The following is a 72,089-nucleotide window of genomic DNA, read 5'->3' as shown; positions in this document are numbered from 1 at the left end:
GACGAAGCTTAGTGTTCTTGCATTGCAATCTAACCAACTGACTGGAGCAATCCCAGCAAGTTTAGGAAATTTGGGAATGTTAGTGAGGCTTGATTTGAGTTTCAATCACCTCTTTGGTTCAGTTCCCACAAAATTAGCTGATGCCCCTTTGCTTGAAGTCATAGACATTCGAAATAATACTCTCTCTGGCAGTGTACCTCCTGGTAAAATAGCTAATCCATTTTTACTCTATTCTTTTTGATCAAGCATTTTCGTTTTGACTTGTTGATCAAGTAAACCCAATTTGATTTTGTTTTCTCTGTGGTTAATGAAGCTTTGAAGAGATTGAGAGAAGGATTTCTGTTTGAAAACAACCTTGGTTTATGTGGGGTTGGTTTTTCATCATTGAAAACTTGTAATGCTTCAGATCATGTCAATCCAAGTCAGCCTGAACCCTATGGACCAGGATCAACCAATCTGCCAACCAGAGATATCCCTGAAACAGCAAATGTCCGGTTGCCTTGCAACCAAACTCAGTGCTCAAATCATTCAAAAACCTCACGGTCTTTTGTTGCTGTTGGTGTAATTGTGGTAACAATTGCATTCTCAGCCATAGGAATTCTGGCCTTCATCCAGTATCGCCGGAGGAAACAGAAGCTTGGCACTACATTTGATATTTCTGATAACCGTCTAAGTACTGACCAGTCTAAAGGGGTTTACAGGAAGAATGGCTCTCCTCTCATCAACCTTGAGTATTCTAGTGGATGGGACCCTTTAGCTGATGGCCGAAATTTCACTGGGTTTGTGCAAGAAGTCTTCCAGAGCTTTAGGTTCAACTTGGAAGAGGTGGAGACAGCTACGCAGTATTTCTCAGAGATGAATTTGTTGGGTAAGAGTAACTTTTCTGCAACTTATAAAGGTATTTTAAGAGATGGGTCGGTTGTTGCTATCAAAAGCATCAGCAAGTCTAGTTGCAAGTCAGAGGAGTCTGAGTTCTTGAAGGGATTAAATATTTTGACCTCATTGAGGCATGAGAATTTGGTCAGGTTGAGAGGATTTTGTTGTTCGAGGGGCCGTGGTGAGTGCTTTCTTGTGTATGATTTTGTTCCTAATGGGAATCTGCTGCGCTATCTTGATGTAAAGGATGGTGATGGTAATGTTCTTGAATGGTCAACTAGAGTTTCCATCGTGAAGGGTATTGCCAAAGGTCAGTTTGTTGTTTCACTTTATCCTCTTCATTTAGAATATGAAGGTTAAGGTTTTGGTCATTTATATTGATGAAAGGTCGTATTTTGTTGTGTACATCATTTGGGGCTGAAAAATATCATATAGTTTATATTCACCATATAGTATTCCATATATGATTGTGAAATCAATTTGGGGCAGGCATTTTGTCACCAAAATCTTGCACATACTACAGGACGAATTTATTTCATATTCTTTACAGAACAAATTGGGATTAGAAAGTCTGGTTTCAAACATAGAATACCTCTCTATTGAAGAATGTTTGTCTCTTATCTTGGGAACCCACTCTAGGAATGACTTGAGTTTCATTATATTCTTTTCTTCATAGATTATGTTCTTTTTTCACATAAGCATGTATTCTGAAAGATTCAATTTCATCAGAATTTAGGTTCAGTTTGAATAAAGTGGGTGAATTCTCAAAGATCATGCTTTTTAATTGTTTGTATTGAGCTTTGTTCTTTTTCCTATGCAGGTATAGCATATTTACACAGTTCCAAAGTGAACAAGCCTGCTCTTGTTCACCAAAACATTTCAGCTGAGAAGGTGCTCATTGACCAGCGATTCAACCCTTTGCTCTCAGATTCTGGCCTACACAAGCTTCTAACCAATGATGTTGTCTTCTCAGCACTCAAGGGTAGTGCTGCAATGGGTTATCTAGCTCCTGAATACACAAATACTGGTAGATTCACGGAGAAAAGTGATGTATATGCATTTGGGGTGCTCGTTTTCCAAGTCCTCTCTGGAAAGCAGAAAGTCACTAACTCAATACGACTTGGTGCAGAGTCTTGCAGAGTTCAAGATTTTATCGACCCAAACCTTCATGACCGGTTCTTTGAATATGAAGCAACTAAGCTTGCAAAAATTGCTTTGCTTTGCACACACGAGTCCTCAATGGAGAGGCCATCCATGGAAGCTGTTGTTCAAGAATTGGGTAACTGTAGTAGCTGCCTTTGATTTTCCTGACTTAATTAATTAATTCGACCATTGCTAGCAGAATTTTGAATTTTCAAATGGTAGGCTTAGAGATAACTCACTAACTGCTCACTGGTGATGAAACTAGGTCCTTGTAATGCTGTCCTTTGGTAAGGACTAAGCTTTGTTGTGAATGAGACTGAAACTTGATCTCTTCTGGCCTGGAATGAGCTTTTTATGGGGCACTTTGTTTGTAGTCACATGTATTTATATGGAATGCATTTTCAGGGTGAAATTCCCTTCATTAACAAAGCATTTGGACATCAGATGTGTGATTATTTATTTATTTATTTTTCATGTAAATATATCAAAATTTAAAACCTAAGTCTCAGACTGACTATGACAGATTGAAATCAGCCATCTCCAATGGAGTATTGCTCCAAAGAATAATTTTACCAAGTTTGGAAGTTATTTTTTTGTTGATATAAAGTATATGATAGTATTAACGGGAAAGAACATTAATCAAGACTAAAGAATGTAGTAATAATATTTTGGGTAATTTATATATTTTTGTCCTTTGAAATTTGTTACATGTAGAACTGCTGAACCGTTTTGACTTGTACAATATTAAAATATATTTGAGAACATGTAGTTGTCTCGAATGCATGATATTTCAATACTTTTATTAACTATTCGATTCCTCCAAGGTTTTGGCTTTGTTGTCTTTGGCATCAAGAAACCTTCTCTGCATTGAAGATTGAAGCCATTCAAATTTTAAAATTGCTGAGTCCGAGGAAGAAACTTCCAATGATGATGCATGTGCATGAATCAACATTATCTTGTTATTTCAGTAAGTCTATGTTCAGGAAATAGGAACCATAACCTTGCCAAAAAAACCATACAATTATCACTGCCTATAAATTTGAAAATCTAGGAAGGGTACTTTTACCTATCCAAAAAAAGAAGTAAAATTTACTTCACGTAGTACATATCCCATCATGGGGTCTCATTTCTCCTTAGTCCTTACTGTTATAGAGAATAGAGTTTATTTATTTTTCTGTAAAAAAAGAAATTATACTGACCGATCATCCATCCTATGCATGCACAACCTGTCAATTTCAATTATCCTATGCTCAACCTTTTGGCACTGAAATTTTGCAAAGATGTCTACTATACAATTTCTTCAAATAAGAACAATTAAGTGGCAAATAAAATGATTGAAATCCCATATAGATTGTCATGGTTCACCAAAAAAAAAATGCAATAATCCGTTCATTCTATCACAACTAAATGAACAATTAGTTTCTGTTGGGAAAAAAAATTGAACAATTGATTCAACACAACAGCCATATATAAGATAATTGAAAATAGATTTTATTGAGAGAGAGAGAGAGAGAGAGAGAGATTTTATTGATATTACAGTGAAAATGAAATAATTCAAAATTCAAGCCTAAATGAAGATAATTATGGAGATGATATCTCACATTACCCTAACCTAATGAAACCCTATAATATCTATCACATCAACCAAATCTCTACTAATTTATATGTGATGTGTTAATTAGGATTTGGTGCATCTTATCATATTGTACATATTCGATCACCATCCAATTTTGGATTCTACAATAAATATTGTCTGAATTAAAAAAAAAAAGAAAAAAAAAAAGAAACCATTCTAGACATGATTCTATCTCATAATCATAGATAAAGAGAAATTTAATTGTAATAATTAATAACATGATAACTGTTTAATATTTTATGTCCTTCAAGAAATTAAAAAAATTAGCCCTTTGACAAAATTATCGAGTCGATTCCATTTGAAATATTCACATGTAAACAGAGAACACATTTGAGTTCATAGCTTATGAACATATCCTAACAGAGAGGCAATTATATCTTTTATTTGAATTTGTTTTCTTGGCTCACTATCATTAGGCTCTAGTGAGTGGTGGCTGGTTTTGAAGTTGTTGATGTTCACGGGGGTGCCTAGGATTCTAAGTTTCTAACTAATCTCTTGATTGTATTGGGACCCCTAGTCAAGCTATTCATAGCTTTCGGCTATATGCTGAGTTGTCTATGTCTAACTATTACATAATTAACCCGTGTGTGAAATTGAAATGAACATTGTGATTGTTTGATTCACTATAAAGAATTGAATACGAAATTGTTGGTTTTGAATCCCTTGAAGGCTCTGGTGGATGCAGTAGGTTGTAGCTTGTTGTATAGAAATATAATATGTTATATATGTTGATTGCCCATAATCTTATGCTTTTAATATATATATATATATATATATTTATTGTAAGTGCACAATTGTACCCGGATCCAAAAACGAATGTTGGGCTCAGGCCCAATGAGCCTTGTACAATAAAATTTGTAGAGTATGAGTTTGAAATCTAGGTTCGGGATGTTGGAAGTTCAACTAACAGGTTGGAATGTTACAATCCGTGCAAATGATGAATGAATATAACAAATAGATCTCCTCGGACGTAAGCCGAGGATGGTTTGTATAAATATTCTCTTTCCAGGTCAAAGTTTACAATCTTTAGTTTCTATTTTCTGTTTAGAAGAAAAGATCTGGCCCCCCCTCTCTTTCATACCTCCTTATATGCTTCTTCTATACTGGCTCCTTCACGTGTCATACAAATCTTCTCCCTAGATACTTGTCCCATCCGCCTAAAAGTGCAGCAGAAAATCAGGACAGTGCAGCAGAAAATCAGGAGGACAGTGCAGCAGAAAATCAAGACAGTGCAGCAGAAAATGCTGCTGAAAATCAGGACAGTGCAGCAGAAAATGCAGCTGAAAATCAGGAGGACAGTGCAGCTGAAAATCAGGAGGAAAATATACCAAGATGACCTAAATTGTAGAAGGTAGACAGCTAGCAAAATACCATAGCTGGCTGTCATTATTTCTTTCGGCTGTTACATGATTTGCTCCCTATTCTTTCTCCTCTGTACATATCCATCTAAATGGGCAATATACAAAATGTAATAGTTTCTATATAAATGAAATACCAGCTCTCTCTCTATCTCAAGGTGAGATAGAATTTCTCAAAAATTCTTTATGGTATCAGAGCCAACCGTGAGATAGAGAGAGAAACAATTTTTTTTTTTCAACCCACTATGTCAACCACATCAAGCTCTTCCCCTGCCCTCACTCAATCTGATGACTATCCATATCCTGTGACACAGAATATTGCAAATTTTGTGTCACTTCGTCTCTCCTCTACCAACTTCCTTCTCTGGAAAACACAAATGCTCAATATCCTTGAGAGCTATGACCTCCAAGGCTTTATCAATGGTGAAGTTCAACCACCACCCCAGTTCATCAATAATGCTGACACTGGCACACAAACTAATCCTGCATTTGTGAAGTGGCGCAAAACTAATCGTCTTGTCAAAGGTTGGTTGACAGCCACTCTTTCCGAGGAAGTTCTTGGCATTGTTGTAGGCCTCAATACTACCTTTGAGGTCTGGAATGCATTGGTTCATGCATTTGCTCGTGTCTCATCAGACCGAAGCCTTGCGCTTAAGTAGCGCCTTACCTTTATAACTTGAGGTACCGATACCTTAGCTGTTTATCTCCGTCGGTTCAAAGCTGTGTGCGATGATCTTGCAGCCATTGGAAAGCCAGTTCCGGATCACAAGAAATCATGGTGGTTACTCAATGGGCTTGGCAAAGAATATGAGGTGTTCACTACTACCATGTTGAGACCACCAGTCCTTCCATATTCTGAAATTGTCACTTCACTGGAGAGTTATGCTGAAAGGCATAAGCTTGATGCTCAACCCACTCCTCAAATGACTTTCTATGGCCAACACAACAATAAAAATAAAAGAAGCAATGGTGGTCAAGGGTCCTTTAATTCTAAGGGACGTGGGTTTGTTCAAGGTGCTCAATCTGCATTAAAGAATTCCAGCCATCCTACATGAAATCTGCCAGCAAATTCACCAATCATCGCAGCCAAAAACACAAAAGATGAAGCAATTATCTGTCAGATTTGCAACAAAAGGAACCATACTGCCCTCAAATGCTTTAATCAATTCAATCACTCATTCATAGTAGACAACATTCCATAAGCATTAGCAGCTATAACCATTGCTGACAGTCAAGATTCTGAGTGGTTCCCAGACACAGGAGCTAGTGACCATATTACTAGTAACCCAGGTAATCTTCATTCCTTAACTCCTTATTATGGATCCGATGGTGTTATGATTGGCAATGGTCATACTTTACCTATCACACACATTGGTGAAACTACTCTTGGTACTAGTTCTTATCCTATTCACTTAAAAGATGTGCTACTAGTTCCTGATATTAAGAAAGATCTGCTCTCTGTTAGTAAACTTACTACTGATTATCCACTCATCTTTAAGTTTGATGGACATGGTTTTGTGATAAAGGACAGGACAACCAATAAAACAGTAGTGAAAGGGAGTAAACGAGGTGGTCTTTATGCCTTTGATAAAGGTCCAACAGCCCTATTCTCCCATCGATTCAAGCGGGTTGCTAGAGATTGTTGGCACTATCGTCTCGGTCATGCACACCAAAGGATCATCAATCACTTGCACTCAAAAAATTTTATTTCTTTTGCTTCAGCATCTAAGTCTTCTTCAATTTGTACTAGTTGTCAAATGGGGAAATCGTGTAGGCTTCCATTCTTGCCTAGAGAAAGTGAAATAAAACTCCCATTTTATAAAATTCATTGTGATCTATGGGGGCCAGCCCCTGTGTCTTCTAGAGAAAAGTTTCGCTACTACACAATATTTGTTGATGAGTTTACCAATTTTACTTGGTTTTTTCCTATGAAAAAGAAGTCAGAATTTTTTAGTTGCTTTGATCTATTCTACAAATATGCGGAATGTCAGTTTAATGCAAAAATTTGTGTCTTTCAAAGTGATGAAGGTGGAGAATTTGCAGATCGTGAGTTCTTGCAGTTTCTAGCCACGAAAGGTATTCACCATCAATCTGCTTGTCCAAAAACACCTGAGCAAAATGGCAAGGCTGAGAGAAAACATCGAAATATCACTGAATTGGGACTCACCATGATGTTCCATGCACATCTACCACCAAGATTTTGGACAGATTGCTTTTCCACAGCAGTGTTCCTAATCAACCGTCTACCATCCCCACACCTTAACATGGAATCTCCTTTTTTCAGACTCTATGGAAGAAATCCGGACTATTCTTCATTACGAGTATTGGGCTCAAAGTGCTTTCCTTACCTTGGTGAGTATAGATCACATAAGCTTGATCCAAAGTCCCTTCCTTGTGTTTTTATTGGCTATAGCATGAAGCATAAGGGGTACAAATGTTTGTATCCACCGACTGGGCGAGTTTATATCTCACGCCATGTGGTCTTTGATGAATCCATCTTTCCTTATTCCACGCCTACAAGCTTGTACAAGAGTGATCCTCTTAAGGGGGAGCTTTGCATCTTCTCAGAATGGGAGATTGATCCACCAAATGATTCTCCTCCACCTTACTCTACACCTCTTTCAGCCTTTGCACCGCCTGAATCTCAAGACATCACTAGCCACCTGCACCATCAAATGCATCACAATTCCTCCTCAGTTGAGCCTCTTATAGTGACCATATCAGGCTCTTCTTTGCCTGAGCCATGTCAAGCATCTTCCTCAGATCCACCAGTAGAGACCACTCTTATTCCTCCTGAAACAAACCCAACTTAGCACCCCATACTCACTCGTTCCAAGGTTAGTGTACATAAGCCCAACCCCAAGTATGCTAATCTCCATGTAGCTCGCATAAAGCATGATATCCCAACTGAACCCCGATCCATTCAAAATGCTAAAAGTCACCCAAGTTGGGTAGCTACCATGGATGAGGAGATGGATGCCCTTGCTACAAACAAAACATGGATCCTTGTTCCGTCCAAACCTGAGATGAATGTGGTGGGATGTAAATGGGTTTATAAAGCTAAACTTAAACCCTACGGCTCCTTAGAGCGACTCAAAGCACGATTAGTTTCCAAAGGGTTTCATCAAGTTGATGGCATAGATTTCTCAGAAACCTTCTCTCCTGTTATCAAATCTGCTAGTATTCGACTGACCCTCACAATAGCAGTTGTCAAAGGATGGGAGATTCGCCAACTTGACGTCAAAAATGCGTTCCTTCATGGCTTTCTATCTACTCCTGTATACATGCATCAACCACCAGGCTATGTTGATCCAGTACACCCTACTCATGTTTGCCAACTAAGTCGTGCCCTATATGGCCTTAAACAAGCCCCTCGCGCTTGGTTTGATAGGCTTAGTGACTTTCTTCTTCAACTTGGCTTTTATTGCAGCATATCTAACCCAAGTTTGTTCATTTGTCAATCTTCTCATGGAGTTCTTATTTTACTACTCTACGTTGATGATATGATAGTCACTGGTGATGACCCAACTAGGATTCAATGGCTTATCTCTCAATTGGCTCGTGAATTCTCCATTAAAGATTTGGGTTTTCTCCATCATTTCCTTGGCATTGAAGTCCATCAAAGTACCCAAGGTCTTTTCCTTTCACAAACACGCTATGCTTTGGAACTTCTAGATCGTGCTGCTATGACATCATGCAAACCAATTTCGACACCCATGCCATCAAAAGGTCGGCAACTTCCCATCAATAATGCCCTTTATCCTGACCCCACACATTATCGTAGCCTAGTTGGAGGACTACAATATCTTACCTTCACTAGACCAGACCTTTCCTATAGTGTCAATTTTGTGTGTCAATTTATGCATGCTCCTACAATGGCTCATTACCAGCTTGTCAAACGCATTTTGCGCTATGTCCATGGGACTGCTTACTTTGGGTTACAAATTTTGGCCTCAAGTACTATTGATTTGTATGGGTTTTCTGATGCTGATTGGGCAGGTTGCTCTATTAGCCGACGGTCTACCACAGGGTTCTGCACTTTTTTAGGCAGTAATTGCATCTCTTGGAGTGCCAAAAAGCAATCAACTGTGTCTCGATCTAGTGCTGAGGCTGAGTATCGTTCCATGGCATCCACTGCAGCTGGACTCACATGGCTGTCCTTCTTACTTCGTGATCTTGGTATTGCCCTTCCTCGCCCTCCAATACTACATTGTGATAACTTGAGTGCTTTGTATATGACAGTGAATCCTGTCTTTCATGGGAGGACAAAACACATTGAACTAGATTATCACTATGTTCGTGAAAAGGTGGCTCTTGGTTCTCTTGAAACCCGCTTTGTTCCATCCAACTATCAACTAGCTGATATTCTCACCAAGCCCCTCTCCAAGGTTGCCTTTCGGGAATTATGAAACAAACTTGGCCTCTGTCCTGATCCACGGCCAAATTTGAGGGGGAGTAAAAGTGCAGCTGAAAATCAAGATAGTGCAGCAGAAAATGCAGCTGAAAATCAGGACAGTGCAGCAGAAAATTAGGAGGACAGTGCAGCAGAAAATCAAGACAGTGCAGCAGAAAATGCTGCTGAAAATCAGGACAGTGCAGCAGAAAATGCTGCTGAAAATCAGGACAATGCAACAGAAAATGCAGCTGAAAATCAGGAGGACAGTGCAGCTGAAAATCAGGAGGAAAATATACCAAGATGACCTAAATTGTAGAAGGTAGACAGCTAGCAAAATACCACAGCTGGCTGTCATTATTTCTTTCGGCTGTTACATGATTTGCTCCCTATTCTTTCTCCTTTGTACATATCCATCTAAATGGGCAATATACAAAATGTAATAGTTTCTATATAAATGAAATACCAGCTCTCTCTCTATCTCAAGGTGAGATAGAATTTCTCAAAAATTCTTTACCGCCACCTTCTTAAAGTCTTCGAACCATAGCCAGAAAGCTGAATTCTACTGTTTAGGGGTCATTTCCCCATTAATGCGGCCAGGAAGGTAGATGCAGGGTCTTTAATGTGGAGGTAGCAGTCTTTTCCTTAGATATTTATCTCATATCCTTGCATCTTAGAGGGTGCTTGGATCACCCTCTTACCTATCAGTTTTTCTAGGATTCTGCCCTTAATCTTCTTGGCAAATCCCAGGGTCTTCGGTGAATCTGTCCGAGGAGACATTCATCCTCGGACAACTCCTCGGACCTCTGCAGTATAGGCTGACTCGTGGGTTTAGGGGCCCAATAACGAAAAAAAACTGGTACCGATTGATCTAGCCCAAAGCCCATTTGTTTATTTAATAACTCTTACCCCACACACACACACACACACACACACATATATATATTTTATGGTTTTATATATGCAGTTTACTTAAAAAAAAAATATTATGCAATTCAAATAATTTCTTATTAATGTTTAGCACTACACTTATTCTTAGTTTTTGATTACTTCGGAAAAAGAAGGAAGACTTGAAGCAAGAGGCTACTAAAGACAAACTTGAGATTGCTTCCAATTGGATCTAACTCATCTAAGGCCTAATGGACCGAAATGGACCGAAATTGACTGAATGGACCAAACTGGATCAAATAGACGAAAGTGCACGTAAATGGACCGAACTGGATTGCAATTAACCAAAGTGGATTGAAATTGACCGAATGGACCAAAGTAGATGGAAGTAGGCTGAATGGACCAAAGCGGACTGAAATGGACTTAACAGGACCAAGATAGACCGAATGGTCGAAATGAACTAAAGTGGACCGATAATGATAGTCCTTGCGTACTTGCGGTGCTTTATTGATGCAATTCGGTCCAGGCTTGACAGTGCAGAAGTGTGGACTCCATTTTGTTTAATTACCTGCATGATGAGGTAGAGTTTGAGGAAACAATAAGGCACTAGAAGGACTCATTGTCTGATAAGCGAAACCATGATTATGAGAAAATACCTAGTAGACCTGGCGGCTAGGATGATGACATTGACCGTGAATGATTGAGAGACACATGCTTAAAGACAAGAGTAAAAGAAGTGCAGGATATCTTGTTGTCTTAATGATCTGAAGGAACAAAGATGTAAATAGTAGTGGATTTGCTTGGAAGGAGCATCATTGCATTGACAAGAGGTAAGATGGTATTTTCATAATTTTGAGCTTTTCTTGACGAGTATGCTTTATTAATTTTTAAATGGTCGATAATATAAGCTCTTATGTTTGAATTTTTGCTGTCAGCCATTATTGTGGAATCAAGAATAAATGCATGCTAATATATTATCACATGAATTGTTAATTCTACTCAGGGATGATATTAGTTTACATAAAATTTAGTACTTACTAGAAGCTTTGTAAAAGGCACAAAAACCTTATTAGCCTTCCAATCAAGTTTGAAGTAGTCTCCATAAGATTCTTATTCTTTCTCTAGCTGGAAATGCTTGTGGGGGCTTTCCATGGATATGGAAATGCTATTACAAGAACACCTCACAACAATCAAACATGTGACCCTGCTTCGTTGAATTTAAGAGAATGCAAAAAGTTGATCTTAAGTAAAATCTTAAATACATAGGATCTTGTACGATTCCAATCATTTTATGGTTTTATTGATCTATAAATTATGAGATTTTAACTGTTTTTCTTTTAAGGTCTATATGTATAGAGGATTTGAAGATGCAGAGACCACTCTATGCCATTTTCTATTAGAATTTGGAAGGAAATGAACTGAGAATCAAAGGAAATGATTTAGTTCTTATCATATTGAACTAGCCTCTAAATACGCGCGTGAGGCTCTTCTATTTTATATACATTATCATATAACTTAAACCGTAGAGAAAACTAACTATTACAGCATGCGACTAATAATTGGATGACAGATGGCTGTTAGATAAATAGTACAATATTAAATTTGACTTGTAGTTTAAGGACTGCTAGAACAGAGAACAGGTAGTATAACTACAGGGCAATATAGCTTCAGTCTCCCTCGCTTCCATGCTTTCAGCTTCATGAATCAAGGTTCCTTGTATGTATTACTTATCAACTGTCAATATCTCCAACGCTGAAAGAGTCTAATGGACTGGCTAAAAGGGACTTCGCAGAACTTCACCCATAATAATATCGAGCTAACATTATTTCTTTTCCACCAATACCACCAAAAAAAAAAAAAAAGAAAAAGAAAAAGGAGGAAGATGCAAAGACCAATCAAATGTTATATATTTATAGAGTCCGAACTTGGTAAGGATTATGTTTTACTTTTACACCATTTAATACAAAATTGTCGCATTAGCATTTTACTTAAAATTCAATACATCTTACCACACCTAATAGTATCTCAATAAACTTCCAATTTAGTTGGATTTATACATGGGTATTAGAGTTGATTGGGTGTGGTTATGCTTATTCTTAAATATGTGATACGATAATGTGACATGTTGAGATTGGAGAGTTAAAATATGAGTTTTACACCACATCCTTACAAAATTTAATTTTATTTATACAAGGACCATAATTTTTATTTGGGTAAGGATTGTTTATAACACTAATTCTAAATTAATTGATGTATTTTATTGATACTATTTTGGATGCATTTACATCGTACCCACATAAGATTTACGGTGACAATGAAATAATTCAAAATTCAATCCTAAATGAAGATAATTATGGAGATTATATCTCACATACCCTAATGAAACCCTATTTCTATCACGCTAACCAAATCTCTACTAATTGAGATTTGATGTGTTAATTAGGATCAGGTGCATCTCTTTTGATTCTACAGATAAATATTGTTTGAATTAAGAAGAAGAAGAAATCAGTCTAGAGACTCTAGACATGTTTCTATATCATAATCATAAAGAAAGAAATTTATTTGTAAAATTAATCGCATGATGTCTGTTTATAAATATTTATGTCCTTCAAAAAATTAATAAACTAGCTCTGTGACAAAATTATGGACCCGATCCCATTTGAAATTTGAACACAGTTGAGTTCATAGCTTATGAATATCCTAACAAAGAGAAAAAATTATATCTCTTATTTGAATTTGTATTCCTGGCTCAATATCATTAGGCTCTAGTGAGTAGTGGTTGGTTTTGACGTTGTTGATGATCAAGTGCCTGGGATTCTAAAAGTTTCTAACTAATTTCTTACCTGTTGATGCACCATTTTTCCGACTTTTGGGTCAACGAGTAAAGCCCAAGAGCCAATGAATTCAGGCTTTAAGAGTAAAGAATTTAAGCCCAAATACCATGAGAAAAGGAAAAAGCTCAAAACATGTCCGCTGCATAACAACCTAAACAAGCCAAAATAAATAGGGCTCAACAGGGGGCGGCTCCATGTGCAACTCAAAACTACCCACGTATGTATATATAAACTAACTTATTTTGATCACCCTAATAAAATATTAACTACCTTGACTTGAGAATTATAAGAATTTCGATCAATAAAAATAAGAGTAATACTACATTTGCAACATTTTTACAATAATTTCACAATAAATTTTATGTGATAAACGGTAAGTGGTGGGCCCAATATTGACATCACTTTCTAACCCACCAATAATAAATTGTTGCATAAGATTTGTTTTAAAAATGTTGTAGATGTAGCATTATTCCAAAAATAATTTTGACTCATCAAACATAATCTTTAACCCCTTAAACCAAAATACAATAAAATAATAACAACAAAAATAAACCAAACAAAAGTTTATCAAAAAATAACTCAAACAAAAATAAGACTAGACCAAGCAACAATGAGTGAAGAAATTATTCAACAAAAAACCTATTAAAAAAAAAGAAAAAGAAAAAGAAAAATTCAAATTCAAATTTGTAACTTTTTCAACCTATTATATAAAAATAATCACCAATTTCATTTTTCCTTGAAAAAGGAATTCAAGAAAAATATTGTAGTCATGAATTCTCCTTGGTAATATCGATAGTTATGATTTTTTTGGCTTTACAGTCTCAATAATTTTGCTTTCCTTAGCGATTCAGCACACAATTGTAGCAAATATCATCCGTTTTTCTTTCTCTTCTTTATTATCATTTCAATTCACTTACTTTATCATTATCATCTTAGCATTCTCAATTCCCACTTTATCTCTTATCACCATTTTTTCTTGAATCCGAATGTAGACTTGTGGTCCACAATAGATTTGAGAGTTGGTGAAAGAAGGGGTAAAATGGGGAAAACTCTCACCCAAATTTGGGTATAAAATTAGGCTTGTCCATGGGTCGGTTTGGGTCGGGTTTGTGCCCAACCTGGAACTGACCTGACCACGTTGGATCTCCAATATTTAGACCCGTTGCTGACTGTAAGATGAGTTTGTTCAGGCGACTCGGATATCGGGTACGGATCGATCGGTGGCGAAGAAGACAAAAAATGCCAAAATCAGGCCGGAATTGGCTGAAATCTGCTAGATCTGGTTGAAACATGGCTGGATCGAGTAAGATTTCAGCTTGTACTCACCAAATCTTGAAGAGATCTCACCGAATCTCAACGGATCTGTCGAGATCTCGCTAGATCTCAACGGATCTGTTCAGAAATGATCAACAATCCTCCTACCTGAGAAAATTGGTGAGTGTTCTGATATATAGGTGGTTAGATTGGTTAGAATAGGATTTTGAAGAGCAGACTTGTCAACCCACCCACTGGTCTCGGTTTCTGGAGGTTAAGACTCGCTGCTGATCGTCACTAGTGTCAGGTCGGCCGGTTTTGGGTACGGATCAGTCGGTTTGCCTCGGGTTGGTCGGGTCGGGTTTCAGTGGACAACCCTATATAAATGAAGAGACCTCTCCCATGAAAGGGATAACACAACAAGTTGAATTAGCCTAGTAGAGACCATACGCAACTTTTTGAGAAAAACACTTAGGAGGAAATGGAGATTGAGAAATGGAGTAAAGCAATCAGGGAGCATTCCTAAAGAAACTATATCACTGCAGAAAACATAATCTAGAGTATCCATGGTGGAGTAATGAGTTTGGCAGGCACCTATAGGGCATCTTTCTCTATCCTGCGAAACACATCTTTAGGCCTGATATATTCCGTAGAGTGCATTTTATATATTCATATGCAAATATGTATAAGTATATATACGAGTGTATATATGTATATATATGTGTGTGTGTGTGTGTGTGTGTGTGTGTGTATTTGAAAATATGTATGCCAACTCTTGTAAACTAACATTTGCTTGATGGGCACTTTCTTTGGGTTTTAGTATTGTGTAGAAAGTGGATAATAGTCATTCATGTTGCAGAAAAGTGCAAAAAACCTTATCGCACCGTAGAAATTTAAGAAAATTTTATTCCGCAGCAGAAGATGGAGAAATGTTCCTTTTACGGTAGAAGTGGAGAATAAGCCTAGTTTGCAGCATTGTCCCTTGGACTTTGGACTCAATGTTTGTGCATAGCTTGGCAGCGACAGAATGAGACCTTCGAGCCCATTCCGCGAAAGTGTTAGACTCGACTTCCTTCCTAGAAAGGTCTAGACTAAAAGTTGACTAATAGCATCAAGACACGTATCTAGGATACAAGAAGTGAAAAAACCACCCTCCATAATAGCTTTCGACTTTGTATTGCTTACGTAATTAATTCCTTGTGTTAAATTGAATGGAACATTGTGAATGTATGATTCACTTTAAGATTTGAATACAAAATTGTTGATTTTGAATCCCTTGAGGGTCTGGTGGATCATGGATGCTGTAGGTTGTAGCTTGTTAATGATATTCTTAAATGCATAGAAAAATAATATGCTATGTTGATTGTCCATAATCTTAGTCAATTTTATGGTACCAAAAAAAATTATGCAATTCAAATATTTTCTTGTTAATTTTTAGCACTGCACTTATTCTAAGTTTTTGGTTACTTAAAGTTAAAAGACATATTTCTTGACTCACCTCTAAAAAAAAAGAATAAAGAAAAAAAAGAAGGATGACTAGAATGCTAATGATGAGAAGAGTTTATCGATCTATCAATCTCGGGAAAATAAAAGATAAATTACTTATTTAGTTCATAATTTTATACTATATCTCGATTTAGTTTATAACTTTTTAAATATGTTAGTTTAGTTTTTAACCTTTGGTATTAGATAAAAATAGTCCATATTGTTAATTATTGAATAAAAAATACTGACGTAACTAATGAAAAAGGTAAAAATAAATATTATATATATATATATATATATTTATATAAAGTCTTCAGGGCACACCAAGCATTGCCTTGAAGGAATTTTTGATTCATAGAGAACGGTAGCCTATGAACTGTTTGATTCCGACACGCTGACATATTTGTACAGATGGTGCCGAGGTTCTTGATTTGGGGAAGGATTCTGATCTCCAAGGTTTTCAAAGGTGGAACAGGAACAGAAAATCGAATCAAAGAAATTCGGGATTTCAAAATTTTTGGAGCTATGTCATAATTGATCTATCTATCTTTTAATTGAGCTCAAGTAGTATCTTTTAGAACTTTATATAATTTATATATTTTGAGAAGCTTTACATTTGGTGCTTTACATAATTTATGCACCCACTTCACCTATTTTAACCAAATCTTTTTAAAGTAAATTTAATTTTAAACCCTTTTTTTCTTCTTAAAATTGAATTTTAAAAAACAAAGAATTATATATATATATATATATATATATATATATATATATATTTTCTTCTAAAAATGAAACAATATCCATAAAGTGAATTTATACACAAAGTCTTGAAATTTCCCATACAAAAAATATAAACAACGAAAATAATTCATGGTTATACAAATCTGGCCAATGAATAGGAAAATCTGTAGCAAAGAAGTACCTGATAGGCTGATACAGAACTGGATCCAGCAAAACAAAAAATTTGCCCATTACAAGAACGCCCTATTTTTTTTTTTTTTTTTAAAGATCATTTTTGTGTATTAATTTGGTTTTATTTGGAAAAAATCATTTGATTTTAATGGTTTTAATTCAATGTTACATTGTTAGAAAAAAAATGTTTATTATTAAATTTTTACTTATCTTTTTAAAAAATGAATCACATTGATGATTTATACTAAGCCTTAGGGGTAACAAACTGAGATTATAGAAGTATGTGTGAAAAGTGAAAACGACCCCAAATTGGATAATTTTTTGCAATTTCCCTTTATAAGGAATGAAAAAAAAAAAAAAAAAAAAATCCTTACGCTGAAAAGGAAGCTTTGAATAAAAAATAAAAGATTTATCCAACATTTGACACTTTTTTTCTCTAAAAAAAAAATAAAAAATAACTTTTCCAAAATTGCTTTCTTTAACATAAACCATATAATTAAAAAATAATTTCTCTAACATTTGATTAATTTACAACTTTAAAAAAGCAATGGCATCAAACTTTTTCGAAAGCACGCACTTATTTTTAAAGAAAGAATTAGTGCCTGCCAATTGTTTGGTGTACACTGCAAAAGACGATGCCATATTTCCAAGCAATCATTCAGCTGGGCTAGAAATTTTGCTAGTGATTTCCGAGTAAGTTTGGTACCACAATCATTTTTATAACTTTGCCACAATTTGTTCAGATAGTGACTTATGAGTGGTAAAATTGTAAACCTACATGGACCCACCAATCACTTACAACAAGCCATGTAGTCGAATTGTGACTAAAATTATGAAATCTATTGTAATAGTAGACTTACTCGTGATTTCCATATCTGATTGCGCGATTTCCGCTTGAAAAATATTGATGTCATGAAATGTCAAAAGTTCTCTTCCTCACCCTTTTCAATTTCTTGAATTGTAACTTTTTCAACCTATTATATAAAAATAATCACTAATTTCATTCTTCCTTGAAAGGATTTAAGAAAAATATTGTAGTCATGAATTCTCCTTGGTAGTATTGGCAGTTATGATTTTTTGGCTTTGCAGTCTCAATAAAGTTCCAAATCTTCTGTCCCACTTTTCCTGCTCCACTCTATACTCCACCAATAAAAACTTGTCACGTGTTTATCTAATTAATTAATTAAATACTACTATTAATTAATAACCGTAGCATTAATAAGTTAATAATGATAGTATTTAATTAATTAGATAAACATGTGGCAAGTTTTTATTGGTGGGGTATATAGTGGAGCAGGAAAGTGGGACAGAAGATTTGGACTCGCGCTTAGGTGAAACCAATTAGTTAGGCCTGGTTGCAAATTGAAACCTATTTGAAAATAGGAAAAACTCCATTTTAAGGCAAAACCAAAACTCCTTTAGTTGGGTTACCAAAAAAGGGAACAACCAATGGGAGTGAAGCCAAATGTAGACTTGTGGTCCACAATAGATCTGAGAGTTGGTGAAAGAAGGGGTAAAATGGGGAAAACACTCACCCAAATTTGGGTATAAAATGAAGAGGACTCTCCCATGAAAGGGATAACACAACAAGTTGAATTAACCTAGTAGAGATAATACGCAACTTTCTGAGAAAAACACTTAGGAGGAAATAGAGATTGAGAAATGGAGAAAAGCAATCAGGGAGTATTTCTGCAGAAAACATAATCTAGAGTATTAATGGTGGAGTAATGAGTTTGGTGGGCACCCCTAGGCCATCTTTCTCTCTCCTGCGAAACACATCTTTAGGCCTGATATATTCATATGTAAATAGGTATAAGTATATATACGAATGTATATATGTGTGTGTGTGTGTGTGTATATATATATACATTTGAAAATATGTATGCCAACTCTTGTCAACTAACATTTGCTTGATGGGTATTTTGTTTGGGTTTTAGTGTTGTGTAGAAAGTGGAGAATGGTCATAAGTGCAAAAAACCTTATCGCACCGTAGAAATTTAAGAAAATTCTATTCTGCAGTGGAAGATAGAGAAATGTTCCTTCTATGGTAGAAGTGGAGAATAAGCCTAGTTTGCAGCATCGTCTCTTAGACTTTGGACTCAATGTTTGTGCATAGATTAGCAGCGGCAAAATGAGACCTTATAGCCCATTCCGTGAAAGCATCAGATTTGACCTCCTTCCTAGAAAGGCCTAGACTAAAAGTTGACTAATAGCATCAAGACATGTATCTGGGATACAAGAAGTGAAAAACCACCCTCCATAATAGCTTTCAACTTTCTATTGCTTGCATAATTAATTCCTTGTGTTAAATCGAATGGAACATTGTGAATGTATGATTCACTTTAAGATTTGAATATGAAATTGTTGGTTTTGAATCCCTTGAGGGTCTGGTGGATCATGGATGCTGTAGGTTGTAGCTTGTTAAGGATATTCTTAAATGCATAGAAAAATAATATGCTATGTTGATTGTCCATAATCTTAGTCATTTTTATGGTACCCAAAAAAAAAAAATGCAATTCAAATATTTTCTTGTTAATTTTTAGCACTACACTTATTCTTAGTTTTTGGTTAATTAAAGTTAAAGACATATTTCTCGACTCACCTCTAAAAAAAAAAGAATAAAGAAAAAAAAGAAGGAAGACTGGAATGCTAGTGATGAGAAGAGTTTATCAATCTATCAATCTCGGGGAAATAAAAGGTAAATTACTTATTTAGTTCATAATATTATACTGTATGTTGATTTGGTCTATAAAATTTTAAATATGTTAGTTTAGTTTTTAACCTTGCGTATTAGGTAAAAATAGTTAATATCGTTAATTAATGAATAAAAAATATTGACGTGACTAATGACAAAAAAAAAAAAAAAAAAAAAAAATATATATATATATATATATATATATATATATATATATATATATATATATATATATATATAGAGAGAGAGAGAGAGAGAGAGAGAGAGAGAGAGAGAGAGAGAGAGAGAGAGAGAGAGTTATACCTAGAGTTACATCTTTTTTAAATAATTGGATTTAAGTAGATCCAACGGTTAAAAAAATATCCTCATTATTACAAATATTCTTATAATGATCTTATTAATTATCCCTATTTATCTATACTATTATTTAAGGGGTTTTCCTTGTTTAGACTAGCTTTTTTTTTTTGTTCCAAAATACCCCTACACTTCTAGGTTTAAGTAGAGACAAAACTAAAGGATAATTTGGTAAAAATACATGTCTAACTTGCACTAAAACATTGCCTACAAAATAGGAACACTCTTCCACTAAACCACTTCTTCAAAGTAACTATAGGTTTATTGTTTTTTTTTTTTTTAAAAATAGAAAAATAAGTTAACTCAATAATACACGTTCTCATCTACACACTCCACACCCTCCATTCAGTTTTTCAAATTTTCTTTTTCACCTCTTTTTCTGTTCCTTCCCCTGCACGCTCATTTCTCTCTCAATTGCAAAACTGCACACTTAAAACTTCTCCCTCCAAAAGTTAACTGATGGTTGTAGTGTGGAACTTGTTATGAGATTCAAGTTTGTGAAGTCCAAACCTTAGAATCATGGATTACCCCATCTGAAAGGTATGATGTTTTTACTGGAATTTTTTTTTGTTTGGTGGTAAACTACTGGTATTTTATGAATGTTGGTTTAGTGTGCCATTTGTTTGTTTGTTTTTATTTTTTATTGAGTTTATAATATAGGGTTTTGCTTTGATGGAATTTTTTCTTCGATTTTCACATTGACCTCCGTTTAGCAATCAACAAGTAAATCTTGATTTTTTTTTCTTTCAAGTTTTACTTATTTTTTTTACAAATATGAGATTTACGGAGAGAACGAGAGCTTTTTAGTTCTAAGCCTGAGATTCAAATTATTAACATTTATAAAAAAAAAAAAAAAAATTAGAGGAGCCTCTGAACATGCGTGCATGTGTTTAGAGGCTAGTTATATTTTAAATCTATCTCTATACCCAAAAACGTTTGACGTCTGACTTTCTCTCTCTTGTTGTCTCCTCCACCATTGTTCCACCTCCACAGGTTGCCAGCAGAAGAAAAAAAAAAAAAAAAAAAACCCCAAGCTGAACACTAACCAAGCTGAAACAACAATCTGAGAGAGAATAATATTTGCTCTTTTAGCCATAATGTTGGAGCTGGTTTTAGTTTCTGGATAGATAGATCAACACGACAATGCAGGTGGCCTATCTTTGAAGCTAAATCCTAGTTTCAAAATTTTTGCGTGTTTTTCAGCTACATTTAATTGTTACGATCATTTTCTTTTTTATTACCCAGAACTGTAACATTGTAATTGTTATTGTGTTTAATAAGGATTAGTTTTACTTTTATCCCCAAACAGACATATATGTTCGCCTTGCTAGTTGTTTCTATCATATGTTTGAGTATGCACTTAAGATGTTAAGAAATGACTGAATGAAGGTTAGGTATGTTTTTAGTTTGGTTTCCATTGCAAGTTTTTTCGTAATGCTTAACTCTAGCCAATCAATCGTGGAAAGAACTGACAATTCATTGGAACTAAATCTAATGCATTGATAAAAATTCTTACTTTATGCTGATACGGAGTTATTGTTGGTTATATTTTATTAAAAGCTTTAATTTTCTTTTAGAAAGAGACTTATATGGGAATTTTTTTTTTTTTTTTCTGCTCGCAACTTGTCGAGGTGGAACAATGGTGGAGGAGCAATGGTGGAGGAGACAGAGAGTGAGAGAAATGGAGAGAGAGAGAGAGAAAGAGTCAGACATTAAACTTTTTTGGACTTAGAGACAGCTTTAGCTAGAATGTAATAAATAAGGGTAATTAATGAAATCTTAATAAAAATATTTGTAATAATGAATGTTTTTTTTAACCGTTAGATTTACTTAAATCTAACGGTTTAAAAAAAATGTAACTTTAAAGAATTACATTAGGTGTAACTTGAACGAATCTCATATATATATATATATATATATATATATATATATATATATAAATGTCTTCAGGGCACACCAAGCATTGCCTTGAAGGAATTTTTGATTAAAAGAGAACGGTAGTCTATGGACCGTTTGATTCCAACACGCTAGCATATTTGTACAGATGGTGCTGAGGTTCTTGGTTTGGGGAAGGATTCTGATCTCCAAGGTTTTCAGAGGTGGAACAGGAACAGAAAATCGAATCAAAGAAATTCGGGATTTCAAAATTTTTGGAGCTATGTCATAATTGATCTATCCATCTTATAATTGAGCTGAAGTTGTATCTTTTAGAACTTAATATAATTTATATATTTTGAGAAGGTTTACATTTGGTGCTTTACATAATTTATGCACCCACTTCACCTATTTTAACCAAATCTTTTTAAAGTAAATTTAATTTTAAACCCTTTTTTTTCTTCTTAAAATTGAATTTTAAAAAACAAAGAATTATATGTATATATTTTTTCTTCTAAAAATGAAACAATTTCCATAAAGTGAATTTATACACAAAGTCTTGAAATTTCCCATAAAAAAAAATCGAAAATAATACATGGTTATACAAATCTGGCCAATGAATAGGAAAATCTGTAACAAAGCAGTACCTAATAGGCTGATACAGAACTGGATCCAGCAAAACAAAAAATTTGCCCATTACAAGAACGTCCTTTAAAAAAAAAAAAAAAAAAAAACTTTTTAAGATCATTTTTGTGTATAAATTTGGTTTTATTTGGAAGAAATCATTTGATTTTGATGGTTTTAATTAAATGTTACATTGTTAGAAAAAAATGTCTTATTATTAAATTTTTTACTTATCTTTTTAAAAAATAATCACATTGATGATTTATACTAAGCCTTAGGGGTAAAAAACTGAGATTATAGAAGTATGTGTGAAAAGTGAAAACGACCCCAAATTGGATAATATTTTGCAATTTCCCTTTATAAAGAATGAAAAAAAAAAAAAAAACCTTAAGCGGGAAAGGAAGCTTTTAATAAAAAATAAAAGATTTATCCAACTTTTAACACTTTTTTTCTCTAAAAAAAATAATAAAAAATAACTTTACCAAAATTGCTTTCTTTAACATAAACCATATGATTAAAAAAATAATTTCTCTTACCTTTGATTAATTTACAACTTTAAAAAAGCAATGGCATTAAACTTTTTCGAAAGCACGCACTTATTATTAAAGAAAGACTTTGTGCCTGCCAATTGTTTGGCGTACTCTGCGAAATACGATCCCATATCTCCGAGCAATCATTCAGCTGGGCTGGAAATATTGCTAGTGATTTCCGAGTAAGTTTGGTATCACAATTATTTTTATAACTTTGCCACAATTTGTTCAGAAGGTGACTTGTGAGTGGTGAAATTGTAAACTCACATGAATTCACCAATCACTTACAACAAGCCATGTAGATAAGTTGTGGTTAAAGTTATGAAACCTGTTGTAATAGTGGACTTACTCGTGATTTTCATATTTGATAGTGGGATTCCCGCTTGAAAAATACTGATGTCATGAAATGTCAAAAGTTCTCTCCCTCACCCTTTTCAATTTCTTGAATTGTCTATATATTTATTTTAGGCTAAAATACAAAATTGACCCTCTAACTTTTTTCAAATTTCATCTCAGTCTTCTAATTTTGCTTCCGTTCATTTCAGTCCTCTAAATTTCAGATTTATTCAATTAAGGCATTTCTGTTAACTTTTGTTAAAATTTTTTGAAAAAAAAATCAGGAAAAATATTTTTCAATTATTAATTGAATTTTTTTAATTTAAAAAATTTGAAGAAAAATTTATAAATTTATAAAATTGAAAAATTAACTACAACATATAACAAAAGTTTATGGAAAAGCCTTAATTGAATAAACTGGAAAGTTAGAGGAGTGAAATAAATAAAAACAAAGTTAAATGGCTAAAATAAAATATGAAGAAACTTAGAGAGCCAGTTTTGCATTTTAGCCTTTATTTTATTATTTTTAGGTAAACCTTAACATAATGTACACATCTTATTCCAGGCACATCCACGCACTCGCATTGATTTGTACAGCATTTCCCATTTTAAAGTATGAATTTGTTGTTGTTGCCGTTGTTGTTGGTAATCTGCTATGTTCGTTCTAAAGAAACAAATGGGCTGTCTTCCTTATAAACAGAGACTAGAGCTCTTGGAACTTAAGAGCATTGGCAGCACCACCGTGACTACTTAAGGGTAAAAGCAGCATAAAATTTCATAGATAGTAGTTAGATTACTTGCTCTGACCCTCTTTTTTTTTTGGTTGCTAAAACGTTCTGACCGCTTTTTCACAACGCGGAAAGCCTAACCTGGAGCCTTGATTGATAAGCTAAGGTCTCTAGCTTATTGTTGCTCCCATTATCTAAAGTCTGCAACACTCTTCTCGGAAGTTTCCTAAGCTCCAAAATAAAAAATAAAAAGAACAAAAGAAAGAAAGCTCTTAAGTTTCCAATTGCTTCCATTATCATCATCGTCGTCGTCATCTTCTTCACCTTGATGGAATTATGATGCCTTTCTCATTTTCCACGATGATGATACTCGCACAGTTTTACCAACCATCTTTACGGCTACTTTTTGAAACCAAAGAAAAAAAAAGGTTGAACCTTTGATTAAATTACAACTTTTAAAAATCAATGGCATTGAACTTTTTTTTGGTTGAAAAGAACGCAATTATTATTAAATAAAAAAAAAATCAAAAAAAGAACGCAATTATTATTAAAGAAAGACTTTTTTTTTGAGAAAGATTAGAGAAAGACTTGTGCCTACCAATTGTTTGGTGTATTTTGCAAAAGTGGATGCCATATTTCCAAGCAATCATTCAGCTGTTCTAGAAATATTGCTAGTGATTTTTGAGTAAGTCTAGTACCACAACCATTTTCAGAATTTTATCACAATTTGTCCAAGTGGCAACTTGTGAGTAATGGAATTGTGGACCTATATAGAGCCATCAAATTTTTTTTTTCCCAACTAGTTACGACTCATCAAATAGGCGAATTGTGAACAAAATTGTGAAAATTATTGTGACAGTAGACTTACTCGTGATTTCCATATCTGTCATGTGAACACTTGAAAACGTACCGAGGTCATGAAATGTCAAAAGTTCTCTCCCTCAACTTTTTCATTTTTTTTTTAATATTTAGAATCACAGTTTTCAATTTCTTGAATTGTCTATGTATTTATTTTATCATTTTTGGGTAAACCATAGCCATAAAGTAAGCATCGTATTCCACGCGCATTCACTCATTCACATTGACTAGTGCAAAATTTCCTATTTTAAAGTAAGAGCATTGGCAGCACCACCATGACGACTTCAGGGCAATAGCAAGCATAAAATTTCATAGCTAGTAGTTAGATTACTCTCTGACCGCTCTTTCACAGCGTGAAAAGCGGGAATTCGCTTGTCTATATGACCAACCAAGAAACTAAGGTCTCAGCTTATTGCTGTTCCCATTCTCTAAGTCCGCAAGACTATCTACTAGGACGTTTCCTAAGCTCAAAAAAAAACCAAAAAAAAACCTAGTAAGTTTCCAACTGCTTCCATGGCTACTCAAGCAGCGTCTGCATCATCATCATCATCACAATCTTCTTCTTCTTCTTCACCTCGATGGAATTATGATGTCTATCTCAGTTTCCATGGTGATGACACTTGTAACAGTTTTATAGACTATCTTTATGCTGCTTTGAAACAAAAAGGCATTAACACCTTTAGGGACGATAAAGAACTTGAGCGAGGAAAAGTTATTTCTTTGGAGCTCTTGAAAGTAATAGAAAAATCCCAGTTTGCAATCACTGTTCTCTCAAAAAACTATGCTACTTCAAAGTGGTGCTTGATTGAACTAGCAAAGATTATTGGATGCAAGAAAGAGATGGAGATGACAGTTTTGCCAATCTTTTATCATGTGGAGCCCTCTGAGGTACGACATCAGACGGGAACTATTGGCGAAGCCTTTTCTAAACATGAAAAAGATCAGAAGGCTAATATAGAGGATGTGCAAACATGGAAAGATGCTTTGAGAGACGTGGGCAATATCTCTGGATGGCATGTAGATAACAGGTACCATTTTTATTTTCTTCTTTTAGTGAGGACATATATAAGTTGGAAACTTTTGGAAAAATGATTCTGGTCAAATTATATTGAATATCATTATTTTCTAAACTACAACCGTCACCTTTCTAACATGACAATCTAGTGTGATATTGTAGGTTAGAGGCCTTCACATGTTTTTTTTTAAAAGTTAATTTTTAATTTTATTTATAGATGGGATTGAATCTCAATCTATGACATTCACTCCATGGTGATTGCTCTTAACATCAGGCTAAGACACAAATTGATTTTTGGTGTAGACGGGGTTTGAACCCTAGATCTCTTTTTTGATTACAAGAGGCTTTATCAATTGAGTAAACTAAACTCACACATGGTTAAGCGTAAGCCATATGCCAAAGAGTTTAAGAAACTATTATCTCAAATTGGACCCGGCCAGTTTTAAAAAACTTGGCATAATTATTTGGGCCACAATCTAGTCTATTGTGCATTAAAAAATTAACAAACTAATTTTGAACCAACCACGCAAAATATTCTAACTAAGATTACTTTACGCGACCAACTCTAAATAAATTCACTATTATGAAAATCAATTACAAATTTACAATATCTTCTCAAAATTATGCCCAACCTGAGATTCACACCAAATAAAATAGTATCATGTCTCTAGGAGTTAATACAAAGTCACTTGAGATCTTCATTTACTTTAAATACAACTCCTCTTCTTGATTATAGCACCCAAAAAACCTTCCCCCCGGAGAAAACCTTAATTTTTCTTCATCTATGTGTCTCACCACCGAAGAAAAACTCTTGCTTTTCTTTTGTTATCATACACACTCATTGCCCTTTTTTTTGGCACTCACACTCGATTCAAACTAGACCTCTTTTTCTTTCTAGCATCACCATTGGCACAAGTATTGCTTATGTGTAAACCTAGTTGCAATGTTGCATATTTCTTTTTCTTGATTATCTTTGAAAAGTCCGGTTTTTGACCCTAAAATGACTGAGCAGCTGATTGTTAGATTAATTAATTACTAATTAATCTGATTATATGATCATAATTGCAATATCAATTTCCACAGATCAACATGCATTATAGCAGCAAGCAAATTATGAAACTAGCATATCTAATGACCACAAAGCCTAAAACGCACGCACTATCCTCCTAAGAAGTACTTTAAGTGCAATGTGTTTGATGACTACCTATTGCCCATGCTCGATTATCGGTTTTTTAAATCAACAAAATAAAATTGCAGTGTTCACATCTTACCTAGGGAAAACAAAACACACAAACGTGAAAGTGCTAAAGTAAATAAAACATGAAATACAATGCATGACAACATGCAATAATGAACAAAGACTCCAAAGATGATTAATGCAGAATGATATACAACTAGAGGAGTAAAAAAAATGTCCAACACTAGATAGAAGTACTGAAACAGAGGACACAAAGAATGACACTTAATTCTTAGAATCATTCCTCACCCACACACTACGAGTTTTGGGTTGTCAAGGTGGGGAGGCATAGGTCCTAGAGCGCCTATGGATAGACCAAGAGGAATCCACATTTCAATGAAATTGAGTCAATAAGCTTAATACTTTTTAACAACTCACTACCAGAGGTACAAGACCTAAACTGAGACACACAAAAGTATAGTTTTAATTTAAAGAAATTTGGACAAGTGTGACCATTAACACCAAAATGATGACAAACAGGTTTAAATTTTGGACCACTAGGTTTCCTGTGTGGAGATCTTGAATGCAATTTGGTCTAATATGACCAACAACACCATAATAGTGATAGGTAGACACAAACTTTAAATATTTTTGTAGCCTATGAGGGAATCTCAGATGTGGGTTTTCAAACTTGAACTTAAATAGACCTTTCAAATTAGCCTTTATCTAATTCCTATGATTTGGAGATGCAAACATACTTTTGTTCTTGGGAGTGGGGGAATTTAGATTGAGAGGGTAGATGATCCTACATCAGGCTTAAACAACCAACCTCTTTAATTTAGTTCTAGACAATTCTAGTTCACTCTCTAAATACGAAGGTTGATTTTTGAGTTCTAGTTTACTTTGATTTTTTTTTTTTTTCATTCATTGCTTAATGATAGAGACTATTTTGACATAATACCAAAATGTTAGGACGATATTGACACATTTGAAATGTTACAAAGTTGACACAGTATAAATGTTAGGGACCAAAATAACAATCTAGCCAATTTATAAATATACGAAAAGGCCCTACATAAAGTTGTCGCCGCCATAAGCCTTGCGGAATGTTTTTGCCTCCTTGGAGTCTTCGACCCCATAATCCCAAAATATATTGATCTAAATACCAATTTAAATCACTGTTTATTGCTACCAAATGATCAATAAATTTTGTTTGTTCTTCAATGATTTCTTGTGTTTTGTTCTTTCTTCTGATATTGACTCCATTTCTATAAACTCCTCCTCCGTTGACTTTTGTCCCTCGCCGTTCTTAATCTCCCCTGCAGCTCTTCCTTTCCTACTTGTGTCGTTGTCTGCATTTGACATTACTTCCCTCCACTGGATGCAGGTTGAACTGCCTTGTCTACCCATCTATGGCAACCTAGGAATCACAAACATGGCAAAATATGCAGCATGTTCGGCAAAATTTAATTTTTATTGTGGGGGTAAAATGGTCAAAACATGCATTTGGGTCTTGGGCTTGATTTGGTGGTGTGAGCCTGTCCGAGCAGAGCCTTTAAGGTCCACAAGCCAACTCTTGCTAGAAAGATTGGTGAGGTTGTCTGAGGAGAGACATCTCCTCAGCTAAGTCAAATAAAAATCGTATGACATGTCATGATGTTTAGGGAGAGGATTCTGGAAAGCTTGTTGGGTAAAGATGTGTTTCACACGGTTAAAGAGAGGGGGAACGTATGCGAAATATCAAGGGAAAAGGCTGCTACCACCGCATTAAAGACCCTGCACCTATCTCTCTGGCCGCATTAATGGGGAAATAACCTTTGAACAGTAAATATTCAGTCTTCCAGCTATTGTTTGAAGATTTCAAGAAGGTGGTGGATGTGACAAGTATCTAATTGGGTGAGTTATGCTACACGTGGAAGATGAAAGAGAGAAGAAGATGGATATAAGAGAACAAATGAGGCAAGTAAAAGGGGAGGAGGAAGAAAAGAAAAAGAGAGAAAGAAAGCACTGTACACCTCACCTCTAACTTTAGTCTATCATTTGAAGAAAGAAAGGCACTAAAAACCATCCTTGGTTTATGTCCGAGGAGAATTTCTGTTATTCTTATCTATTGGTTGCTTAGGTAGTGGCGATCTAGCCCACCTATCTGTTGTCCAATATTCGTAAAACCTAGGTTTCAAGCTCACATTCTATAAATTTCATTGTATAAGACTCTTTGGGCCTGAGCCCATCACTCATTTGGATCCGAGTATAAATTGTGCACTTACATTTGTAATTATCATTTAAGACACAGGTGGGAGATTATTTGATAAATAATAAATTGTAATATATATTGATAGTAGTTGATACCCATAAAATATGTAACCTACCTATTATTCAATCTTCATATATTATATTTTCTTTAAATGCTAGAAAATGTAGTTTCACTTTCATATACAAACACTATAATAATAAATGCCTATTCTTAGAATGTATCGTTACTGTTAGGTGTATATATATATATAGTCAAGATAAATGTCTACTAATAATCAATATATATATATATATATATAAATAAATAAATAAATAAGTAGAGATCTCATATGGGAGAGTATGAGGTTCTATCAAGTAGCGTATTCTATGTAAAGAGAATTAAAATATTCTTAAATGTCACATTAGAAATAAGAACAAATTAAATATGGACTTTTTAATTCATTTTGGTTCATTGTTTCAAGACTTTTCTAATTAAAAAATAAATATTTTTTGTATCGTTTCGTTCAATGTTTCAAGACATATTTGTTTTTTTCTAATTAAATCAATATATATGTATGTATGTATGTATATATAACAAAGACCTCATATGGGAAAGCATGAGGTTTTGCCAAGTGGCATATTCTATGCAAAGAGAATTAAAATATTTTCAAGTGTTACATTAGAGATAAGAACAAATTAAATATTGACTTTTTATATCATTTTGGTTTATTTTTTCAAGACTTTTCTAATTAAAAAATAAATATTTTTTGTATCATTTGGTTCAATATTTCAAGACTTTTTATCTCTTGCACATACACACAAAACTCTTTGCATTTTAATATATGCACCATTTTCACCTTTTACACTTCTACCTCTATTATATATACCTATCCATAGCCCTTCATGCCATACTATGTCAAATCACACAAACAAAAAATAATGTCATTTACCTTCAATTTTTGACAACACCTATCTATTGGGAACTTCCACGAATTCCTAAACCTGTGAGAAACAAAAATAAAGAAAACATACGCTAAAGAAAAATAATCACACACACAAGATAGTATTTACATAATTCAGCAATTTGCCTACGTCCACAGAGTTGTAGGGATTTCACTATTAGTAGGGAAAAATACAAAGTGCGGCTACAGTCCTTTTTCTCTCTAAAAAACAACAACAATAAACCCTAATCACAAAAAATAGCTTTTTCTACATCCTGTGCACATAATTCACAATGGGCTATAAAACGGGTTAAAAAATTTTCTTGGGGGCAATGCCCCCCGACTCCTAGGAGGCTTGTCCATGAGCGCTCCGACTTGGGCCTGTTGGCTCAAGCCTCCACCCATAGACTAAACTTCAGAAAATCTCCCATTAAAAATCTTGCAACATTATTCGGGTCGGATCAGGTTGTCAACCAGATCAAACATAACTAGACTTCACAAATCCCAACACTATCTAGCTCTAACATTGTTGTTTCATCTAATCTTAACCCCCGTATGAGTTGGCTACAACCAAGAAAGAGGGGGCTTGCATTATATATTGAGTGACAATAGCAATTACGATTTTGATATTAAGGTCGGAAGTTGCATATTTGTGGGCTTTGTAAATGATGTAGATGTGATTAACTTTGGGTGTTTGAAATGTGTATTTTGTTTTAGAATTAAGGAGAAAGAAAAAGACACATTCTATATTAACTTTTATTCTATAATATTTCTCCAAAGTTTTTTTTTTCTTGTTACTTGAATTGAATAATTATAATGAATATATGTGTTCAATTTATAATTGTTACTTTTTATGATGAACTCATTACTAATAAGGGTCTATAACAATTATGCTATAATACATATATAACATTCTTCAAATCATCTTATATAAAATATTACAACATTATCTATACATCGCACGAGTAACTTATTAGTTATTATAATGGTCAATTTTATATTATATGAAACCTTCACCTGTATTGCATGGGTTACCGGCCACTTTATTTGATTGATGTGTCCTTGCGTTCTAGTTTTTTATTTTTTTATTTTAATTGTTGTGTCACCTTGTCTCATGGTATGTCATGTGCATGCATTCGGAAAATATTGTTTCACATCCATTTTTTGTACACTAAACACCTCATAATTTCATGCGCAATGTCCTCATTTTTTATTTATTTATAATTCAGTAGTTATAATGTAGGCTGGAAGGTTTGAATTCTGGACGTCTATGATAGAAACACTAAGAGGCAGGAGGTGTCATTTGAGAAGATTCCTAGTGTACATTTAGTTTATTTTATTGAAGTTCATATTTATAATGTGAAATGAGTGATGTGTTCGGAGGGATATATGGGCCAAATTTTGCCTGATCAACCCCAAAAATCACCTACATCAGCTTATGCATCCATCATGCTAATTATTTTTGCTACAATACTTGTGTAAACACTAAATATACATAAGCATTGTTGTTGTGCATTTCAATTTTTTATTTTTTATTTTCGTATTTCAAGAATGAAGAAAGAGAGTGAACGATGATTGTAGTGTGGAGAGAGAAAAAATTAAATTTTTTTTTTGATATTTTAATGAAATAGAGTATAGATTAGGGGCATGTTTGGTAGACTGTAATAGACGCTGTAATGTAATAATTATTCCTATGGTTTAGTTATTCTTTAGTTTGGTTATGTTTTAATTATAAGGAATAATTTTTCCTTATGAATAACTATTCTTCAAAATGAGGAATAACTATTCCTCTTTAAAAAGTTGTATTAACTATTTCTTAGTAAATGCAATAATTTCAAAACTTAATATATTTCCAAATAAACAAACTTTCCATATACATCTAACAATTATAAAAATAAAAAATCATAAAAAATAATACATATCTCTCTTAAATTTAAAGTTTACAATTTTTAAGGAGAAATAATTGTATGAGTAAGAAATTTCTTAAAATAAATGTTAAGTTTCATTCTAATATTATAACTCAACCAAACTAATGAATATGTTTAGTTATTACATTACAACACATTTTATTCCTAGTAATAAAGATTACAATTCTTGTTGTAATCCTTATTCACTGTACCAAACATACCTTAGATAGTATTATGTGGGTGTGTTTAAAAAGTAGTTACATAAAATAGAAACGCAAGGTTTTGTGCTAAAATAATCAAAAAAAATTGCACGAGCTAATGGTTTGTTTTGTTTTGAGGAAATTGCATGAGCTAATGTGAATGCTCTAAGAGTGCATGAGGATAAAATAATTGTCCATCTCCATGGTTGGTGGGTTCACACCAACAACAAAAGTTTGGTACTCTTGTACTTGAAAGATCCCTAGGCTTCCTTGTCTCCTCCGGCCCTACTCTTCTACCTCAATAAGGTGGTTTACTGATCATACATCTATGAACCTTATGCAATTGCCCCAACCTTTGTCTTCGTCCAAATATGTCACTCATGTCACCTCCCTCAAAGTGCCCTCGTTTAGTTCACATACCTCTCTAGTCATGCTTCTAAGTTCTAAGGGAAAGATCATGGATTTGTACCCGGAAATCTACTTTGTTAAAATTGAGCACTAAGACGGGAACATGCTTCTCAAGCCTCTGTAGAACAACCAGATACTTCTCGTACGACCACAGCCCTTTTGCAAGGACAAGTTCGAGATCCACCTCTTGAGAAAAGATGAACACAACAAGCCCTCCTCCAATCTCCACATGACTCTTAAAGCCAGAGAAACTTTTCCATGATAACTAGTTGTCAATTATTTCGGAACTTACATTGAATATTTTGTTTTGGTATTGTGGCTAGCGTTGTCTCATCAAAACTATTGTTTTTCTTCATTGCAGGCTTCATTCAATAGTTATCCAAGAAATCATTGCACGGATACTTCGTGAATTAAAAATCTCAAGTGTATCTAAGGACCTTTTTGGAATAGAGTCTCGTGTGGAGGAACTGTTAGAAAAATATTTTTGTGTAGGGTTGGATGATGTTCGCTTTGTGGGGATATGCGGGATGGGAGGAATTGGTAAAACAACTATTGCTCAAGTCATCCATGCAAGAATTTCTTATCAATTTGAAGCTAGCAGCTTTATTGCTAATGTTAGACAAGAAACTGAAAAGTCACATTTAGTTTCTTTACAGGAGAAACTTCTTTCTAAGTTGCTTATGGAAAGCCAAATAAAATTAGGGGGCGATCATGAGGGAATCGATGTTATGCAAAAAAGACTACGTAATAAAAAGGTTCTTATTGTTTTGGATGATGTGGATAGTGAAGAACAACTAGAAGCATTAGCAGGGAAGCTTGAATGGTTTGGTCCAGGGAGTAGAATCATTATAACAAGTAGAGATAGACATTTGTTGAAAAGACATGTAGTGGATGATAATATATATATGGCTAAGATGTTGAATGATAAAGAAGCTTTGCAGCTTTTTTGTTGGGGCTCTTTCAAGAAACTCTATCCCGATGAAAATTATGTGGGTTTATGTACGGATTTTGTGAATTATGCTGAAGGCCTTCCTTTGGCTCTTAAAGTTTTAGGTTCTTCATTGTTTGATAGAAAAATACATGCATGGAAAAGTGTCCAAGGTCAACTCAAAGAACACCATATTGGCAACATTTTGGATGTACTTAAAATAAGTTATGACAAGCTAAAAGATACAGAGAAGAAATTGTTCTTAGATATTGCATGCTTTTTTAAAGGAGAGGACATAGATCACATTAGAGACATACTACAAAGTTTTGATTGTTACCCAGCTAGCAATATTGATGTTCTCATGGACAAATCTTTGATAACTATTGTAGGGGGAAAATTGTTGATGCATAATTTGCTACAAGAATTGGGTAAGGAAATAGTTCGTCATGAGTCCCTTAGAGAGCCAGGTGGACGCAGTAGGTTATGGCATTATGAGGATATCCTTCATGTGTTGAAGACTAATACTGTAAGTGAACTAGTGTAGAGTAATATATTTGAAAATTTTCTTCTAAGAGTTGCCAATTATTCCACTATGCTAATTTCATTGTTCTTGGTTACTAGGGATCAGAGGTAGTTGAAGGCATAGTCCTAAACACACATGTTCAGGAGGAGTACTTAAATGCTGAAGCCTTCACAAGGATGAAAAGAATGAGATTGCTTAAAATTGGTAATGTGCAACTTCCCGAAGGTCTCAATTATCTTCCTAATGAGTTGTGCATCATGGAATGGCATGGATATCCTCTAAAATTCATGCCAGCCAGTTTCCAACCAACCAAACTTGTTGAGCTCAAAATGCATTGCAGTTGCATCAAACAACTTTGGAAAGGAACTAAAGTAAGATTTTCACTTATACAAATATGTGTTTTCTTTAATTATTTCATCTAATTATTTATTTGTTTATAACAGAGTTTAGATAAGTTAAAACTGATTGACGTGAGTGACTCTAAAAACTTATTGGAGACCCCGAACTTCAGTGAAGTACCAAATCTTGAAAGGCTGATTCTTCGAGGTTGTTTAAGATTGTTTAAGATTCATCCGTCCATTGGAGCTCTCAAAAAACTTATTCTATTGAATCTACAAGATTGCAAATCTCTTGATAGCTTTCCAGGCAAGATCAACTTGGAATCGCTTGAAATTTTGAATCTTTGTGGCTGTTCAAGACTCAAGAAGTTTCCTGAGATTGGGGAAGATATGACATGCTTGTTGAAGCTCTATTTGGATGGGACTGCCATAACAGAACTACCACCCTCATTTGAGAATTTATCAGGCATTATATTATTGAGCTTAAAAGATTGTAAAAACCTTTTGATTCTTCCGAGTGTCTTATGTAGGTTGTCAGCTCTTAAAACTCTCATTTTATCTGGTTGCTCAAGACTTAACAAAATGCCAGAGAACCTGAGTGGTATGAAATGTCTGGAGGAGCTCGATGCAAGTGAAACTGCTATAAGAGAATTCCCATCCTCCATTCTACATATGACAAAGCTTAGAAAGTTATCCTTTCATGGATGTAAGGATCTGCCACCAAAATCGTGGGATTTGCTCTACTGTTGTTGCTTGTTGCTGAAAGAAAGCTCAGGTCCCATCAGTTTGTTGTTGCCTGATTCATTCTCGGGTTTAAGCTCTTTAGTATCATTAGATCTAAGTGACTGCAATCTATTGGATGGAGCAATCCCCAATGATCTTAGTTCTCTGTCCTCACTGCAGTTGCTAAATCTGAGTGGGAACAAATTTATTAGCTTACCAGATAGCATCTGTCAACTTTCCATGCTTAGAGAACTATCCTTAAGAAATTGCAGCAGGCTTCGAGCATTGCCAAAGCTTCCCTCAAGTATATTGTATGTGTGGGCTGAAGATTGTACCTCATTGGAGACATATTCAAATCAAATTTTTGTGCGGACTTCAAGTGAATCAGTTGCAATTATTAATTGCTCTAGATTACTCAAGTATCAAGAGGGCATAATTAGAAAAGTCTCATTGTCAAATGCACAAAGCATTTTATTGATTCAAAACCTTAAGGTGAGTTTTTTTTTTTTTTTTTCAACACACTTTTCCTGTTGAAATAAACAATTTATCCTTGCTTAATAGCTTAAGCAACATACACGCAATTAATATATATATATATATATATATATATATATATATATATATATATATATATATATATTTGGTTTTGATTTTACAGGTAGAAATTTATCTAAATAAAACAATATGTGGCTCTTCAATGGCAGCTGAAATTCCAATGTGGTTCAAGGATCAGAGTACTAGTTCCTCTGTAGCAATCGAGATGCAGTCAGACCTTAATTATGAGAATAAGTGGATGGGATTTGCTCTGTTTATTGTTTATGAAGTCCATGAGCATGAGAATATAAATTTTAGGATTTTTGACAACAGTGATCCTACTCTTGATTTGGAAGTTCTTCATCAGTTTGTGTGTCATTTTAAGACCAATGAAGGTGGTCTAAAACTACCCAAAGTCCTTCTTACCCCTGAAGTCCCTTATGTTGGGCCAATTGGATTTTGGGTATATATACCGTATGCATGGTTTTTAGGACAGTCAAATAATTTAGATAAGTGGACCTATATTGAGGCTTCAATTACAAGCATACCAGGTGTGGAGATGAAAAAGTGTGGGGCGTGTCTACTATACCAGCAAGATGCTTTAGAGTTTGTCGACACAATAGGACAGTACTCTTTGGGGGGTGAGACAGAATGCTCTTCAAGTGATTTAAGTTCCACTAGCCTTTCTTGCACCATCTCAATTGAGGACTAGCTGAAAAGAGACTTTTATTCACTGCTTTCAAAGTGCTTTGAGCTCTCTCTCTCTCCCTCTCTCTGTCTCTGTCTCTGTCTCTGTCTCTCTCTCTGTGTTTCTGTCTGAACACTCTATTTCTACTTTATACAGGTAAACTATGCACAAAACAAAATGTACAAATATATTTTTCCCATACGTGCATCACCCCTATGGTTCATAGCTCATAGTTTTGGCCAAGAGATATTTAGAGCCTGTTAAGGGAGCAAGTTTTAACACACAAATACATATTTTAAACAACTTTACACACATTTAAACACATTTTTTCACCCATGCGTATATCAAAAACACCCAAACAACATTACTTAAACTAACTTACCAAACAGCCCCTTAATTTGCTCCATATGCTTGTTTTGCTGTCCACAAGCATCAAACTGTTTCCGATGACTCAAAACTTTGAGTCTTTTGTGTACTGATGATGGTTGTCTTCAATCTTCAATAATACTTCCCCTCACTAGGGACATATTTGTTGAGTCACATCGACATTTGGTATTTCACATACCATGTGTGTTTTTACTAAGCAAAAGTCAATTCGGGCTATGTTTGGAGCTTGCAATTCAGACAAGAAGGCTGAAGCTTGTGCAATGCATATACATGGAAGATTTGTAAGGATCGGTCCAAAGAATATTTGACTACATATTAAGCAGTCCAGATGTCTGCCATCAAGGTTATCACCAAGGTCTTGTGGATCAGGTGAACCGTTTGGCAAGCTATGTTCATGATAAGGAAGAATCTACTGGGCCAATGGAAGGAAACATGTATGAAGAACAACAGAATTGGGAAAACTGAAAAATTCACTTGAATAAATTTAGTTTGTTTCTTTATATACAATCTCGGGTTCAAGTTCAACTAGTGACTGAAAAACAGAACTAACTAATCTAACTAACAACTAAACAACTTCTCACGTGTGACTAACTAATCAGCTCACGTGTCAGAAAGCTACAAGTAAAATTACAAGCTACAAGTGAAAACTACAAGTCGTATAAAAACAATTATTTACATAGCTGCTAAACTACAAGTGCATCAGAGTGCATCAGATATGGCTTCTTGAACCTCAATCACATCAGTGGAGTTTTGCTTCCTCTGCTTCAATTCTTCAACTAAATTGCCTTGATCTTGATACTCCCCCTCAAGATGGCCTTTAGATTGATAAATGTTGATAAGTCCCATCTTGGAAAGAAGTGCAGAAAATTGCTTGTGGTTCAATGGTTTAGTGAGCAAATCAGCTAATTGTGACTGAGTTCTAACATGATTAAGTTTGATAACTTTCTCCAACACCTTATTTCTTACAACATGGCAGTCTATCTCTATGTGCTTCGTTCTTTCATGGAAAACAGGGTTGGAACCTATATGAAGAGCTGCTTGGCTGTCACAAAACAATAAAGCCTCCCTGTTGTGATCAACCTGAAGATCCTTTAACAAGTATAGAATCCAAACAATTTCACAAGTGGAGATAGCCATTGCTCTGTATTCTGCTTCAGCTGAGGATCTAGAAACAGTGGATTGTTTCTTTGATTTCCATGAAACTAGTGAATCCCCTATGAAAATACAATATCCAGTGACAGACCTTCTTGTATCTGGACACGCAGCCCAATCAGAGTCAGTAAATCCTTTCACATGAAGCTCTGAACTTGCTGAGAAGAAAATCCCTTTCCCAGGTTCATTTTTCAAGTATTGCAAAACCTTAAGTGCTGCTTCAAGATGTGGTTTTCTTGGGCTAGCCATGAACTGACTTAACTTATGCACTGCATAAGTAATGTCAGGTCTTGTGATGCTCAAGTAAAGTAATCTTCCCACCAATCTTCTATACTGCCCTGGATTATCAAGCAATGAACCTTGATGTTTATAAAGCTTCAAGTTTTGATCCATGGGAATCTTGACAGGTTTGCAACCAAGTAGTCCTGCATCCTCCAAAATCTCAAGAGCATATTTTCTTTGACACAAAGAAATGCCTTTATCTGTTCTTGCTACTTCTAAACCAAGAAAATACCTTAGCTCTCCTAAATCCTTCAGCTTGAACTTTTGATTCAACAGCATCTTAAACTGATCAACCTGCTCTTTATCATTACTTGCAATGAGAACATCATCTACATATACCAGTAAAACAATAAAAGAACTTCCTTGCTGCCTGGTGAAGAGAGAGTAGTCTGCTTTAGACTGAGTGAAACCAAGCTGAATGAGTGTAGTTGAGAATTTAGAGAACCATTGTCTGGAAGCCTGCTTAAGCCCATAGAGGGACTTGTTTAATTTGCATACAAGCTGCTCTCCATGCTCCCCCTTGCTGTGAAATCCAGGAGGAAGAGCCATATACACTTCTTCATGTAAGTCACCATGAAGAAATGCATTATTGACATCTAGTTGGCTAAGGAACCAACCTTTCACAGCAGCCACAGCAAGAACACACTTGACAGAAACCATTTTTGCAACAGGGCTGAAGGTTTCAAGGTAGTCTAGACCCTCCTTTTGAGTAAATCCTTTTGCAACCAGCCTAGCCTTGTATCGTTCAATAGACCCATCTGCCTTGTACTTAATCCTATAGACCCATTTGCATCCTATAGGATGTTTGGTAGGAGGCAAAGGTGTGACAGACCAAGTGTTATTGGCTTCCAAAGCAGCAATTTCAGCATCCATGGCATCTTGCCATTTGGGGTCGAAAGCGCTTGTGAGAAAGATGTAGGTTACGTGGTAGTACTAATAGAACAACAAAATGATTTGTAGGCATGAGATAGATTGGCATAAGAGAGAAAAGAAGAAAGAGGATGGAAAGTACCTGGTTGGGATTGATTGGGAATGGATGTTGAGGAAACCTGGTTACAATGGTAAGCCTTAAGATAAGAAGGAGGTTTAGAAATCCTAGAAGACTTCTTAGGAACGGCGGGGAGTATAGCTGGATCAGCAGATGTAACATGATCAATAGCATCAGATGGAACATGATCAAAGGCATCAGGAAAAGCTTGATCATCTGAATCAAGATCATGGTGAAGTTGGATAATAGAATCAGCAGTGACAGAGGATGTATGATCAAGAAAAACAGAAGGAATAGAAGGGACATTGGGTAAAGGAATGAGATCAGTGGGAGGAAGAGAAGAGGATGAAGCAAAAGGAAAGACTTTTTCATGAAACACTACATCCCTAGAGATGAAAATGGTATGAGATTGAAGATCAAACAATTTGTAACCTTTAATATTGAAAGGATAGCCTAAGAAAATGGACTTTCTAGCTCTAGGAGTAAACTTGTGTCTGTGTGGAGTAACATCAGTAGCAAAACAAAGGCAGCCAAAAGTCCTTAAGTGAGAATAAGAAGGACCTTGATGAAAAAGGACCTCATAAGGAGACTTATGGTTTAGGAAAGGGGTAGGAAGTCTATTGATCAAATAGACAGCTGTTAGAACACAATCTCCCCAAAAAACAAGAGGAAGATTGGATTGAATTTGTAAGGCTCTAGCAGTAGCCAAAATGTGCTGGTGTTTTCTCTCCACAACTGAATTTTGTTGTGGAGTATACACACAGCTTTGTTGATGAATAATACCTTTAGAACTATAGAAATCAACCATATTGAACTCCAAGGCATTATCAGTTCTAATGGACTTGATAAAAGTGTTAAATTGAGTATGTACCATATTGTAAAAGGAAACAATCAAAGGCCTAACTTCTGATTTAGCTTTTAAAAGAAAAACCCAAGTAGCCCTTGATGCATCATCTACAATGGTAAGAAAATATCTATGTCCAACAGTAGTAGGAACAGAAAATGGACCCTAAACATCCATGTGAACAAGATCAAATGAATGAAAAACTCTTTTATTATCAAAAGGAAAAGGCAGCCTCTTTTGCTTAGCCAAGGGACATACATTGCAATCTTTAGTACAACAATGTTGTAAGAATGGAAAAAGATGACTCAAAGAATGGAGTTTCATATCAGATGGATGTCCTAGTCTAGAATGCCATAAGGAATACAAGTTGGCATGTGAAACAGAAGAAGAGAAAGCAGTGAAAGAGCTGAACTTATTTTTGAGAAGGAAGTCATCAAGAGACTTGGAAGCCTTGGAAAGACTTGAACCTTGTAACAGATAGAGTCCATCAAGCATTTGGCCCATTCCAATCATGTTCCAACAGGTAAGGTCCTGTATGAAACAGTATTTCGAAAGAAAAACAAGACAAAGGGGCTGAGAATGAGTTAATGCACTAACAGATATCAAGTTGAATGAAAAAGAAGGCACACAAAGAACATTTGTTAGGGTAATATGTAGTGAGAGTTTAACTGTACCAACATGAGTCACAATAGCAGCCTCCCCATTAGGCAGTTCAACCACAGTATGTGTAATTGCAGTAAAAGAAGTCAACAAATGTAATGAACACACAATATGATCTGTAGCACCAGTGTCTACAACCCAAGTTTTAATACCAAAAGCTTTTCTATTCACAATCTTGGCAGAAAAGACTGAATGGGAGGAACAAGGAACAGTACTTGCAATTGCATTAGAAGGCAAAGAAACAGCATTGGCCATATGAGGTGCCTGATCTATTGGGGCTTGGTGCACTCCAATTGAAGAAGAACCAATTAAAGAAAGGAGTTGTTGGTATTGATCAGGAGTAAAAGCAGGTGCTTGAGCAACAACAGAAGCATGATCTGAAGCTGGATAAGAGTGATTGCCTTGAAATTGGTTTGCAACAGTTGAGACTTGATGAGCCATAATGTTCTTGTTCTTGAACTTGTATCCTGGGGGAAAACCATGGAGTTTGTAACACTTATCCACAGTGTGACCTAATTTTCCACAGTGAGTGCACATGGGCCGTTCCTTTCCTTTAGGATTGCTGCTTGAACTCTTGGTGGCCAAAACAGTAGATTCAACCCTCACATAATTAGACCTCTGCATCTCCTCTTGAATGAACAAAGAATGTGCCTTATTAACAGAAGGCAATGGATCCATGAGCAAGATTTGTGTTCTGACTTGAGAAAACACATCATTAATTCCCATGAGAAATTTCATTGTGGATTCCTTTTCTTGAAGACTCTTGACCTACGGTTGATGTTGCACACACACTTTCCACAAGTGCACTGAGGGAATGGACTAAGATTTTGAAGTTGATCCCACAAAACCTTGAGCTGAGTGAAGTAATCAGTGAGTGATTGCTCTCCCTGATGAATCTCAGCAATTTTTTTTTGGAGATTGAAGACCTTAGTGCCATTTCCTTGACTGAATGTGTCTTGAAGATCAGTCCAGATTTCAAGCGCAGTGTCTCTGTAGATAATACTTGCTTGAAGCCTTGGTGAAACTGAATTGATGATCCAAGTACCAACCATATTGTCAGCACGGATCCAAGACTGTATGGATGTTGGTGAATTCACCAATGGTGATGAAATCGTTAAAGAACCATCAATGAATCCAAGCTTATTCTTTGCAATCAAAGACTTCCTCACTGACCTTGCCCAAGCAGAATAGTTCTCTCCACCAATTAATGGTTGAGAAGTAAGAACAGCTCCTGGATTTTCACCAGGATGTAGAAACAGAGGATCATTGGGATTGTATGATTCTTGCGAAGAAGATGAGGATTCAATGGTGGAAGCGCCAGCAGTAGCTGTGGTGTTGGCCATTAGTGAAATGAAGTGTGATGAAGATTCACGAAAGCTTGAAAAAGAGTAACAATGGCGGACAAGAAGAAATTCCCAATTTTGACAAACCCTAGAAAATGAAAGTTTCTATAGAGCTCTGATACCATATGAAGAACAACAGAATTGGGAAAACTGAAAAATTCACTTGAATAAATTTAGTTGTTTCTTTATATACAATCTCGGGTTCAAGTTCAACTAGTGACTGAAAAACAGAACTAACTAATCTAACTAACAACTAAACAACTTCTCACGTGTGACTAACTAATCAGCTCACGTGTCAGAAAGCTACAAGTAAAATTACAAGCTACAAGTGAAAACTACAAGTCGTATAAAAACAATTATTTACATAGCTGCTAAACTACAAGTGCATCAGAGTGCATCAGATATGGCTTCTTGAACCTCAATCACATCAGTGGAGTTTTGCTTCCTCTGCTTCAATTCTTCAGCTAAATTGCCTTGATCCCGAGACTTTGATTGCTCTTCCTCATCACAGAGGTTAAATTTCAATCCTAACGATTTTGTCAGAATTCTTGACCGCAAATATCAAAGTTAAAGATTATTTTCTTTCTTGGATAATTGCAGAAGGCTTCAATCCATGCAAAAGCAACATGTAAGACAACAGCTTTTTGATTCAATGGAAACATGCTTGGGAGAACCAATGGCCAGAGTTGATGCAAAAGATTCAAGTTCCTATATTTTGCAGGTGGACATATCTATAAGAATGTACTCCAGAATAGCTTTAGATCTCTTGATTTGTCTCCCTTTGTCACCAAAAAAAAAAAAAAAAAACATTAATAGTAGTAGAAAAGGACATGTTGTTAAGGAAGTAATAGAAAGTATGTCTTCCAATAAAATAGAATGGTGGAAAAAAAAATACATGGCCAATCCCAAAATTTTGGGACTTAGGCTCAGTTTTTGTTGTTGTTGAATCTCTCTCTGTCTCACTTATTGACTTTGTATTTCTATCTTACAGGACTGCTTTGATCTAAACCGGATTTTTAACATCTCATTGACCATGAGAATGGTTGTTGGAAGGTAGAGGGAGTTGACGGACTGTTCCTTTCTTTCGAAGCCAATGCCACTATGCCCCAGATCTCACGAAGACTGTTTAAACTGGCCTTGAAGCTTGGATGGTCCATACAGTGTCAAAACTCAAAACGGATTACCAATTGCTGTTGGAGGAAGAGTACAGAGACCAGGCTTTGAGTTTTAATAATGAAGCTACAAAACGTTTGTGGTCAGGTATTTACAGGTTCCAATCAAAGCTAAAAATTTTATTTGGTGTGCGAGTTCCGAAGGATCCCCACCAAAGAAAATTTGTTGAAGCGAAGAATTCTTGATAATTCCTGCTGCTTTTTTGGTGCTGACTCAGCCGAAACGACCATTCATGCTTTATGGACTTGCGGTGTCATCCAATCGGCGTGGCAGTAAGATTCTAACTGGGCTTTTCCTGAAGCACAAGGATGTCAACAGTGAAAACAGAATTAAAAAACTTAAACTAAGATTGAAAAGAAATATAGAGTGCAGTGAAAGAAAAAGAGAAAATGAGAGAAATGGAAAATTCACAGAAAATATCTGTAATTTCGTTTACTTTCCTGGCGCACTGCTTCTATCCAGTGCATTGTGCACTGGACACGATACAGGTGTTCTCATCGTAAACTTAACCCAAAAAATCTAGTTTCACAATTTTATCACAATTTTGATGCGACAAAATGTAAGTAGTGGAGGTAAGAATAGTGGGTCTATGTGAAAATAACAAGCAACCAATCACACCACACAAGATAGTTGTGAAAAATTTGTGGCAATTGTTGTGGTCCAAAAATTACTCATATTGCAGGCCAAGGAGATGAACCCATGTTCTAATTAACTCAATTATATTTTATTATAAAAAACTAATAGCATCATGTGATGATTATTGAAACAGGTGATGGTTGAAGGTGATGCAAAAGGAATGATAAATGCGTTGTGCAACAGAGATGGTGCTAAAACCTGGGAATATGATATGATAGTCAAGGACACTCATACCTTATTGTCAAGAAGACCCTAGTCTCAAATCACTTTTGAGTGGGTAACAAGACAAAGAAACAGAGTGCTCATTTGTTAGCAAAGTGGGGAAAGTCCAGCTTTGGTTTGGGTTTACTTGCTCCTTGGGAACTAACTCCCTCTATTTTGAATTTGGTTTGTGAATGTCCTAGTCCATAGTGTCCTGGTTTTGTTCTAGCTTGCTAGCTAGTTTTGTTTTCAGTTGTTTTTTGGTGCTAATTTATGTGTATATTGCTGTTGGGTTCTGTAGTGAGTGTCTGCAGCTCTCTCTGTCATTTGATTGTTATCTACCTTTTAGCGCCCCCCCCCCCCCCCCCCCCCCCCCAAAAAAAAAACAAAGGTGATGATTAGTGATTACTGAGTAACATTTAGAATGACATCGTCTGGTTTATGCTCGCGAGCTTAACATTGTTTCCTATGGTAATGAGTAATGACTTTGTTTTATTAATTTGGTTAACAAACAGTTTGCTGATGTAGTTGCTGTTAAAGGAGTGATAGTACCAAAATCTAACCACTTACTTGAAGTAGTTAGGGTGAGTTTGGTTCAGCTTTTTAAAACTGAGTTTTAAAGTATTTTTTGAAAAAGTTGAATGTTTAGTAAAAGCTATTAAAAAGTGTTTTTAAAAAAAATTGAGTGTTTGGCTAGTACTTATAAAAGTGGTGGTTTGAGTGGTAAATTACCAAAAAGGACAATGTAAATATAAAAGAGTTTATTTCATACTTAAATCAACTACTTCATAATACTTAAATCAATTTTTCTCTTTCTAAAAAAAATATTCTTTATCTCACCAATATTAGTTAATAATAACCTACCACTTAAGATTTATTGTGAAAGTATTGTGAAAATATTGTCATAATTGATACTGATTTTAATTTGAACGTACTATTACAATTATTTTTTTCTCTTTCTAAAAAAATTATTTTTTTCTCACTAATATTAGCTAATAATAATCTACCACTTAAGATTTATTGTGAAAATATTGTGATAATTGATATTGATTTTAACTTAAACGTACTATTAAAATTATTTTTTTCTCTTTCTAAAAAAATATTTTTTTCTCACAAATATTAGCTAATAATAACCTATCACTTAAGATTTATTGTAAAAGTATTGTGAAAATATTATGATAGTATTTCCTTATTCTTTTTTCCTCTTTTTTTCTCCTCCACGTACCGTATTTCCTTCTTTTTTCCTTTTTTTTCCCCTCTTTATTTCTCCTCCACACACGTTCCCTTAGTTTTTTTTTCTTCTTCTTCTTTTCTCTTTTTTTCCTGCCATTTCCTCCAATCTCCAGATGGTTCCACAGAGCTCTTCCTCTTTCTTTCTTTTCTCTTTTCTCTTTTTTTTTTTTTTTTCCTCTTAGCACTTCATCTGTAACACCCACGCACTTCTTCACCTTGATCTTCTTTATTTTTTTTTTTCTCTAAATTCAACCACTCACAAACAAGATGATTCAGATCGGGAAGATTCACCTAAGGTAATTTTTCTTTTAATTTCACCAAAAAATCTTCAATACCTCTCTCTCTTCATAACCCCAAAAGTCTTTAGGGCAAAGGGCAGAGCAGATTCGTGAGATGAAAGGAATAAGGTGGCGTGAGAATTGAGGACATGATCTGATTTATTGAAGGGTAATTTGGTAATTGCCCAGAGTCCAACGGATAGTTGATTCAACGCGCATGAGCTTTTTCCAAAAAGGAGCTCTGAGCTCCTTTTTCCAAAACACAACTCTTGCGCGTTCTCTTCACAAACCCAAAACGCAACTTTTTCCAAAAAGTTGCGTTTTATACCTAACCAAACGGACTTCTGTATTTGCTTTTTTCAAAACGGGCTTTTTTGGGTTGAAAAAGTTGAAACAAATAGGCACATAATATAACATATAGAAACATCACTTAATCCAAAAAGCTTTAGCTCAATAAGTATGAACTATGAATTCAACTATCACATATTAATCATTTACTCTTCTCATTAGTATCCAACAAGAGATCTCACTACTCTCATGCATGTAGGCAAACAAGGAACTATATATAGTAGCTAATGCCTTGGCCAAGATAGCTAAATTTTCTTTGCTGCTATTAGTTTGTATGGAGTTTGTTCCATCGAATATTCTTAGCATTCTTGTAAACATTTTTTCATTAGTTGAATAAAAGTTAGCAGTGCTGACTAATAAAATTACATTTTAAACATCATAGTTTATGTTTAGTCCCAAATAAAATTAACTATATATACATTTTAAAAAGTTTTAATTCAAACTATGAAAACAAATTGGTGCCATTGCTAACAAAATAATATTTAAACAAAATGCAGATGTATGATTATTTCAACAAATTTGAATATCTTCACTCCAAGTCATGTGATATTGTGTTGTCCAAGTATTTTTCATTAATTTTTTTTCACTTAATGAATTTATGGTTTGAATTGAAATGCTTTTAGAAGTGTAGGATTTAATTTTAAAGTGAAAGGTTTAATTTGAGACTACTCTAAACCAAGGTTTCAAAACTCAGACCGTTCATTGAACCGTAAAAGGGAAAGGTTTAAGGTTTTTGAGGTCGAACCGAAGTTGAACCGGGGTCGAACCGCAATGATGTTATAATTAATTTAATATAAAAATAAATAAAATAAAAATGTAAAATTAGCAATCTTTAATGATTAGGTAGATATTTCTTCTATTATTTCAATTATTTTAGCACAATATTACAACATAACAATATATCAATAACTAATATCTCACCTAAAAATAGTCAAATTTTTTGTTTATAATAAAAAATAATACTCAGATTTCAATCTAAATAAATAAAAATCAATACTGATAGTTTAAAATTTAAAGTTTTAAACATAAGAAACCTTTTCTTAACCAAAAAAAAAATATATATATATATAAAACATGCAATGCAATTCACTTTAAAATTTAAAAAATTAGAGCCTACTCACTCGTCCCAAGAGAAACATCTTATCTAACATATACTATATTGTTATACAGTAGTTGAGGAAAGAAAAATCTGAGTCTGGGAGAAGGAGCAGGTGAGTTCTGAAACCGTGAGAAGGAGCAGGTGGGTTTTATATTTATTTTGGGGAATAACACCTAAGCTTTGGGAAGTGGGGTAATAGATTTTAAAAAAAACGGACAAAGATTTCCTGCACACAAGACTACAGTAGTTGCTACATACAGGGATAGATGTCAAACAAAAAGAGAGACACGTGTGCAAGGTCATGTGCAACGCACAAGAGAAAACTTCTGTCAACTCTCAACGTTAACGATCTCTCAAGTACACAGTAACAAATCACTCTCTCACTCATCAAAACCCCTTCCACGCCTCTCTCTCTCATCTTGACATTCGTTCTTATCAGAAACTCCAGCCAAAAAACCACTGCCACATGCTTAGGTGGCCGATCCCACTAACCATGTCTCCACTGTTCCTTCCCCTTAGCCAATATGAAGACCTTCTCTAGATAAAATTCTCAGCTTCAATCTCCAAAAAATAAAAAAGAAAAAAGAAAAACCCATAGTAAAGCAAATGAAGTGTACCTTTCCCATAAAATGAAAAATTGTCCCAAAACTTAAAAAGGAGTGTATTGATTATTTCAACAAGAAGCAAAAGCATTGAAACAGTGTTCTCTACTTTCCCCCTTTTCTTCTTAACAACATTGCTCCAATTCGATCCAATCAATGTGTGGGATATAGTTTTAGTTTTGTTAATATATATCTCTAACAAGTTTTAAAGAATGATTGATAAGTTTATATAGTCTAGAATCTAGAAAAGGGGAAAATGAAACTGAAATATTGAGGCGGTAGAACTAGAGCACCAATATTATGAATCTGGGTTGCATTGCGTGAGAGGAGCTGAGCTTGGATGGGCCGGGAAGGAGGGTTGGCTCGAGGCCCTCACCTTCGCCTATAGGTCTGTCATACTCGTCCTCGGATTCGGCTCTTCTTTGCTTGATTATCGTGTCAAAATCCGACCCAAAGGAGAAGGAGGATGAGAAAGAGAGAGGAAAGAGGTGTTGATGATTTTGAAGATAGAGGCGTTGGAGGGGTTTTGAAGAGAGAGTGATTTAATTGTTGCCGTGTACTTGAGGGAGAAAGACAGGAGAGAGAGAACCTATTAACGTTAGAGTTGATAGAAGTTTTCTCTTCGAATTGGTCATGTGCAACGCACATGACCTTGCACATGTGTCTCCCTTTTAGTTTGACATCTGTCCCTGTATGTAGCAACTGCTGCAGCCTTGTGTGCAGGAAATCTTTGTCCGTTTTTTTTTAAATCTATTACCCCACTTCCCAAAGCTTAGTTATTATTCCCCAAAATAAATATAAAACCCACCTGCTCCTTCTCACGGTTTCAGAACTCACCTGCTCCTTCTCCCAGACTCAGATTTTTCTTTCCTCAACACTCCCTCTCTCTCTCTCTCTCTCTCTCTCTCTCTCTCTCTTCTTCAGAACGAACATGACTACGATAGTCAAGCTCCCCTCTGACCAAAATCAAGATCTTGCGATGGTAAGTTGTTTACAGCAAAAGGAATGAGTCAAGTTAGTCCATTCCTTATCCAAACGGTCTTGACAGTTTGGACGTCCGGTGATGCGAGCAAATAGAGATTACTAGTTCTTTTTCTTTTTTTTTTTGAAAATATTTGAAGAAAGTATGTTACCAACCCGTAAACTTGTGACCGGTTTAGAAGCCCGTGCGGTTTAACCGCGGTTCACATGATTTCCAGCAAAAGTCAAATTTTCGGTTTTATCAATTTAAAAAACTGAACTGCTGAACTGTTTTCAATTTTTCCGGTCGGACCGTACGGTCTGGTCCGGATTTCAAAACTATGCTCTAAACTACTCCTGTGAGTTTAAAATATAATTTATTCTAAGCCTTTTCTTTTTCTTTGAATTTTTTTTTTGTTAGTCATCATGTTTTAACCATATACGAAAAATTTAGACAAGACAAGATTCAAATTCATTCCAATGCAAATAGAGTTTATCAATGGAGGAACAACACAATTGATTACCTTAATTTGAATTTTTAGTCGAAATCCAAAAATTTTACACTAAAATTCAAATAACACCCTTTGAATTTGACTGAAATTTATTTTAGATTTCTAACTTTACTTTCGTTCAATTGAGTCTTTTAAGTTTCAAATTTATTCAACTCAAACATTCAATCTAATTCCTTTACAAAATTCCTGTTAATAAAAATAAGGAATTGGGTTTTCTTTTTCCTCAAAATTTTTTAATTAATTTTATAATTTTTTTTCATGAGAGAAATTTATTTTATTTTGAAAATTCTTTATATTAGTTAATTGCACACTTAACAGAAATTTTTTATTAAAATTAGACAGAAGACTTGAAATGAATAATTTGAAGCATAGAAGACACTATTAAACAAAAGTTATAAAGTTTAGACCTGAAATGAACTTCAATCAAACTTAAAGGTGTTATTTGCATTTTAGCCAAAATTTTAATAGTACTAAAGAGTTAGGAAAGGAACATCACCTACATAACCTAGCTGCTAGATGATGGGTTATAACTCAAAGTATTATAAAACAAAATCTCATGGTTCTACATTGTCATTTCCTGTTAGGTTTTTGTATCACGTGACACAACCAATCTAGCAGATTTTTCCTAGACTGTTTTCGATCTTGATTTCTTTTCCTCTTATGTTTTGTATCTAAAAGAAAACATTTTACAGGGCATTTTTTTTTTAGGAAAATCAAAAATATTTTCTTTTCTTGGCCTGAATAAAAAATGAATATACATCAATGCTTACTCAAAAGAAGAGGAATATTAGAAATATTGGAACATTAAGGGGCTGTTTGGATCATCAATTTTCATAACTCATAACCCTCTTTCTATAACTCATAACTCAAAAATGGTGGGAGCCATAGCAAGAAGTCCATTTGTGAGCACCATAACTCTGTTTCCATAACTCGTTTCCATCACTTAATTTTCTGATTTTTGAGTTATGAGTTATGGAAATTGAAAACACATTTTGCCTGTTTTCAATTTGCATAACTCATAATTCAACGGCAATTTTGTAATTAAACACACATGGGGGACCCACTAGTCATAACTCAGCCGCACCTTTTGACAATTGACTTTTTTTTTCCTTATTCTTTCACTGGGTTCGGTCTTCACTATTTTTTTTTTTTTTTTTTTTTTTTTTTTTTTTTTTTGGGTTTAGTCTTCACAGTTCTTCCTTTTCTTTCTTGTTTTCCCTTCTTTTTTCATTGGGTTCGCTTCACTCTTCAGTTCTTCCCTTTTTTTTCTTTTCTTTTTCTTTTTTTTCCTTCTTCTTTCACTGGGTTCGGTCTTCATAGTTCTTCCTTTTTTCCCCCCCCTTCTTCTTTCACAGGGTTTGGGTGATCTGGGTATTGGGAAAAAAGAAGAAGAAGCAAAAAGCTGCACCGAGTGATAGGTATGAGACCCATAAACAGTGTGAAAAATATTGAGTGATGAGAAGTGAGTGATGGTGCCAAACATGTGTGGTATTTTAAAGTGATGAGTGATGAGTGATAAGTGATGAGTGAAGAGTGATGAGTAATGGAAATTGAGTGACAAAAAAAAGCATCCAAAGAGCCCTAAAGAACTCATTTTCATTAGAAAACTTTCACAGAGGAAGTGGTTTTTAGGTATATCTAAGTCTAACTATGTATAAGGAGAAAAAAACTTGCTCTCTCTCAACTATCGAATTATCAAATTAAAAAAAAAAAACCCTCTAACATTGTTATAAATGTGTTCTGCTTAATTAACTAAAAAATCCAAGGAAAATTTTATCTGCTATCTATGTAATTTCATTGTTGTATATTGATGGTATTACCTGATTCTTCACATAGGGAGAGATTAGGTTCAAAATTCAAAATCCCCCTTTCCCACTTATTGTATATTGATGGTGTGAATCCTGTCCATTTCTATCACCCCACTAAAGAAGATGTGTGTTTTTTCATCTAGGTGAACTGATGTGGGTGTCCTTTTTACCATCCGGATCACTTCCGGGTTACTTGAATCAATGCAATTGCATCGAGGCTTCAATTGCTCATTGCTCAAGCTTGATAGTGTAGAATTGTGGGGTTCCTCTTGTAACACCATTTGGTGTATGTAGAGTTGAAGCAAACAATAAGGTACTGCAGGGCTTCTTTATCTATAATTGGGGTCTCAGGTATTGATCGAAAATTGACGAGAGACAACAAAATAAACAAAATTGTAATGATGAAGCAAGGCCCATCTAGAATGAGGTCTCTCGCTCGAAGAATGAATGGATTATGATTCTTTAGAGTTCTTTAAGTAATGAGACAACCCCATTACTTTTGGGAAAATGAGTAGCAAAATAGAGTTCTAAAAGTAATTAGAAATACTATGTCCACAATGTTTTCACAGCAAATTCTAAATGGCAGGTTGTTATTGGTTGTTATTGCTAGGGCAAAAAAGTAATCTCAGTAGTAGATTCAAATTTGAACCAATAACAACTAATTACTTATGATTTGTTATGAAAATATTGTAAAAATTATGTGGATGCAGCACTCTACTAAAGCAACTCCATTTAGTTCTTAAATGACTATCAACCGTTTTTGGAATGATTGAGTTGAATTTTGCAATGTCATTAGTAATTTAATCAGAAACAAAATTGTAAGGACACGATTTGCACCATAGCCTAAATGACACAGACAATGGCCCAAAAAGCCCAAAACAATGAATTTGTTAGAGAGTGGGCCTGATATTGAATATTCAATGAGTTAGATGATGACTAGTTATTGTTAGAACAAGCAAGACAAGCTGTTTGGACAAAGAAGGATGCTCCTTGGGCAAGTCTGAGGAAGGTTTGTTCTTATATATATGTTTTTCTTGGACTTATACAAATGCTTAAGTTCTTAACTACACAGTGCCTTTCTCCCTTTCTCAATCTTAGATGCCTTCTTTTGTCATGGGGTTCTTCCCTTTTATATCTCCTTCTCTTCTTTCGTCCCAGTCTTCCACGTGTAGATCATATTACTAATTCTCTTGATACTTGTCCCATCAGCACCTTCCTAAAGTCTCTGTGGGTAGCTGCAAGGCTGAAAACTACTGTTCAGGTATCATTTTCACATTAATGCAGTTAGGAGGTTAGATGCAGAGCATTTAATGCGGTGATAGCAGCTTTATGCCCAGATCTTTCTCATCTCTCTAGTGACTCACCTCTCATTGAAGTTTATCCTCCCAAGCATGGTTGTCCACTGCCTAGGGCTTCATGGGTAGTCGGACTTCAGGCCTTTAATCTATTGTCTGAGGAGGAGTAGCTCCTCGAACAACAACATTTGTTTACTATGACTTGACCTCATCTTTGGCTTAATAACCTACTTTTCTTCGTCAACACTTACTTGTCCTCGGGCTATTTGATGTCCTCTAGCGCGGCCCATGGCCTAATATCCTTGTATGGGCCTTTCACCCCTATAATAGCCCTCGAAATTCTACTTTTTCTCTCTTCGGGGAAAAGTGGGATTTCGACCTTTGGCAGTTGTACCTTCCACACTCATGTCACTTCTTCACATGTAGGTGTCTTTTCACTTGCAAATGAGTATGCTCCTGACACTTTGGCATCTGGGACGCCTCAGCATTTATTACACATGGCGCCCTGTCCCCCACGTTCTATGGTGTGATGAAGATCCTATGGTGAAGAGATTTTATGGAAATTTAAGCGAGAATTCTCCTGCTTACTTTTCCCACCCCTATATAAATTCCTTGAAGATTCTGGACGTTCCACTTTTTGAATCTTCAACTCCTAAGACTCAGTCCGAGGTGCTATTATTCATTTCTGTAAGTAACCTTTAGCCTACTTTCTCATTCTTTGGACCTTTTCTTCCTCGGCCCTTTATTTTTCACCTTATCCTTTCGGTCCTCCCCGCTCACACCTCTAAGTTAGTAGCCACCCCAGATAGACACCCTAGAGGGAATAGAGAACCTTAAGGCCCGTTACCACATTCTGGCTGGGGTTTCAATTCGGTATTGCCGTTAAGGGGAATGGCATGCTTTGAGATCGGAAGGGGAGATAGTAATTCCCATGATTGCTTTTATAGAGGGAGGAATGAGAATTCCCATGGGTAGAGTGACTAGGGATTATTTAATTGCCCACAGACTTTGTTCGACCCAGTGTACCCCTAATGTGTTTTGGATACTAGGAGCGTAGATGCCCTTAACGAAAAGATGGGTGTGAACCTCACCCATTATGACGTTAACTGGGTTTACAACTGTTAGAAACTCAAAGGTCAAGGATATTACCTGAAAACTAGGGTCCTTGAAGTCAGGCTTGTATTGTGTCTCTCTGATACTAACAAGGGTATGGACAAAGACTTCATAATTGTCTCGGGGGAATGGCATGATGGACTTCATTTCCCAACACGGGATGGGACACCAGGTGGGGTGCTTAGATTTAGGCTTATTACTTTAACACTACCCATTTTCTCCCTAACAGTCTTTCTCCCCTCTTAATTTGTAAACTTGTTTTTCTTTATTCAGCGATGTCTTATTTTAACCATATCTTCATTTTAGCAGATTTGCAAATAAGTATTCTATAGTCCCAAACCTTATTCTTGTCAACAAGCCTAGCTTGACAAGGATACTTTAGTTTGAAATTTTTGTCTATACTGACAGACAACTACGAGCGGCTCATGTCATCCTCGGCTACACACCCATATCCACCAGTTTCCAAGCTCCTAAGTACATGATCAAGGCGAAGGATCCTCAGCTACACCAAATCAATATCATAGTACCCGGCTTCCTCTTTGGCCCTCCTCTCGAAGGTACTTAACTAGTAGAATTACCTTCCTAGCGCAGCGTCGAGGAAGAGGCAACCTCCTCCCATTTGATTCCTAAAGAAGTAGCCAAAGTAGTAGAGGTCTCAAACTCCGAGGAGGATTTCCAAGTTTTCGACCAACCCCAATCTCTAGAGCCTTTAGATGCTACTTTCAACCATCTTCCCCTCGCACAAGTCAGTACTGTCCAGGAACCTTTTGCTATACCTAACGCAATGGTGCTGCAAAGAAAGCCAAAGACGAACCTACTTGCCCTCCTTAAGTCTCACGCAGGAGGGTCGGTCCCCGACGTGGTAGTCCAGACCCAACCTCCCACTCCTCTTTTCACCTACACTTCCCAGCCTGAAAATGTGGACAAGAAAAGAAAGCGGGACGGGATGGGCAAGAGTGTGGTTGAGGAGGGATTTAACCTTGGTAAGTCTTTTTTTTTTTTTTTTTTAACATAGTATTCATACTATTCCTGCCCTTAAAGAATTTATCTTAACTTCTTTCTTTTATTTTTTGAAGGCAATCTAGGTAGCACATCTTGCCGAGGAGTGGGTAGATAATGCCTATAAGCAAATGAAAGAGGATAAGGCCCGACGCATAGCTGTCGTAGATGCCATTAATTTGGCCGAGCAGAGGATTAAAGACCTCAACGTCAAGCTGACTAAGGCAAATAAGAATAGGAAGAGTGCTAAGGTAGCTCTGAAGGGGGCTAAGAGGCAAGCAGAGAGCCAGCGCCAAAAATTACTCTAAATTGTGGATCAGCTTACTATAGCTAAAGAGCAAATAGGGGCTCTAAAGAAAAAGCTAAAGGAGGCAGAGGAAGTTGTAGCTAAGGCTAAGCAAGAGGGGTAAGAGGTTGAGGTGACCGAGACTGAGGAGAACCTTAAGGCCCAGGTCATTGGGGTTTGTAGAGGCTACTGCCTCCAAGTATGGAATGAAGTGTTAAACCAAGCTGGGGTGGACACTTCTTCCCCACTAAGAAGGGTAGAAAATGCACACTATCCCCCAACACTCCGTGTAGCAGGCCTCTCTAGTTCCCAAGCTGAGGTTGCTCCAAAAGCACCTGTGTCAGGTTGCCCCTGCTATTGCCCTTCTAGCCCCTCCTGTCCCTTCCAAGGAGGCCGACCAAGCCAAAGCTGTGGACAAGGACAAAGACATAGCCAAGGACAAAGTTCCTGAAAAGGAGCCAGCCAAAGAACTAGCTAAGAACTCTTCCAAATATAAGGGGGCATCCCAGGGCCAAGTACTGGTGTTGGCCATGCTCCTCTTCACCACCAAGGAAGACTTTAAGAGTAAGGTGTGGCCTAAGCAACAGCTTCCGAGGCTTCTTCCAAACTGCGGAAAAGGCCAATCTTCCTCCCAAGTTTACTTAGGGTTTTACTTAGACTTTGCAATAATTTCTTTTAATGTATTTCCTTTTTTTTTAACATGTACTTTCTTTGCCTTTCTAAGGCTTTATCTAATGAAGAATTGTTAAGTTCCTTTATACCTTGTCTTGTTTACTTGAAACAAAACATTATTTTGTTCCTGATCATTGTTTAATTGATGTGGGCATAACTTATAGCTTCTTTTGATTAAATTACAACTTTGCCCTTAACCTTGATAGAAGTCTATACAACTTGCAATCTAACCATTACATTTCATGCAATTGGTAATGCAATAAATTAACTTTCCAGGCAACTGGCACTTAACACTTTGCGATTTAATTTAAAAACACACCTTGTGTACCTGAGATATATGGCTCAAAAGATTATGTGTGCTTCAAAACTCCATCAAAGATTTCCAGTAGATGTGAAGCATTGATTTATCCAAGGCACTCGGTTCGAGGAGCACGACCCCATGAAATCAGGTTTATTACCCAAGAACATTTCATGGATATACTTGCAAATGCTTTAAGTGATGTTCATGATCATTTCTTCAGTTAAGTTATTACGACAAGAGTCTTGGTTATCCATTGCAAATAGATTAGGTACTAATTTACCCAAGGTATGTGGCCCAAGGAACCAGGCATGACCGACATTTTGTTTAGTACTTAGCATATTAGGAAAGCATTAATTTACCTAAAGCATGTGGTTCGAGGAACCAGGCATGAGCTAGGTTTTGTTTAACGCTCAGATAACTAGGGAATTATTAATTTACTCAAGGTATGTGGTCCAAACAACTAGACATGACCAAGGTTCCGTTTAACACTTAGATACATAGAGAACTATTAATTTATCCAAGGTATGTGGTTCGAGAACCCAGGCATAACCAATGTTCTGTTTAACACTTCGATGAATAAGAAGTATTAATTTACCCAAAGTATGTGGTTCGAGTAACTAGGCATGACCAAGGTTCTGTTTAATACTTAGATGAATAAGAAGTATAAATTTACCCAAGGTATGTGGTCTGAGAAACCAGACATGACCAAAGTTCTATTTAACACTTAGATGAATAAGAGCACAATATATAACAATAGAAACAAAAACATGGCAGGAATGCCTTTCATTAAAAATAGTACATTTATAGGTTATTTACATTCCACAAGCGTGATACAACATTTTCATCTAAATCTTCCAAAAAGTAAGCACCTATACTAGTCACTAAGGTGATGCGGTATGACCCCTCCCAATTGGGTCCTAGCTTTCCCCAAGAAGGGTTCTTGGCAGTGCTCACAACCTTTTTCAGTACTAAGTCTCCTGGGGCTAAGGGCCTTTCCTTCATATCCGTATCATATCCTTGCTTAAGCTTCTGCTGATAATATGCCAGTTGGATCATGGCTGCTTCCCTTCATTCATTAACCAAATCTAGGCTTCTTTCCAATAACTTATCATTGCTGTTAGGGGTGAACATGCTTGTCCTCAGTTTTGAGAACCCAGTCTCTAATGGGATCACTGCCTCGGTTCTGTAAGTCATTGAGAATGATGTTTCCCTAGTTGATCAACGAGGAGTAGTCTGATAGGTCCAAAGAACATGCGGTAGCTCTTCCACCCATCTACCCTTTGCCTCGTCTAACCTCTTCTTAAGTCTATTCACAATAACTTTGTTGACTACGTTGGCCTACCTATTTCCTTGTGAATAAGCCGGAATTAAATACCTATTCCTAATGCCAAACTCACAGCAGTATCTCTTTTAGGCTTTAATGTTAAACTAGAGCCCATTATCCGAGATGAGGGTGTGAGGAATCCTAAACCGAGTAATAATATTTTTCCACATAAACTTCTTTGCATCCTGATCCCTAATTTTGGATAATGGTTCTGCTTCCACTCACTTTGTGAAATAATCAGTTTTGACCATAAGCCATCTTCGGTTTCCCATAGCCTTTAAAAATGGTACTACAATATCTAAGCCCCATTAAGCAAATAGCCATGGATTAGACAAGGGATTGAGCATACCCCCAGGCTGATGAATATTTAGAGCAAATCTCTGGCATTGATCACTACTCTTATGCCTCTTTCTGCATACTAGGTCACCAATACCCTTAAGTGAGGGCTCTATGTGATATCGACCTGCCCCTTGTATAACTTCCATAGATTCCTTCATGTAACTCTTCTAATAGTGGCCTCACTGCCTCAAGATAGACATAGAGCAAGTATGGTCCAGAGAAGGAACACTTGTACAACTTTTGCTCTTCGAACACCTAGAAATGAGGAGCTTTCCTCTGTACTTTATCTGCCTCACCTTTCTCATAAGGCAAAGTGCCCTATCTGAGAAACAGGACCAAAGGATCCATCCAGCTAGGTTCGACCATGATCTGGTGAACTTGGACCTTTTCCTTCCTTTCCTCGATGGGCTTATTCAGATCCTCAACAAGTATAACCCGAGGTAAGTTTTGTCCAGAAGAGGTTGCCAAAGTTGCTAGAGAATCAACATGTGTATTTCTACTCCTCGGAATTTGTTGTATAGTGAAAAATTCAAAACTTGACTGCAAACGCCGAGCTTGATTCAAACACCCTTACGTTCTCAAATCTCTAGATTCCAACTCTCCAGCTTCCAACTCTCCATTTACTTGGCCTACAACCAACCTTGAGTCCGAGAACACTTCCACTGCCTTTCCTTCCAACTTCTGAACCATAGCAATCCCTACTAGTAAAGCTTTATACTCGACTTCATTGTTTGTGACCGAGAAACCTAACCTCAAAGATTTCTCAACAGTGATCTTGTCTGGGGACACCACAACTAGGCCCACTCCAGATCCTCTTTGATAAGCTACATCATCAACATACAACTTTCAGGATGAAGGCCCTGGTAGAGAAACTGACTTAACTTGCTTCCCTCTTGAGTTTTTTTTCTCGTCCTCCATCTCTATTGGAGACTTAGTAAACTCTGCCACTAAATCTGTAAGAACTTGCCCTTTTAATGGAGGTCGGAGGCATATACTTGATGTCAAATGCCTCCAAAATCATCCTCTACTTAGCGATTCTCCCCGTATAATAAGCTTTTCAAAGAAGTGACTGCAGAAGAAGTTGAGTTAAAACTACCACTGTATGAGCTTGAAAATAATGAGGGAGTTTCCATGTAGCATGCACCACTGCCAAAATAGCTTTCTCCAAGGGTAAATAACAAATTTCTACTTCGTGTAATGATTTGCTCACATAATAGATTGGCCACTGCACTCCATCCTCTACCCTTACCAACATTAGACTGACTGCATGAGATGCCATGGCAAGGTAGGCAAAAAGGTCCTTTTCCTCCTCAGGTCGAGACATAATGGGTGGCCTAGACAGGTAATCCTTCAATTACTAAAAAGCTAAGGGACACTCTTCATTCCACTTAAACCCCTTCCACTTGTGCAAGAGTTGGAAAAATGGCCTACATCTATCTGCAGAGCGAGAGATAAATCTGTTCAAGGCTGTAGTCATTCCTATCAAATTTTGGACCTCTTTGGGATTTTGAAGAGGTTGTAAATCATTGATTGCCTTAATCTGATCAGGGTTAACTTCAATCCCACAATGAGTGACCATGTAGCCTATTAAGGCGCAACTTATACTTTCTCAACACCTCAAAAATGCTTCCGAGATCATTCACATGCTCGACCACTTCCTTGATTTTCACCACCATGTCATCTATGTAGACTTTAATATTCTTGCCAAGCTGAGGTTCAAAAATTCTAGTCATCATCCTCTGGTAAGTAGATCCTGCATTCTTCAACCCAAATGGCATCACCTAGTAATGATAATTTCTAGTGGGCATTACAAAAGCGGTCTTTTCCTGATCAACCAGGGCTAATGGTATCTAATGGTACCCCTAAAAGACATCCATAAAGCTCATCCAAGAATGACCAGCTGTCGTATGTACCAACTGGTCAATTCTAGGTATGGGGAAAGGGTCTTTGGGGCAAGCTTTGTTCAGGTCTGTGAAGTCCACATACACTCGCCATTTTTCATTCTTCTTCTTTACCACCACTGTATTGGCTAACTATTTTGGGTAAAAACCCTCTTTTATTGCCCCTGCGCGTTTAAGCTTTACCACCTCTTCCTTGATAACATTGGAATGTTCTTTAGAAGAGCGCCGAGGCGGCTGTTTCTTAGGGGCCACAAATGGATTCACATTTAGATGATGACAAATGAAATTTGGATCCACCCAGGAGCTTCATAAGCACTCCACGCAAACACATCTACATTCTTCCTAAGAAAAGAAACCAACTCTTCCTTCTCCCGAGGAGGTAACTGCACTCCCACCTGAAAATACCTTTCTTCATCATCATCAATTGTGATTTTCTCTAACTCTTCGCACCTTGCCCCCTCTGCCATAGCATCTAAGGACATCATTGTCTCCTTTGGTTGCTACAAATCCCTTTTATGGTGGACGAGGATTCTCCTTTAGATTGATGTCTAATTGCCGCAACTAAACAGTGTCTGGCCACAACCTGACTTCCAACTAGCTCCTCGACCTGGTCCCCTGAGAGATATTTCACTTTTAAGTGCAGGATGGAAGAAACAGCCCCCATGGCATGAAGCGAGGGCCTCGCCATGATAGCAATGTAAGGGGAATATGCAACTGCCACAATAAAGTCCATCTCTACGACCTCTGACCCTGCCTGAACAGGCAATATGATCTAGCCTTTTGGGACAACTATCTTCCCATCAAACCCCATAAGAGGGGAATCATAGTTAACTAAATCATTATGCTTCAACCTAAGCCCCTTGTATAGGTCAGGATACATGATCTGTGTGCCGTTGCCTTGGTCCACCAAGACTCTTTTCACATCATATCCCCCTATCCGGAAGGTAACCACTAAGGCATCATCATGTGACTGAAAAGTTCTAACTTTATCCTTGTTAGAGAAGCTTAGGACTGGTCGGGCTTCCATTCTTCCCCTCTTAGGATCAGGGATCAAATCATCAGTTTACGATCTTACTATGGACATAACCCTTGATGGAAACGAGTCAGTCCAGCCTGGGGCAGCAAGGATGACACTGATCGTCCCCAAGGGTGGTCTTGAGGAAGCATCCCTCTGATGTGCCGATCTTGCCTGGCTCCCCTGCCTAGTAGTTTGATATAGGAATTGCTTCAGCTTCCCACTTTTGACCAGCTATTCCAAGTTAAAGTTCTACACTCTTTTGTAGTGTGTCCTCGATCTTAATGATACTGGCAATAAAAACTTTGATTACGCTTTATGGGGTCTCCTCCCATCTTATTTGGCCACTTAAAGTATGACTTATTTTTTATCTTCTCCAAGATTTGGTACACAGGCTCCTTGAACACCGTGCTAACTACCTGGGTAGTGGCAAGCCCTGTATGTCCAGCAAAATCTCTTCTGGAATGATTATTGTTATACCTCTCTGACCTAAAATCTCTTTGGTCTTGGGGAATTACATTCTCCTTCTCCTTTCCCTATTGCTGATCCTCCTCAACCCTGTTTATACTCATCAATCTGATTCATAAGCTGACACACACTTCGGACAGGCTTCCTTGTCAAAGACTTCCTTAAATCATGCTTAGTAGGCAAGCCAACCTTGAATGTCCTTCTTGCTACATCGTCAAAGTTTCCATCTATCTAATTAAACATCTCCCAATACCTATCTGAGTACATCATTAGGGTCTCTTCGTTTCGCATGGCCATAGAAAGCAAGGAATCCAAAGGACGAGGAACCCGACTACATGTAACAAATCGAGCCTTAAAGGCCCTGGTCAGCTCTTGAATGGAGCTGATCAATCCTTCTTGCAACCCATCGAACCATCGCATCACTACTGGCCCCAAGCTAGATGGGAATACCTTGCATATTAAGGCCTCATTCTTCGAGTGGACAACCATTCTTTGATTAAAATGGCTAACATGCTCCACTAGATCCATCCTACCATTATACATGGTAAATGTTGGTTGAGTGAATCGCCGAGGAAGTTTTCCCCTTTCAATCCTTCGTGTGAACGGGGATTTGGAAATCTAGCGCAAGGCCCTACTCATAGCATCCTCCTCAAGCCCCTGCTAGATGGGCTTCTTCTCCTCCGCTTACGATGACGATCCTCACCATAAGAGAAAAATTCACTAGGAGGAGTCCGTGACTTGGGCCTGTAACTATCATCATCATCAGAGGGAGACTCTGAGCATGAAAGAGTTCCCCTTCATCATGTATGGCGTAGCTTCCTCCGTAAATTATTAATCTCCAGCTGCATGTTCCTAGTGTCCTCCCCATGGGACACATGATTCTCACTTCTAGAATGACTCCTGCTTGTATAGGTGGTATGTACACGAACCTCACGGTCTCTCCTTCGCTCAAGATTAACAAAATGATCTTGACTTTGGGATCTTGCAGATTCTTCCCAATTTGGTCTTGAACCCACCATGGTTGAACATGCTCTAGAAAATTTAATTTCCCACAGACAGCGTCAATTGTAAGGGCATAATTTGCACCACAATCCAAATGACACAGACAATGGCCCAAAAAGCCCAAAATAATGAATTTGTTAGAGAGTAGGCCTGATATTGAACATTCAATGAGTTAGATGATGGGCTAGTTACTGTCATAACAAGCAAGACAAGTAGTTTGGACAAAGAAGGATGCTCCTCGGGCAAGTCCGAGGAAGGTCTGCTCTTATATATATATATATATATATATATATATATATATATATATATATATATATTTTTTTTTTTTCTTGGACTTATAAAAATACTTAAGTTCTTAATTACATAGTGCCTTTCTCCCTTTCTCAATCTCAAATGCCCCCTTCTATCATGGGGTTCTTCCCTTTTATATCTCATTCTCTTCTTTCATCATAGCCTTCCACTTACTAATCTTCTTGATACTTGTCCCACTAGCACCTTCTTGAAGTCTCTGTGGATAGCTGTAAGGCTTGAAACTACTGTTCAAGTATCACTTCCACATTAATGCGGCTAGGAGGGTAGATGCAGAGCATTCAATGTGGGGGGTAGCAGCTTTATGCCCAGATCTTTCTCATCTCTCTAGTGACTCACCTCTCACTGAAGTTTATCCTCCCAAGCGTGGTTGCCCATTGCCTAGGGCTTGATGGATGGTCGGACTTCAGGCCTCTAATCTACTGTTCGAGGAAGAGTAACTCCTTGGACAACATCACTTGTTTACTATGACTTGACCTCTTCTTTGGCTTAATAATCTACCCTTCTTCGTCAACACTTACCTGTTCTCGGGCTATTTGATGTCCTTGGGCGCGGTCCACGGCTCAATATCCTTGTATGGGCCCTTCACCCCTACAAAAACTAAGACTAATCAATTTTTTTAAAAATATATATGATGTGGCATAAGCCAATTTCCTCATTTAAAAATGGATAAAAGGATACTCTATAGTAAAGTTACCCTAACCATTCTAGAGGATCCTGATCTGTTGTAGAATGACCTTACCTCTAATTGCTCTATTGACTTGTTAATTTTGGGGTTCTTCCTTCTTAAATTTATATTGCTAAGTCTTCCTCTAGTATTTAATCGCAGATTTATTTAACTCCACTCACATGAACATTGTCTCTCATTTTCTCCTTTCCATTTTTTTAGAGGATGAATATGTTACAATTAGCAGAATCTTTTATAACCATTATATGTGTATTTGCTCTGTTTAATTTTTCTGCCAAGCAAACTTTCCAAAATTGCATATTGTCCAACGGAAAATTATTAGGTTCTCCCGAAGTACCATAAATGCCTAGTCCCCCCTCTCACATGAATGATGGGTTCCAGCATGAATTTAATTTTTGGGACCCACCATTCATATGAGAGGAGGGAGTACGCATTTATGGTACTCCAGGATTATACAATAATTTCTCCTGTCCTACATGATAAATTGTATTTTAGATGTTCAATTTTGTTGATTTTGTTTTGTTTGGTTGACTAAAAGCCGCAAATGTTTTTTCTTATGGTTTTTGGAAAGTATAAATTACTAACTTTCTTTTTGTTTCAGCATCAACGTTTTCTAGAAAATTGTTCATTTTCCAAAGAGCATTTTCTGGAAAACTATATCATTTTCCAGTGTTTGGTAACGACCTTAAAAATGAGCTTGAGAATGTTTTCTGGTGTTTGGTACGCAAATTTTTATTTTTATTTTTTATATTTCTTGTGGAATTTAAAACATGTGTATTATGTAAACCAACTAATGTAATCAATATAAAAAAAAAAAAAAAAAAAAACCAAGAATGAATTTGGTTTTCATACTACAATTTTGATAATAGATACAATTAAAATTAGTTGTCAAATTTTTATGATCTCTACCACTCATCTTGCTCATATATATGGACAGAAACGTCCACACACACACACACACATACATATATATATATCAACCATTTGTCTATATACATAAAATTGACAAGGGAATGCATCTTTAATAAGTACAAATAACAATAACTTTTAATTGTCTACTCTTTTTGTTGGTATACTAATTGTCTACTATGGTCAACCACAAGTCTTTAATATTACTCAAAATTATATATTCGTATAATGTATCTACATAGTATATCATCACTACATAGTATCTACAAAATGTATCTATCAACAAAAAAAATTATCCTATGTATAAGAAATTTAGAGCCATATAGACACTATGTTCAAAATTTTTGTCTTTTACTTCATTCATTCATTCTTTCTTCTTTTTTATTTTTTATATTTTATTTTTTTAGCACTTTTATGTGCAAAAAAAACTTCTACTTGGAATCCATCAAACCGAAAATTTCTTAGAGAAAAAATAAAATCAAGTTTGAAATTCAAAGTAAAGAATTGGGATTTTGGTAGAGAGGAATGAAATAATTACCGCTGCAAATATGTTCTCTTTTGCAAGTTGGTAGAGAGGAATGAAATAATTATTGAGCAATGAGGGATAAAAAATCTGCTCAGAGAACTGTGTTATAAAGGGGAAGAGAAATATGGAAAGAGAGTGAGGGAGAGAGATCTATGGAAGAGGAGAGACCAAAGTTAGTGACAGTAAAGGTGTGAGGAAAGAAAAAGAAAAAGGGAAGAGAGAGAGTGAGAGAGCGTACTGTGAGAGAGATTGTTTTCCAAATTTTTTTTTGGAAAACAGCCTAATAAAAATAAAGCTTGTTTTTATTAGGATTTTCCATTGACTAAAGATAGTTTTTCATTGACCAATTTTTTTTGTGCTACCAAACACTGAAAAATGTGAAAAAATATCTTTACATAAAGTTTTTCAGCAAAACAAACAGAGCGTAAATTGAAAATGATTTGTGCTGTGTTTGCACTGGAATTGGGCTTCTTTTGGTTGAAGGCTGTGTTTTTATGGGTGAGGAAATACAAGACCTAAAGATCATTATTTTCCTTTTCTGCTGTCAATTGAACATCATTATTAGTAGCGTTATTGTCGTCAGAACTCAGAATCTTCTTCTTTTTATTATTATTTTATTTTATTTTTAGAGAATTTCAACTTAACTTATGACGTCCGCTCTTGATGATAGCTCTGTATCATCTCAGTTTTTAGTGTAGGCAAAGATTGAATCGCAGATTTCTTATTCAACTATCATAAACTTTACTAGTTGAACTAATTGGAACCCACTCAGAATTATCTTTATTGATCTGACTTGAAAAACTAATTGGGTTTCCTAGTTGAAGAATGATGCAAACTCATTAGTAGAACACGCCCTTGAAAACTGGCTTATAAGGGTAGGGTGCCCGAGAACGTATATACAAAGGAATAGGCATATGAGATCAAAATTCGTTTGATCTCATATACTTAATGAGTTACGTTTGATTACTCAACGTGGTGGTTGGCTTTGATAACAAATGAAACAAACTCATGGGTAGAACTAACCCTTGAAAATCAGCTTGCAAGAGAATGATGCCTTGCTTATATATACATGATTAAGCTTGCACTTAAGCCATGTGGGACACTTGAATCGTAACAAAGAATGAAAAATTAATTTGATTATTTTTGGGTTTCCTTGGTGAGGAAGAAAAGGCTATTCCTTGGAGTGGAATGAAAGTCTATTATTTATTAAAGAATTAATGTATTCTTTGTACACCAAGGAATAGGAATTGGGTCTTATACATAGACAGCACTACAAAAGATTTGATGGCTTTTGCTCAAGGGTTCTTCCCAATGGGGAAACGAGAAAAAATATATAAAATTCAGCAAGAGACCAAGAGGAAAAAAAATGGGCTTTCGCCTGGGAGGTAGTGTAAGGAGAGAGACAACAAAATTTTGGTTTTGTTGACAACATTTTTTGTAAAGTGCACAAATCAAGGAGAATTTGTGAGGATTTGTTTGCTGTACAAAGTGAAGAAAGAAGAAGATACCACATTGAGCATAGTGAGCATATGTGAAAATAAGAAGAAACCGCAGTGAGCATAGTGAGTGCGTGTGAAAGCGAAAAAAAAAGAGGAGATTTTTTCTTTAGTCGTGAGACATACTCAAGGAGGTAAATTTGAGATTTCTTGAAAAAGATATTGTAATTGATATTGTAATAGTGAATTTATTTAGAGTTTGTCCTATGGTTTTTCTCTTCAAGAAGGAGTTTTCCACGTAAATATTTGTTTTACTGTGTATGATTGATATTTTGGCTTGGTAATTTTGGCAATATTATTTTTTGGAGATTAAATAAAATTTTTTAATTAGTTTTCTTGATTCACACAAGACTAGATTTGGTACCCAACAAGTGATAGAAGAGCCACGTTTATTTAGTTGTTAATTTATTGTGTAAATTAAAGATGGATGAGGCATCTAGGACAATGATTGAATTGGTGGGTCGTAGTGGAGTTTGATGGAGGAGTTTTTTGGTAAGAGTTTGCAATCCATTTGATCCAAAGCGTGAAGCTATGGAAGTGATGATTATTGTGTTCAACATAATTTTACTTTGATTAAGGTGAGACTATCCCCATAGGAAAGAAGACTATTTGATTAAGGTGGAGTTATCCTAAGCAAAATAAGACTACTTGATGAGTTTTTAGTCAAGGTGGAGTTTATTGGAAAATTGTCTAAAATTCTGATCCAATTGTGACTTGGAAAGCTAATATGTTTCCTAGTTCAAGAAGGAAAAATTAATTTGGCTATTTTTGGGTTTTCTTAGTGTGGAAGAAAATATTATTCCTTGGAGTAGAAAGAATGCAAGGAATAAGAATTGAGTTTTACAAATAGATGGTGATGCAAATGATTCGATGGCTTTAGCCAAAGGGCTCTCCCCTATAGGGGAGAGGAGAAAAAATTATAAAATTGAGTGTGAAACCAAGAGAGAAAAGTAGATTTTTGCTTGGAATGAAGCACTAGGAGAGAGACAACAAGATTTAGGTTTGTCAATAACAATTTTTGTGAAAAGTACAAATCAATGAGAATTTGTGAGGTTTTGTTTGACATTGTAAAATGTAGAAAGAAGAAGACACCGCAATGAGTGCAATGAGTATGTGTGAAAAGAATTAGGCACTTTTCATAATCTTATTTGTCATTTGGTAACTGATATTGATAGTGTGGAACCTGTCCAAGTCTATTATCACCACAATAAAAATGTACTAGCTTTGTCACACGCGCTACACGTGTGGGATGAGGTTTTTTTTTTTTTTGCTAGGGGGTCCTATTTTGTAGATTTTTATTTTATTTTATATATATGTATAATTTTTATTTTGAAAATCTAATTTATAAGTGGATAAAGAAATTTAAAAATTATTTTAAATTTGTTATAGATGAGGCTTTTTTTTAGTCGTCCTATTTTGTAAAAAAAAATTGTATTTAATTATTTTATATATATAATTTTTATTTTAAAAATCTAATTTATAAGTGAATAAATCAATTTAAAAATTAATAGGAGAGTCGTCCTATTTTTTAGGCAATGTTTTAATGGGAGTTAAAGTTGCATTTTTACTGGATTGTCCTTTAGTTTTGTCTCTACTTAAACATAGGACTGTGGGAGCATTTTTGAAAAAAAAAAAGAAAAAAAGAAATCCAAACAGGGGAAGCTTCTTAAATAGTAGTATAGATAAAATAGATGTATGTTGTTTCATAAAGGTTAATTGATGTGGCCGTCCTTTATACCATCTTGCTCACTTATGGATTGGTTGAACCAATGCTAGTTGTTGGGCTTTGTGGAGCCTAGTTTATGTTTGATCCGATTGACAACCCGACCCGACCTGAATAATGTTGCGTGGTTTTTAATAGGCGATTTTCTGAGGCTTAGTCCATGTAGCGTTGCCCTCAGGAAAATTTTTTTGGCCCATTGTGAATCCGGTTTTTAGGAGAAAACGTGACTTTGTGATTAGAGTTTGTGTGAAGTCGGTTTTAGTGAGATAAAGAGGTTTGTAGTCGCACTTTGTATTTTTTTCCTTGATAATAGTGAAATCTCTACAACTCCGTGGATATAGGCAAATTGCCGAATCACATAAATACTATCTTGTGCGTGTGCTTATATTTCTTTGGCGTGTGTTTGTTTCTCTATATTTTGTTCTCACAGGTTTAGGAATTCGTGAAAATTCCTTACACCAGTTGCATTGAGGCTTCAATTACTGGCAATTGCTCATGCTTGATGGTGCAGAAGTGTCAGCTTCCTCTTGTAACAACACGATGATATTTAGAGTTTAAGAAAACAATTAAATTGGGGTCTCATAGGTCTACTAGGAGGATTGCTGACATTATCTTCCTTGCTTCTGAACCAATAAAATACTGTTATTTATGCAAATGTGATATCACTTGGTAATTTTTTTTATTTTTTATTTCCTATACTGATTAGGAAACTCACTCTAAATTAGTTCTTTCTCAAAAAAAGAAAAAAGAAAAGCTCACTCATACATATACATAAATGATATTATCCCATTGGTTGGTAGGACTATATTAGCAATTCTCTTGATGTATCTAGTAATTTATCCTCTTTTATGCATGGCCTGGCCTCTTCATCTTACAATTGGGATCTCATTCATTGATTATTATTATTTTTTTTTTAGAAGTTTATTCATTGATTGATTATTGATCATAGACAACGAAATAAATAAAATTGTAATGATTACGCAAGACCGAACAGAAATGAGGACTCTTACTTGGAAAGACTCAGACAAACTCCGTTACTTTTGGGAAAAGGAGTTGTAGAATAACCTCACCTCTAACCTTAGTTACTTTTTTTTTTTAAATTTTATTCTTTAAAAAAAAAAAAAACTTTAGTTACTTTTGGGGTTCTTGTTAGTATCCATTTGGATCATGTCCAGCGCCTCCACGTCTAGTGTTTTTGGTTTTTTTTTTTTTTCTTTTTTGACCAGCGCTTATTACACTGTTTATAGGATATAAACAATGCAAATAGGTAAATGAACAGTGTTTTTGGTGTGAACAGTAATTCGAAAATTATTATTTTTTTTATTATTTTTAATTTTCAAAAAAATAAACGGTATCCAAATGCACACCTATATTGCTAAGTCATCTGCTAGGCTTCTGTCACAAATTTATTTAAAATAGCTCTTAAATTTCTCCTTTCGATAAAGAGACAGCTTTCCCATGCGTAACTTTCACATATAAAGTAAAATAAAAAACAATAGATTTATCCAACATTTAAATCTTTGATAAGCTTTTTTTCTAAAAAAATAATAATAATTGAACTTTACCAAACTTGCTTTATTTAATTGCTAAAGTTTAACACAAAGCATATGATTAAAAAAAAAAAAAAAATTCTCGAACCTTTGATTAATTTACAACTTTAAAAAAGCAATGGCATCAAACTTTTTTCGAAAGCACGCCCTTAATATTAAAGAAAGATTTTGTGCCAGCCAAATTTTTGGTGTATTTTGCAAAAGCCGATGCCATATTTGATATTTCCAAGCAATCATTCAGGTGGGCTAGAAATATTACTAGTGATTTCCATATATGATCGCGTGATTCACACTTGAAACGTACCGAGATCATAAATGTGGAAAGTTCTCTTCCTAACCTTTTCAATTTCTTGAATTGTCTGTCTTTATTATATTAATTGGGTAAACTATAAGAGCATCCATACCGGTTCTTTTATAATCTTCTATAATACAAAAAATCTTACATTTTACACATTTTGGTTAAAAAAACACCCACATTAATGGGTGTAAAACTATGTAAAAAATCGTGAAAATCTATCCACGAGCTACAATAACTGTGTAAATATACATGGCTACTGTAGCTCGTTCATTCATTATTTTATTGATTCCCGTTCGCTCCTTTTTTTTTTTTTTTTTTTTTTTCTCTCTTCTTCGTGCTCAACAAACTCAGTATTCTCCTCATCTTCTTCTTTTTCCTCAGATGCACACAAACACACCCACACACAAACACATCCACACAGACAAATCAACAGGATCAACACAGATACACTTGCTCAAAAAAAAAAAAATAGAGATACACAAACACAGATCGGTGCTTGATCGGAACGATGGTGCTTGATCGGTGCTTGACTAGATCAGAGCTCGTGGGTCTTGCCTGATCGGAGCTAGGGAGATCTGACCGAGATGGGTCTTGCTTGGTTGGAGCCGAATCGGAGTTAGGGAGATCTCGGATCTGACCGGTGCTTGTCGGGTCTTGCCTGAAATACGTGTGGATCGGTGCTTGTCGAGTCTTGCCTAATCGGAGCTATGGATCGGTGCTTGTGGATCTGATCAGAGCTGTCGGGTCTTGCTTGATCAGAGCTATGGATCAGTGCTTGTGGATCTGATCAGAGCTATCGGTTCTTGCCTGATCGGAGCTGTGACCGAGATGGGTCTTGTCTGATTGGATCTGACCGAGATGGGAGAGTTGATCTGAAAAATGGGATGAAATGGGTAGAGAGATGGAAAGAGAGAGAGAGCCAAATCAGAAATGGGTAGAGAGAGAGAGGGAGCGCGCGTATATAAATGGCAGTTGTGAGAAATAATTAAAAAAATTGAGTAAATTGATTATTTAATTAAAAGAGGGGGTAGAATAGATGAATTGATGTGGGTGTTTTGTAAAAATGGATGTGTAAAATAGAAAAAGTAGGTTTTTAATGTAAAAATGGATGTGTAAAATAAAAGAACTGGTGTGGATGCTCTAACCATAAAAGTAAACATCGTATTCCGGGCGCATTCGTGCATTCACATTTACTTCTGCAAAATTTCATTTTTTTCCCCTCAAAATCTTAATTTTGAACTTGTGTTCTTTCACATTTGGTTGGAAATGAATAAGATTTATTTTTTCTTTTTTTCTTATTTTTTTTAATGAAAAACTTATAACTTTATTAAGAAGAAGATAAATTCAGTTCGTCGTGAGTAATGGCTAACTCAGGTTACAAAATTATCACTATTGACTATATCTTTGGCATGCTTTGCCAAAAAATGTGCCAACCTATTACCTTGTCGCATTGCATGGGACACTTGAGCTAATCTAAAGTCATGAAATTTCTAAAATACTCCAGCTAGTATATTTGAGATATTTACATGTGAAGAACACAACCCCAACAAAACATCAAACACTATCTTGAAGTCACATTAAAAAATCACATCTCTTATACCAACATCCCAAGCAAACAAAACCCCAACCTCCATGGCTTTAGCTTCAATCTTCAGAGGTCCCAACAATTGATGGATTTTCTGCCTTAAAGCTGTCGTTACCTTGCCTTTATGGTCTTGAATCAGTAATCCTACCCTAGATTGTCCTTCTTGGTTAAAAACTGCTCCATCCACATTGGCTTTGTAGTTTGGTGCACTTGGGCTAGACCAGACCTCCTTTATGCTATTTTTTGGCTGAGAGACCAAGTGATTTTCTTTTTGAAACTCATCTAGCAGAAAATGAGCTTTCTACATCACCATAGAAGCAGATTGTCTAGCACTACCATGCCTAAGTCTGCACAACAGTCTCTACTCGAAAGTTTCCTAAGCTCAGAAAAACAAAAAAACAAAAAACAAAAAAAAAACAAAGAAAGCTAGTACGTTTCCAATTGCTTCCATCATAGTGGTGGCTCCAGAATTGTTTTTCAGGGGTGTCATTAAGAAACTTAAATTAATAATAATATAGTAAAAAGAGAATTTGAATTTATCAAATTATCGACAAAAAAAAAAATGCAAATATATGAATTTTTTTAGAAGAAATATATGAAGTTTTACAATTTCCTTTTAATTTATCATATTCTTTTTTTGATACAATATAGAATTCTACTATAGCCTAATCTAAGTGTATATGTGTGTAAAACTCCCTCCTAGAGACTTGAACCCCAGCCCTTGCCCCCCACACCCCACAAGTACTTGTGGAGTGACCATCGCACCAAGAGAGTGCGGTGGTAGCACATTAGCAATTCTTATGAATTTTTCATATTCTGAAATAATTACTAGATAGTTCATTATTAATTTTCATTATCTATTATCAATGTGGATAGGTGTGACCATTTTATTTTCTTAGATTTGTATAACATTTTTATTTTTACTCAATAGTTATTTCCTATTTTTCATTGTTTTTATAAAAAATATAAAAAACTAAATGACAAAACTAAACCCACTGGCATTGTATTAATTATTGACCCATATAGCCACATTCATTTATACATAAATATTATACTAAGTGTCTACTTAACTAATCAAATACTTGAAACATCGTTTACTTTTTAAACAATATACTCACATGTAACAAACTCTCTACATTTTCTAATTATTAAATTATATAAAGTTATATTATATTAATAATATACACGCATACATTCACACACATCACAATTCACACAAATAATATTATGAAAAAATAAATAAATAATGCATACAATCAGTATCACACACTAGGGCTATCCATGGGTCGGTTTGGGTCGGGTTTGTGCCCAACCCGCAACCGACCCATCAGATTGGGTGGAGAAGTTCCAGACCCGCCGCTGACCGCGAAAAGCCACCGGTCGAGTTGGATCAG

The 72,089-nt window shown here is 35.7% G+C and overlaps 2 protein-coding genes and 1 long non-coding RNA gene across 4 annotated transcripts in view; all 3 read left to right on the top strand.

The window, feature by feature from the left end:
* The window catches only part of LOC142618658 (protein NSP-INTERACTING KINASE 2), a 3,901-nt gene extending 1,442 nt beyond the window's left edge, over window positions 1-2,459 (top strand). The window contains exons 2-4 of the mRNA XM_075791627.1: window positions 1-203; window positions 314-1,186; window positions 1,697-2,459. The exon at window positions 1-203 is cut by the window's left edge and continues 58 nt beyond it. Of these exons, the coding sequence (XP_075647742.1) occupies window positions 1-203; window positions 314-1,186; window positions 1,697-2,178 (1,558 nt within the window). The 3' untranslated portion in view covers window positions 2,179-2,459. The remainder of the gene's footprint in view (window positions 204-313; window positions 1,187-1,696) is intronic.
* A 22,608-nt stretch (window positions 2,460-25,067) lies between these two features.
* Window positions 25,068-37,492, top strand: LOC142619955 (TMV resistance protein N-like). 2 transcript variants are annotated; one of them, XM_075793361.1, is made up of 5 exons: window positions 25,068-25,804; window positions 33,018-34,110; window positions 34,206-34,478; window positions 34,551-35,660; window positions 35,827-37,492. In XM_075793361.1, exons 1-5 carry the CDS (start codon window positions 25,290-25,292, stop codon window positions 36,412-36,414), a joined length of 3,579 nt encoding a protein of 1,192 aa, XP_075649476.1. In that variant the 5' UTR covers window positions 25,068-25,289; the 3' UTR covers window positions 36,415-37,492. The 2 variants fall into 2 exon arrangements, with proteins under 2 accessions (XP_075649476.1, XP_075649477.1); XM_075793362.1 differs by having other exon boundaries at window positions 35,873-36,063.
* Window positions 37,493-42,081: 4,589 nt separating this feature from the next.
* LOC142619957 (uncharacterized) lies at window positions 42,082-43,169 on the top strand. Its single transcript, XR_012841621.1, has 3 exons — window positions 42,082-42,559; window positions 42,647-42,767; window positions 43,038-43,169. It is a non-coding gene; the product is annotated as an uncharacterized LOC142619957 (long non-coding RNA).
* Window positions 43,170-72,089: the final 28,920 nt, after the last annotated feature.

This window comes from Castanea sativa, chromosome 12 (assembly GCF_040712315.1).
Source record: "Castanea sativa cultivar Marrone di Chiusa Pesio chromosome 12, ASM4071231v1".
Lineage (NCBI taxonomy): Eukaryota > Viridiplantae > Streptophyta > Magnoliopsida > Fagales > Fagaceae > Castanea > Castanea sativa.
This window is presented reverse-complemented; position numbering and strand designations above follow the sequence as displayed.

Bases quoted from the DNA above. Each gene is read 5' to 3' on its own strand.
- LOC142619955 (XM_075793361.1), top strand. From the start codon at position 25,290: ATGGCTACTCAAGCAGCGTCTGCATCATCATCATCATCACAATCTTCT. The intron at 25,805-33,017 runs GTACCATTTTTA...TCTTCATTGCAG, and splicing joins GGATGGCATGTAGATAACAG to GCTTCATTCAATAGTTATCC. The intron at 34,479-34,550 runs GTAAGATTTTCA...TGTTTATAACAG, and splicing joins AACTTTGGAAAGGAACTAAA to AGTTTAGATAAGTTAAAACT.